Raw genomic sequence first — 67,391 nt, 5'->3', positions numbered from 1 at the left:
GAGGATGCCTAATATAACTTAGAAGATCACCGTAGATATGTAATCATTTTACGTTTGATGACAATTGTATATGATCATTGCCGGGGTGATAGACATGTAAAATCAAAAGTATTTAGAAACATACCAACTTAGGGACACAATGATTATTAGAATGAAGGAATTTATTTCTTACATTTTGTATTAAAATGATTATATATGTGCTTATCAAGTTTAAAATAATAAATTATATTTTAACAGATATATTATGATTTGTGTCATTTTTTGTATTTCTATTAATTTTTGATGACACATTCTTAAAGAAGTTAACTTGATACGTCAGAAAAAATATAGGTTTTTATAAAGATTTTTTTCCATGTCATGATTTATATCCATTTTTTAATGATCAGCCTGAAATCAAGAAAACATGACATGCATTTCAACTTGCGACGCCTGAATGGCCAATCATTAGGCGACAAGTTTTAACTAGTGCACAAACACATGAACTAATGCGAAAAAGGTGACTTAAATTGCATTAGATGTGATATGAAATCAAGACTCATGGCAGCTCTACAAACTGCATAAATTCTATGAACTGATTTGCAAGTCAAAAAGAGCGATGTTCATGTATCATCTCATCATTTACTGAACAGAGAAAATGTGTTGCTTGGTGCCCATAAAATGTGTCAGTACATCACACAATCAATGAATCATTCTATACATACTTTTCATATCTTAACATGAGGACACGTTTCCTTCTGTCACATGGTGAAATAAGAAAATTCATAGACATAGTGTGTTGTGATGCATCACCTTAATGTGTTGTGGTATCACACATTTTGCTGATTTTTTATGTTACTTTGTGAAAGGACATGTCGGATCACGATAAAAACAAGAAATAATTTATGGAATTGCAGATGGATATAAAGTGTTTGATTTAAGGCATCAATGAGGTCTTAGAGTAAAATTCCCTTCTACTGCTTATTCTAATGATTTGAATTCAATATTTGGCCTGAAACAGATCTATAATCTACCAAGAGATGTTTAGAAACTCACATATCTCTGTAATTTGTTATTGATATTAGTGGGTCTCAATCACCATCCCCTAACCTTTGTGTACTTCCCTGCTATCTTCTTTCGTGTTGGCATGACATTTATTCCTCTAGAAGCTTTCTTGATCTTCCCCAAGCTCTTCAAATTGGGTGAGAGTTCTCGTAACCCTTCAGCTCTAAAAAAAACAGCAGAAGTCGGCCATTGTCGGCCTCTTTCCTACAACAAAAGAAGAAAATTGCATGAGTTACCCAAAAATGGCTTTGACATTGACTGTTGGATGAGATCTATGTGCTTATGTGTCTGAAATCTACCATCCAATTGATGAGAACGACAACGAACGGTGGATAGTTACTTCCCTACCTTTGTCTCTCCGATCTTCATATAATTGGGTTGAATGGCTTCAATTAAATAGCAGCCAGGGACCCCCATTTTAACACCAGTGGACCACTATTTCACATCATCACTGCATTTTCATCAGCTGCCTTATTAGCTGTTGTTGCTTAATCAAAGTTTTCTATTGCATGGCCTCATCGTTCATGTCAGCCAGTTCACTTTAATCAACCTAAAGAACTTAGTGATTTATATCAGGGCCATTTGATATTCTTCCACAATAGTTGACTGTTAAGATTAAATTGCCATTTAAAGTTGGCACGTGATGAGTGGGGCTAAAGGCCAAGTTGGCTTGAAGCCTGGTCATCCATTATCCCATTGATCATCTGTTCTTAGGTCCTGGGTCATTTGGTTGTGATCCCAGCTTCTCATCCTGATCGCCCCCCACCCCCCTCACTCCAACTAAAAGAACATGTCAATTAATTTCATGCCGGAAAAAATATGAATCGGGTTGCTAAATTAGTATTCAAACCAGATGTCTTCATGATGTAAGACTTTATCAATCTAACTGTTAACATAGGTAATTAATAAGTTTGAATATTAATTATTTATTGGGCCATTAAGGTTATTAACTTGAACAGTATATGGGCCTACAGGGTTACACACATAAGACTAAAATGACGTTGGAAGATATACTTTATTTTAAGGATTTTTATGAAAAAATCTTAAATGAGTATAACTAACCTGGACTCTGTTTTAGGTGGCCAGACCAGCTAGATATGGACACCCTCTCTTTCTTATTTTGTTGCATTCTCCACCCATTCCACATATCATCCTTGATGGTGAGAATATTCATAATATCTTTAAGAAGAAGTGATGAAGGAGAGGAGATCCAACAGCCTTCTAGTCGTGTGGATACCACTGGAGGCGGGGTAATTAAATGGCTTGAAGAAACTCTCTTTGGAAGCAAGTCAAGGGTGGGAAAACTTCCCCAAATGGCATTGAATATTACATGTTTTAGAGGAATCAATTCTGAGTTGATCTTAAGCTTTGGTTGCTTCAAATTTTTTTCATGCACCATCAACCATAGGCCCACAACTCAGTATGCATAACATTGGATTTCTCAATTATCAAATTGTTTTTGCCTGATACATAAAAAGATACAGATTATCTTTTTAATACCTTGAGCTTCTAAATCATATATTTTAATATTAAGAGGGATACATTTCAATTTTTAATGTAAATCATACATGTCATGTAATTATGTTTATTAGTATCATGGTTGAATTCAAGTTACTTTATTTTATCTAGTTTAACATACCAATGTCAAACGATGTTATATGTAGTCATCTTACTGAAGTTATAAGTTGGAATAAAAGAACCACATAAGAGAAGTCAATGAACTTAGAGAAACCCAGTTTACATCCTATTAATAGACCCATGCACATAGTCATTCAACACTCTCTAGAGAAATGTTACTCATCTGATATCTACTTAGTGTCTATACTATACTAAAAGTGCTCAATTTTTTTTTACCAAATTTACCCCTTGTTTGTTCTTTCCCTATTTACTATAAACCAAAAGGTGGTATTAGGGAAAATTCCACCAAATTAATTACTAAACACAACTGAGTGACCGAGAAATCTTAATAATAATATATTACATAATACCATGCAACATTTAAGCGACATACGGCCTTTGTAATACATGAAATATAGTGTATGTATATCTTTAAATTATTAAAATCCACTCACGACTTCTAAGTTGCAACTCTTTTGATATTCCAAAGTCGTAAATGAATACAGTCCTCCTAAAATCTATAAAATTTTACTTCTTCTAATAACTTATTACAGTTTCATCCTATCAAAGGTTAATTGGATATTTTTACACTGCCCTAAAAGAATAAGTTCATATTAAAACCCACTAATGTTTGACACTGTATTTAGGGGTTGTAGTTTTATGCAACAGAACACCTAATTAGAACTGGAAATCAAAAAAAGAATTAAACAAAAAAAAACACTCAGATATTTCTCCAACTCTGCATAAATTCACATCACTCTGTGACAACTGAAGGCCCAATTAGGATTGGAACAATGGCGGAGGATGGTTTCCGGCAAAAGTAATGGGTCTGAATTGGTATCCGTTCAGTCATACATCCACATCATCTCCTGTTTTGTCCAAATCATTATCTGTCCCTGTTTCGTCATCATCGCAACTCCATCATCAGTACCAATCACCTATTCGTCTGCAATGAAAAACGAAATTGATGATAATACTGATAATATTAATGTTTGTGCATCGTCTACGACAGGGATGCAGGACCAGATGGGATGATGGTCCTCTTGTGTGTCACGCCCCAATATTCAGAGGCACCTTCAAACTGTCCCCTTCCTAAATCACTTCGTCCATGAAAAATCCCATCCAGGAACTGTCCAATCTGAGGCGTCCTTGTCTCATCGGCTTTCCCTCTCGGCTCCTACTTGACTTTCCTTCTTGTCCCTGCCAGGTGTACAATTTCACATCCCTGCATTTGTCTTATATCTTGGAAGGGGACCATTTGTTCGTCCATGAATGAAATAAGCGTCCTGTCCTCGTCCGTGCACTATAAATATAGTAACGACATGATTTCTCCTGCTCAGCTTCTGCCCGTCTTTCCCTCTTTTCTCCTTCTAGACTCTCCCTCTCGACCAGAAGATTTTTTTGTCCATGAATGAAATTACCGTTCCATCTTCGTCTGTGCACCATAAATATAGTAACGGCATGATTGCTCCCGCTCAGCTTCCGCTCGGCTTTCCCTCTCAGCTCCAACTAGACTTTCCCACTAGACAGGAAGATGTGTTTGTCCATGAATGAAATAACTGTCACGTCCTCGTCTGTTCACTATAAATATAGTAACGGCATGATCGCTCCTGCTCAGCTTCCGCTCGGCTTTCCCTCTCGGCGCCCGCTAAACTCTCCCTCTAGACCAGAAGATTTGTTTCTTCATGAAAAAAATAGCCGTCCCATGCTCGTCCGTGCACTATAAATATAGTAACAGCATGATCGCTCCCACTCAGCATCTGCTCGGCTTTCCCCCGTGGCTCCCCCTAGACTCTCCCTCTGGGGTCCCTCTCGGCTTTCAATTTCACGTCGCCTCATTCGTCTGATCTCCAGGTCTGGAAGATTTGTTTGTCCATGAAATAAATAACTGTCCCGTCCTCGTCCGAACAGTATAAATATTAGGGTTGAGAAATTTTTGTTTGTTTGTTCATGAACATGTGAACGAATGAACACAAACACATACACGAACGTAAAAAATGGACACGAACTTGTTAGCGAATGGTTCATGAACAGACGAACCGTTCGTGAACATGTTAGCTTCCCGAGGCACATTGAACAAGTGTGCAGGCGCTTCCATATTCCCGCCAGGTGATCCCCCGCGGTGACTCCCTCTCCGGCAGACGTCAGTTTTCCTCGCCGAAGGCTCCCTTCCTGGCGGTCTTCCTCCTCGCAGCTCCCCCTTCAGCGGATCCCTCCAGGATGTCTTCTTCTCCGCGGCTCCCTCTCCGATGGCTCCCTTCTTCTCCCTCTCTTTCCAGCTCCCTTCTCTCCATGCATCGTCCCCAACTCCTCCCTTCTCCCCTTCTCCCCTTCTCCCCTTCTCCCCTTCTCCCTCCCTCTCCAGACCCCTGCCTGCCCCTTCTCCTTCTCCCTCCAGCTCCCTTCTCCCCCTCCATCATCCCCAACTCCTCCCTCTCTCTTCTCCCCTTCTCCCTCCCCCGCCATACCCCCGCTTGCAACTCTAGCAACTCCCCCTGCATCATCCCCAACTCCGGCAAGGCATTCCCTCCGTTTCTCATTCTCTCGTTCCTGCCTCCGGCAAGCCCCTATCGACAGCTCTTGGTCTACATTCACAGCCTTCAGCAAGACATCCCCTTCGGCTAACTACAAGAAGGTACTTGATTGCGGACATGGTTTGATTCTAATTTACTGTATGAGTTATGTATTTCTTTGTTTTGCTATTTGTGTGTTGTTCTGATTATAGTGCATATCCTGAATGATGCCCTCATTTATTTATTGGTAGACTGTAACGAATGGTCATATGCAGCAACATCTACATGTTTGATCTTTCAGTTGTGTGAGTGTAACGAGTGGTCATATCTAAAATTGCTTTTAGATATGTCTATATATATATATATCAATGTATGTGTCTATGACCAGTTGCATAATGATAATGAGAAGTGATACAATACATGAACAATTGCGTTCTTCTTAATTCTTAAAGGAGAGGTCTTGGAAAGGCTTATCCTCTATGAACGTTGACGAAGCTCAAACGAGTAGCAATTCAAATAAGATGGAAGCAAATGTTGAAATGACCCAAGACCATAACCGCAGACGAAATGTGATACCCAGTAAGAAGGTATTCTGCCCTATTGGCGCACCCAATATTCCAACAATAAATCGTTGACCTCTAGAACTCGGCTCCTCCTCTGACCCTGGGACTTGTTTGCCTTTCAACCAATCGTGCAGCTCCTTATGGCTCTTCTGCAAGTGTCTCCAAAACATAATTGTCATCCCATATTTGTTTCTCTCAATAGGTTTAATTCTTGGAGGGTTTTTCTCCTTGCATACAATACATTCATACTGGTTTGAATGTATGTGGATTGTGGAAAAATACGTAGCATGGATTATGATGCACCCAGTTTCCAAGGCTCACTGAATGTTGATGGCCTCACCGAGACGATAGAGGAAGAAGGAGCCCAACAAAGGCACATACCATGGTGGAGTGTACGACTTCTCTAATGGAGACTAGCAAAGCAACCCCGAGACTCTATTGCTGTCATCGTCAGCTCAGACTCCGAATCAAATGGTGATGACAGCGTCAAAGACATTTATGATGCCAATAGAGGAGATGCAGAGCCATTTTCCACAGTCCAAAACATGCTAATTGGGGTAAGTACCAAGGGCATCCTTACAGAGATCCTTTCTCTCATGCCACCAGACTTCATGTTTGAGACCCAAAACCCCGCAAGACATGGAAGAGAAGTAGTCAACACTCAATGTAATGACAACATATTTTGGGAGCGCCACAACTTATCTCCAGCAATGATTTCTTCTGTCCAGCGTAATGTCAGTTGCGTCGCCTCTCCAGAACTTGCCAAATTAACCTGTAGGGGCGGCAACAGATGGCTCATCGAGTAATCCACTCTTTTGATGTTTTTGAAACTCTGTTGCCACAACAGTCTATTTACTTTTCAAATTGAACTGAGCTTTGAAATTTAGCCAATGAACGCATGTTTCATAGTTTTTACTCTAACAATCTTTGTACTGATTGAATCATTAAGTATAGATTAATGCTTGTGGACTTTAGATTTAATTATATGTCTACATATTACATAACTACTTTTCAAAAAAATTTCCACCTATCTATTACTTCCAAGAAAGATAACTACAAAGCATCTAGTGATTTCACATCTACTAATTTTTTCCCTGAAATAATCATCTAGTGACCAATGCCAACGAAAAATACCTAATGTTGAAAATGATAAAACCATACACAAGCTTAAAATCTTTTCAAACCTATTGATTATTTATGTGAAATAGATTACTGACATTATTAATATTCCTGTAATGAAATGTAATATTCTGTTAGACCACCAAATTTAAGGTGACAATTTTATTTCAAATTTGGTGTCTTGTTAACTTTGGTCATCTAACTTAAAATATAATATTAATATAGACCACCAAATTAAAAGTGATATTCAGTTACATCAATTTTAAATCCACGGTTAAATACCTAGTTACTTTCATTTTTTCCATAAAAATTAAAGTTTCCAAATTCACATCTCGTTCATGTTCGCTCGCGAATGAACACGAACGAACCGAACATGAATGCGAACACGGTTTTCCTTCTGTTCGTTCGTTGACAAACAGTGTTCGTTCGACGACGAACAACAAAGTTCCCATCCCTCATAAATATAGTAACGGGATTATCGCTCGGCTTCCCTGTCGGCTCGTGCTCCGTACACCCACTCGGCTTTTGCTTTTGGCGTAAAATTTCATGTCCCTTCATTCATCTGATCTTCTGGATGAGAAAATTTGTTCGTCCATGAACAAAATAACAGTCCCGTCCTCATCTGTGCACTATAAATATAACAACAACATAATTGCTCCCACTCAGCTCCCTCTCGGCTCCCCCCCTCCACATACAATTTATCGTCCTTTCATTCGTCCCATCTCCTAGACAGTGATTTGTTCATCCATGAATGAAATGATCATCTTGTCCTCGTCCGGGCACTAAAAATATAGTAACGACATAATCGCTCGGCTTCCCTCTCGGCTCCCGCTCGGCTTTCCCTCTTGGCTCCCGTTCAACTCTCCCTCTTGGTCACGCTCGGCTTTCCCTTTCGGCATAAAATTTCATGTCCTTCATTCATCTGATCTCTTGGAAGGGACGATTTGTTCGTCCATGAACAAAATAACCATCTCGTCCTCGTTCGGGCACTATTAATATAGTAACGACATAATTGCTTGGCTTCCCTCTCGGCTCCCGCTTGGCTTTCCCTATTGGCTCTCCTTTGACTCTCCCTCTCGGCTCCCCCCTTCACATACATTTTATCGTCCCTTCATTTGTCCCATCTTCCAGACGGAATGATTTGTTCGTCCATGAACGAAATAAACGTCTCATCATCGTTCGGGCACTATAATGACATAATCGCGTGGCTTCCCTCTCGGCTCCCGCTCGGCTTTCCCTCTAAGCTCCCACTCTACTCTCCCCCTCGGCTCCTGCTCGGCTTTCCCTTTCGGCGTAAAATTTCATGTCCTTCATTCGTCCGATCTCCAAGATGGGATGATTTGTTCGTGCATGAATGAAATAACCATCCCGTCCTCGTGTGGACACTATAAATATAGTAACGTCATAATCGCCCGGCTTCCCTCTTTGTACCCGCTCAGCTTTCCCTCTAGACTCCTGCTCGACTCGCCCTCTCTGCTCCGGCTCAGCTTTCCCTTTATGTCCCTTCATTCGTCCAATCTCGTGGATGGAACAATTTGTTCGTACATCAACGAAATAACCGTCCTGTCCTCGTTTGTGCACTATAAATACAGTACCCACTGGTAGCGATCAATGTCCACATCATGGATGATCCTTGCCTCTGCTGTCCTTGTCATTGATGGTTGTAGACCCCATCGTCTCCATCTACAAATGTACTTTCATGTTTTCCTATCTTAAAAATTTTTATCCATAGTTCTGTAACCCTAAATGTCATCAGTCATCATCGTCATCTGTTCCGTCATTTTCATCATCAGTCATCTGTCATCTGTAACACATGACTGATTATAATTCTTTCAGTCATACATCCAACAACCCTATGCCCATTTTCCAATTGTTTGTAAATTTCATGCCAAAGTATAAGTAGAAGAGCAGTGCTGTATGATAATTAATCTATTTTCAATTCTCTCTGCCAGTTTCAAGGCAACAGAACCCAGAAGAGAAATTCTAATGGGAGAGAATTTATACAGAATGGGTATGTACCATTCATCGTAGAAAACTCTTCTCTAGCCGGGAACATCGTAGAAAACAAAATGGGTATGTATAATTCATCGTAGAAAACTCTTCTCTAGCCATGAACATCGTAGAAAAAACAATGGGCATGTACCCTTCATCGTAGAAAACTCTTCTCTAGCCGGGAACATCGTAGAAAACACGATGGGTATGTACCGGTTTGCATTTTCATCGTAGAAGGAAAAATGGGTATGTACCATTCATCATCAACGTTTCACAAATCCTTCATTGAGCTGTGAAGATCGAACAGTATCATGAAACTGGTAAGGTCTCTCCCTGATATCTCCTTCCGTTCGTGCTCTTTTAACTGATTTCATCTTTCTCTTGTAGACTTGTTTAAGCAAAGGGCGAGGTTTCCACTGCCCTCCATGTCACATTGTAGAAATTGGCGGATTTCGCATCCTCCTTGAATGTCCGGTTGATCTTTCTGCTGTAGTTGCCTTTGCCCCCATCTCGAGCGATAGAACTGGAATCGAAATTGCGGGAAATGGGGAAGATAAAGAGTGCTCTTTTCTATCTATTGATGCCCTAATTGACTCTGTTCCCTGGATCAAGACAGTGAGAAGCCTGGGGCTTTGGGATTTGTCTCTTTTTGATGTTGTCTTGATCTCAAGCCCAATGGGTCTTCTTGGTTTGCCTGTTCTTACTCAGAGCAGCAATTTCTCTGCCAAGGTGTGATTTAGGACTTGAAATTCAGTTTTGTTGAGGGCTCCTCTTTCATTGGTTGATGATGAAATTGTTGTTATCATTGACATTCTCCTAGCCCAAACATGGATGACAATGACAATGACAATGACGAAATTTTATGGGTGGTGATGATGATGACTACGATGTCTTTAATGTTGGACGACTCTTGTTTGGCATCAATTCTGATGATAACAGGTGGATGATGATGATGCCAAAGTCATCATCTTCATCTTCATTCATCTGTCTGTGACAATTTTATCAACGCATCATTTGAAATCAAGGCTAATAATGTCAAGTCGATGACGACAATGATGATAATGATGATGATGCTGATGATGACGGTGACAATTTTTCATCATCATCCATTGATGACAATTTCTCGTAACCATCGTCCTTCGTCCAATCCCAAACATGGATGACGGTAACCAGATTTAGAGATGACAATGGTGATGATGATTACACCATCATTTGCCAACCCTTGTTTGGCATCAATCATCATCCTTTGCATCCAACAGTAGATGACGATTTCACCATTTTCATTTGTCCAAGCCAGTTCTGGATATTCATGACAATGACGATGATGAATTCATCATCATTCGCCGACCCCATTCTTATCTACTTGTAAAAATAAATTCTTACTAACGCTATAATCTGGTACTAGATTTATGCTACAGAGACAGCCATGAAGTTTGGGAAGCTTATGATGGAGGATCTGGCATCAATGCATGAGGAAGCCCTCCAGTTTCATGGCCCTGAAGATAATTTAACATGCCCTGAATGGATGAAATGGAGTGAGTTGGAGAAATTTCATCAGCTCATAAGAAATATTATTGTGGGGAAGGCTGCAGAGGACATTGGATCATGGTTCCCTCTGTACAGGTACCATTTTTACTGTTTGAATGTATGTAATGGTTTATTGTTCTAATCGATTGGATTGCCAATCCAATGAACTGATCAATCGACTGATCTACAGATGATCCAGCCGAAGGTAGGGACCAATCCGATTGTTTGTTAGTCTTGATCAAGCCAAGTTGATCAATCTAGATAGTCGATTAAACTCGATCCAAACTGCAAACAAATCGTCGAATTGGTGGGATCCACCGAGAAGTTAAACATTGATGGAACAGGGGAAAGACTAGGTATAGATTTCAATTTCCTCTGGCTTATCTTCATCCTTGGTCCGTGGCAGTGTTATATATTAACATGTGGTAGATCTCCAAGATGAATGTGCCTATTGCTTTAATCTGCTAGTCAGATTGAATATTTTCAATTGGATTGACAATCTAGGATCGAGTAGCCTCCTGGATCAGGCCAGCCCAAGAGCATGACCAAGATCCAGACCAAATGATTTATTGAATCACTTGACCGGATTGACTTCTTGGGTTGTTAGATTGATGATCAATGGTGATCCAACCTGATCAGTTCGTCATTCCCTATTTAAAAATTCTAGGAACGGTGTTGTAATTTCTCAAAAGTTAGTCGCAAAATTAATTTATTTTATTGAATTTACTGATGAGTGCTTGCACAGGAGATCAGAAGTCAGTGAATGCATAAATAAAATTCAGGCTGTTAAGTACTGTGAGGAATATTGCCACGACAGTGCTCTAAACTTGAAAGCATTGAGCTCAGGCTTAGAATTTGGTGCCTGCAATTGGATAATACGCTCCCCAGGACAAAGTCTCACATACTTGACAAGCTCAATTGTCAAGTCCTCAACTGCAATGGAATTTGATTACCATGGCCTAAAGGGGAATGAATTCATATTATTTTCAGACTTTTCGTATCTGAATGATATTACTGAGGGCAATGATGAAGAAGCTCCCTTTGACGAAGCTCTTAGCAGGTACCATTTTAGTCTTTGATAACTCGGAAATGATGCCTGATCAGTTTTATGAAAATTTATGGTTACCAATCTGCCTATTGTTAGGCAGGAAGAATGGAATGAAAGTTTACCTTCTCTCCAATCTCATCTTCAATATCAAGAGCTGATAATCAGTTTTGAAAATCAAATATTTTGAAGCAGGGAAGATGATGAAAATCTTGATGAAGGGAGAGAGTTACTTGAAGAGCTGGATAAGATAAATTTCATATGCTGTAGTGCGGTTGATGCTACTAGAAGAGGTGGATCTGTTCTTATTCCAATTGGACGAATTGGAATCATATTACAGCTTCTGGAATCAATTTCTCAGGCTTTAGAAGCAGCACAGCTCAAGGTTCTCTCTCTCTCTCTCTAAAAACGCATCTATTTTCCTTTGATTATTTTTGAAAAGTTACCCGTGCCAATTATTTGAAATGTAGTTTAGTTTTTGACATGTGGTCATTTTTAAGGTGCCAATGTACATGATCTCTTGTACTGCTGAAGAAATGCTGGCCTTGGCTAATGTCATCCCAGAATGGGTTTGCAGAGAACGTCAACAAAAGGTCAGTATTTGTACAACCCAGGTAAATAAAGAAGAAAAATCTGACATTTTTATGATATTATTTTAGCTGTACTCTGGTTCATCAATGTTTGGACATGGGGAACTTACAAAGGACAACAGGCTTCACACTTTTTCTGTTCTTCATTCATACGACTTGATGTAAGTAAAGTTCCATTAAACCTATGTTTATCTTCATTTAAGTTTACAATATCATCAGATGGTTGAAAATGGATGGACTGAATTAGGGCATTGGCCTTCTTCTTTGTTTCCTCTCCGTAACCCTTTTTGATTCCTCTATGGTCCTAATTTTGTTCAAAATAACACCGAATACTGTAGGACAAATTATTTTATCAAAATTTTATTTTTGCATGGAAGAGTTCTATGATGAAAAGGCTGAAATGTGATTTTTTTTTCTACGTTCAACTTGTACTTTATTGAGAATAAACATTGAGTTCATCTCAATATTGAATTATTCATTTGATTTTGTGTTCTCCTCGGATTCAGTTATAATTGTTTGAGTTATCGGATGACATTTTGGTTTTTTAGTTAAACATCCAAGATATAGGTCTTCTTCGTTGATCAGCATTCACACCTTGATTCTTAATAATTGTTTGAGTTATCGGATGACATTTTAGTTTTTTAGTTAAACATTCAAGAGAGAGGTCTTCTTCGTTGATCAGCATTAACACCTTGATTCTAAATAAATTGTAAACATGGTAGCACATCACTTTTTGTTAGGGTTTGCCTTTCGGCATCCATCCTGTCTTTCGATATCAGACATGATGAGTTTTTTGAATGAAAGTGGGAAGATCACCCGGAATTGGTGATCAACCTGGTATTAATGATATACATGAACGTGCAGTACACGACGAACATGGTCCTCTCCAATCAACCCTCCCTTCCAAACCAATATGTAATGAGGCTCTCCACATCATGTAACACACTCTGTCGAGACGGCCGTTCCCCTGAATTCCACCTCATTGCGGTGCAGCCATATTGCCCAAATAACCACTAGGACCCATCCTCATCCCATACGTCCCCTGCATGCGATCCCCTGGATTGAGTCTCAGCATGCCGCATCAGAAGACATGTCCACCCCCCTGAGCTTCTGTGACCTCCATTTGACCTGGGCAAACGGACTTCCAAAGAAAATACGTGAACAATTTTTCTCTTCTTGTGTGTGCACATGGGGCACTCGGAAGATTTATCTGGGAGCATACATTTTCTGAGGGCTCTGGTCATAACCCGTCTCCGAACCAGTAGCCATCCAAAAATCTGTTCTTTTTTTTTTGAAAGAAAAGTAGGGCAGACCACCCGGAAACCGGTGGTCCACCTCCAAAAATCTGTACTTTAATTGGAACCTTTTGTTTCCAAAGCAAGCGGCACACACAAGCCGTAGAATCTGCTTCTGTAGCATTTTCGCGAAGCTTCCTGTATGCATCTCCAACTAAAAAGCTGTGCCTTTCCACTCCCGGCAGTCACATATCCCATTCGAAGGCCGCAAATGTGCCAAGGCCTGCTGCATGCTCATCCATTTGTCCACCCTCTGGTCAGAAAGGATCCCCTCCAAAATTGGGTTCCATGCGTTGTCCCAACAATCTCTGACCGAAGCTTGGGGATTCCTTGCCAGATGGAATACGCGCGGAAATTCCTCCTGTCGCTTACCGCAAGCCACCCAGTCATCCGTCCAGTATTGGAATAAGGATCCGTCCCCTAGCCTGGCTTCAAAGAATCTCTGGGTTAATGGGAAGATGAGTCTCATGCCTTGCCAGAAAGGAGGCACTCCTCTGATTGGGGCCGTTTGTGGCTCCCAATTCATCTCTGTACCTTAGCTGTCTCTTACTACCTTCATGACCATATCTTCCCCTGACCCCATGATCCGGCCTGCCCATTTTGCCAGTAATGCCTTGTTCATGTCGTGCAGGTGTATCACTCCAAGCCCCCTTGATCCACAGGTTGGGAAACCATCCCCCAAGAGACCTGAGAGCTCCTCTACCATTCCCTGATTCCTGTCCTTCCCAGATAAAATCCGCATGATGTCTGATATGGAATAATATCGGGAGAGATCCAGATGCTGAAATTGGATATTGGTTGGGATATTGCCACCTTGTGTACAATAATAGATGCTGTCACTGTACTGCAGATAAGGGATATCAGATATTGGATATCAGATATCGAAAAAATACTTTGATGAAAAGGGAATTGAAATAAAAATTACCCATCCGTAATCCCCTGGACCAAGAGCTCCTATTTCGGAAAATCCCGTGGGCCATCATTTATCCGCAGGTAATAGAGGATATCAGCTTCCAGGTGATATTGGTTCAGATGCTGATATCGGATATCGGCATCAGATATTGGTGTCAGAAGGGGCAAACCTACTTTCCGTTAAAGTTTAATTTTTTAGGAAAAGCAGTATTGATTTAAAAAAGAATTTTTAGTTTTTTGCAATTGATCTATATATTTGACTTTTCTTCTAGAGTCATTTGTGTACCATGTTCTAGTAATGATTAAAAATAAAGCCAAACATATTGAACTTTATCAACTTTTCATCATCGTTGTGCAGCGATGGATACATATTTTTCGGACAACGATTTTCATTCTAATTTTTTTTCCAAAGAGTTCATACTTTTAAAATACAAATTACCATGAAAAATAACATACCAAAATATACCAGTGATCCTGGTTCTTAGAGTTCTAAATTTTTTGTCAGACAAGCATGGCAAGAACCCTGTATCGTCTTCTCTCCTCACTGGACTCTTCGGTTAGGTCCAGCTGTTCATCTGCTTCACCAGTGGCATGATGATCATAGATGTTTGCTCGTCATGGAGGTACAAATGATACTGAAGCAGATCTCATTTTTCCTTTCCAAATATACACATCTTAATCGAAAAGACTCTAAACGTCAAGCTGATCAAATTGCTGATTGATGCACTAGCAGATGGAACGAAATGGCCCATCTTATGAATCTCTAGTAGGGTTGTAGGATGATGACAAATAAGTCATCATTACAGTCATCCACTCAGATTATCATCATCCTCCTTATTCATCTGTGGCTTGATGATGACTAGTTGCCATTGTCATCCCTAACCAAGTACAAATGAAGATGATGATGCTGATTTGTCATCATCAATGGCATCCTAACCACAGACAAATGACGAGGATGATGACGGATTTGTCATTGTCATTGTCATCGTCATCCTGGACGCCAAGAAAGAGAAGAGAGAGAGAGACTTGAAGTTTGAGAAAAAAAAACTACTTAAATTATATTAGCCAAATTCTCATGTTCATCGTCATCCTAGCTCCAGACAATGGCGAGGAGGATGACATCTTGTCATCATGCTCTCGTCATCGGCATCATTATCCTGAATGCTGAACTCTAATCTCTAGCATTTGTAGAAAAAATTATCCGTCCGAGAAATGAATTAACTCTTGATTAGGCCTCTGATTTGATGCATTATGATATGAAATGAAATGATCCATGTCGTGAACCTACAGGGGTTGGAGCTATTTATTTCTTAAAGGATCTAAAAATCTTGTGATTTGGTCTCTGATGGGAAGATAAAACTAAGTGATCTATGTCATGAATCTCTTGTGTTTTGGACCAAATCGTGGCTCCTGATGGATCACTAGGAATCGGATTGAAATCATTCAGATCATGAATAATGTGACAGTATTTTGCAGCAATGCCTCTGTAGACTGGGTTCTAAAGTAGAAGACTTACCACGAAATCTCTGTTTTTTCAAACCTGAATTTTCTTTTCTTCGATTTCTTGTCTTCCAGAGTGGAGTTGATGAAGAACTTGCCCTCCTCCCATTCATGCCCATGGCAATGAAGGTCCTCCGCTGCTCATTCCTCTCCGGGCTCCCGTACGCTTCTTCTTCTTCTTTAAATTCTCTTCAAAATCTCCTGTTCATCTTTGAAAACTCTTGAACAGGATAAAAAAGGTGGAGCCTTTGTTGAAGTTTCTCCAGCCGAAGCAGATCCTGGTGAGATGATTAAAACTCATTCTCCAATTCTCTCCAATTTGTTCCATCGTCGCTTACAGTTCTCTATATATCATTTTATCCTAACTCGTAATGATCAATCAGCTCTCTAATCACAAGATTTTTAAATCCCAGACCCACGATGTGCTCCATCAAACTAGTTATTGTTCGTGACATAAGTCGGTTTATTCCCAAACCTCATGATCAATCAGCTCCCTGACCACAATATTTTCACATCTCATACATGGCAATCATGACATAAACCAGTTTCTTCCAAATCCTTCTGATCAATCAGCGGGCTAATTACAATATTTTCAGATCTCAGACCCGTGTTTTACTCCAACAAAATAGTTATATTGTTTGTAATAATACTAAAGAGGATATTATCAGATCTCAGGCCCATGATTGTCCCAAAAACTAGTTACTGTTCATGACAAAAATCATTTTATACCATATCCCAATGATCAGTCGGCGGCCTAATCACAAAACTTCACTATTCAAACCCATGATTTTCTCCGCATTACTTGGTAGTGTTTGTGGCATAAATCATCTTATTCCAAGTCCTCATGATCAATCCGCGGCCAAAGCACAATATTTCCAGATTAAAAATCAGATCTCAGTCCAAGAAAACCAAACACTTGAAATTACTCTCTAATCCGTTCCATCCTCTATCTTGCTTTCACAGTTCCCAGAAGATCTCCGGCAGCAAATGCCCGCCGTGCAAAATCAAGCCCCCTCATACCTATTCTACAAGGAGAACGAAACCTTAATTGCTGCAGCCACAAACGACAATGTCGAAACAGACCTTTCCATCGAACTAGCGCGGCAGTTACGACCGAGGAGAATGCCAGAGCCCAATCTGGCGATCTCGAGGCTGCAAGCAAATCTTCAACTATCAAACGGGAAGTATCTTCTGATGCCGCAGAAGAAGACGATGCCAGATTTCGCAGAAAACGGGTTGATTTGGGGGTCTGTGGACTGCGAATTGCTGGTGCAGAGATTGAAGGAGGGCGGAATTGAAGGGGAGGTGGAGTGGGAGGACGAAGAAGAGCGAAGAAGGGTGAGAGTTGGGACAGGGGAGAGGGCTGTGGTGGAATTAGCGGCGGCGGGGAGAACAGTGATTGCTGCAGCAGAGGAGGGAGTTGCCGCCGTCGTCTTTGAGGCGGTGCGGAGGAGCTGTGATGGTGTTTGAAACTTAGGGAGAAAATTACATGACAGAAGCATGGGGTTTAGCACCAAACAACATGTTCCATGCATTACACACATAGTGAATATTATCATTCAAGCTGCATTGAAGAGTTTTTCTATTCCCATTGTGGCACCCATAGTTGAGGAGCAGAGTTATGTCAGCATGATTGACTACATTTATGACTGTAAATCAGAGGGGGAGGGAGTGGAAGAGGACAGCTCATTGCATAGACGCATGGGTTCTCTCGGTGATGCAATCACTAAAGTGAGAACAATAGTTGAAGGGAGGGATTGAAGGGGATGTGGAGTGGGAGGAAGAAGGAGATGGGAGAAGGGGTGAGAGTTGGGGGGGGAGGACAGTGTTCTCCGTCATCTTTGAAGCGCTGCAAAGGAGCTGAGATGGTGTTTGAAAGAGATGGACTTGACCGTTTTATATGGGGGGATTGCTGGTATGATATGATGAGTTAGTGTAAGAATCAGAGCTGCATAAGGTCATCTCTCTCTCTAACTTGCTGGTGTACATGTGATGGGTTGCTGGTATGTATGGTGAGTTATTGTGAGAATCAGAGCCCCATTAATTCATATCTCTCTAATTCTCTCTCTATCTCTCTAACTTGCTGGTGTACGTGTGATGGATTGCTGGTATAGTATGTTTAGTTAGTGTAAGAATCAGAGCCCCATAAGGCCATCTCTCTCTCTCTATCTCTCTAACTTTCTGATGTATGTATGATGGATTGCTGGTGTGTATGATGAGTTATTGTAAGAATCAGAGCCATAAAGTTATATATATATCTCTATCTAGCGCTATTTATCTCTTTATCTAACTCTCTCTCATTCTATCTAACCTATGTCTCTCTCTATCTTTCTATGTCTATGTCTATGTCTATATCTATCTATCTCGCTATGTCTATCTATCTATCTATCCATCCATTCATCCATCTTGCTATGCCCATCCATTCATCCACACCTACACTCTCTCTTTCTCACACTCTCTACCTCTCTTTTGACACTCAAAGGTTCTCTCTTTCTCCATTTTTATTACACTCTTTTTAAACTCTCTTTCTCTTACTCTACCTCTCTTCTGCACACAGACATACTCAACTCTCTCTATCACTCTCCCTTTCTATCACTCTACCTCGCTTTCACTCACATAGGCATAACTCTCTCTCTCTCTCTCTCTCTCTCTCTCTCTCTCTCTTTCTATCACTCTACCTCTCTTTCACAGACAGACATAACTCTCTCTCTAAACCTCTCTCTCACAAAGAGAGACATACTCAACTCTCTCTCTCTCTCACTCACTTTCTCGCACTCTACCTCTCTTTCACACAAAGACATACTGAACTCTCTCTCTCTCTCTATTTATATATATATAGAGAGAGAGCTCTCTTTCACACGGAGACATACTTAAATCTCTCTCTCTATATATATATATATCTCAGACACGATCTAACTCTCTTTCACACAGACACATACTTAACTCTCTCTCTCTCTCTATATATATATGTATATCTCAGACACGATCTACCTCTCTTTCACACATACGCATACTTAACTCTCTCTCTCTCTCTCTCTCTCTATATATATATATGTATATATCAGACACGATCTACCTCTCTTTCACACAGACACATACTTAACTCTCTCTCTCTCTCTCTCTCTCTCTCTATATATATATATATATATATATATCTCAGACACGATCTACCTCTCTTTCACACAGACACATACTTAACTCTCTCTCTCTCTATATATATATATATCTCAGACACGATCTACCTCTCTTTCACACAGACACATACTTAACTCTCTCTCTCTCTCTATATATATATATATATCTCAGACGCGATCTACCTCTCTTTCACACAGACACATACTTAACTCTCTCTCTCTCTCTCTCTCTCTCTCTCTCTATATATATATATATATATATATATATATATATATATATATATCTCAGACACGATCTACCTCTCTTTCACACAGACACATACTTGACTCTCTCTATATATATATATCAGACACTATATACCTCTCTTTCACACACAAACTGCATATGTGTATACACACAGTCAGCTCTCTCTCTCCCCCATAATATCTCAATCTCTCTTTCACACAAATTCCATTCACGCACACAAACACTCAAAACTCTATACCTCTATTTCTCACATTAAAACTGAATTTTTACATACTCATACACACTCAATTCTCTCTCTGTTCAATGTGTCTCCTGCACAAGGGCATGAACATTCAGAGTGCACACCCATTGGTGAACTCATATTTAGGTGTTTAATTTGTTGTTGATACCTGAGTTAATCATAAGGTTTATAAGAGGTTGACTTAAGACAAATATGATTAGTTAGTGAAGAGCAAGGGTCATCTGCAAAGTGAAAAATCACAAGGGAATCAATGACTCTTTTAATGATTATAAGTGCATGGAAGTGGATAGTGGGTCGACAAATGTGGATCGGTGGATTTAGGTGGATAGGTGAGCACAAGACGACAAAGTAGGAGAAATAACTCATAGATCTGTATTTTTCCAATATCAAGGCTATTTGAAGAAGCAGGAGAGCCCCTTCACTTCTCTTTTCCTTTCCAACATCGATCACCAAATTTCACCAGGAAACTTAAATGATCTCAATTTCTCTTTCTTTCACTCAATATACTGATGCAGGAGTGATTGCATAATGACTTTTACATTGATACAAGGGTTTGTTATGTGTCCAAGCATATGGAGAGATAAAGAGAGATGTGAATGAACCTCACAATTTCATCTAAAACTTATTCTAAGGTGTTTGATATCACGTCGGATCATTTTTAACCAATGCATTTTTTCTCTCCTCATCGATCCACCTGTTGAATCATCCACATGTTGTAGAATCCTTGGATTGTGAAATAATTAACTCCAATTTATGCATTTAACCTCCATCATCTCTGTGTCAATTGTTGTTCTTAGATTCTATAGAATTTTAAAAAATTCTACAAAAAAATAAAAAAAACATTCTACAAAAAATTAGTCTCATTTTCTATTAAAGACCATTCCCATTCCCCCAAGTGTCCACATACTTTTGGACATGTAATTTGAATTTAATGATATTTTAATCTTCAATTTTATAAGTGCCAGAACATGTACCGATTTCTCATCGCATTTATTGTCCATAAAGCGGACACATTTTTTCCTAGAGTTGTGTGACCATATGCAATAAAAAAATTATGAACTCATGGTTGGCTCATAATGGTGGAACAAATTATGGTTCCATTATGATAACTTTTGCAATGATTAGCACAAAAAATTGTTACAAAAAAATTAATGATTGGATTCCATCCAAATGAATAGGATGCGACACATCATAGATCACAAAATAACTCAGAAAAGTTCATAAAGCCCCTCAAATATTTTCTTACTCAAAAAATTATTTTATATTAATATTGTGAAAAAATCCATAGAATAACAGAAAATCCATAAAACTTTGAATAGGCCGTAAAAAATATTAAATCATTTTAAGCTTGAAAAAATGTATATATAATCACTTAATATAAATTCATAATACTAATGAAATAGTCAGCATCTTATCACATAGTCAACTTTAACTCTCTTTCTCTCACTCTCTCTCATAATATTTCCATTTTTCCTCCACACATTAACTCCATGGAACCACAAACACACACACACATTCAACTCTCTCTCTCTCTATTTCACGCCCATTAAAATCTTTCTTTCTCTCCATCTATCTCTAATTTTATATATTCATTCACAGGTTGAAAACTCAACATATCATTGTGTTAAATTGATCTGTGATTAATTAATCTGTATGATGATATAGATAATTAATCAGATTGGCTAGTAAAGGTTATTAGGTCACTTGAGTTATGAACTAGAATGATACATGGGCCTAATTGGTCACATGAAAATTTTCTTTTATAAATCAGACGATATACTCAAACTTCAAGGGTTTATGAAAAATTCTTGTCAACTATAAATAGGAAAAGCCCTAGGCTAAATTCAAACAGGACAGAACTCTTTATGTGATAATCCTTCTTTTCCCTTCTCCTCTTGGCACCCCTACTCTTGATGCACTCGGAATCACATAGCGATGATGGGGGATAAATAACAGGGACCGTTGAGATGAAAGAGGAGATTAATCTACCAATGATTGGTGGATCTTTGATGGCGAGGACGCCAACATCTCATCGACGCACGCGTCACCACGGTCAACCGGAGTCAACACGCATGCTTTGGACCACTGTCGACCGGAGTCAACCGAAGTCAACTCGCCACGGTCAACCGGAGTCAACCCTAAAGCCGACACGCCACAACCGCCAACTTGCACGTCTCCACCCACGCACGCCATGACACGACGCCAAAGGCAGATCCACAACTGCCCTTTGGCGTGACACGGCGCACGTCTTTATTTTCTCGTCTTTACTTTCTCGTCAATTTCTCTTTCCTCCAAGGCCTATATAAAGGCCATTGTTTTCAAGAAACTCTTAGGCAATCATAATTCAAGAATCGAGTTTTTGTTTAACTCTTCTTGGAGGATTGCCCAGCCTCCGTTATCCTCTACCTTCAAACCATATCCCCCCCCGTCGTCACCGCCGCCGCTTGCCGCCGTCGCCGCCGTCGCCGCCTCTTCCCTCTCTTCCATTTCTTTCTCCCTCTTCCCTCTCTTCCATTTCCCTCTCTCTCTCGTTCTCGCCCTCAAGGGTCGCCCCAGACCTCCCCTGTGGTCGCCCTACCAGGCCGCCGTCCTTGGCCGCTCAAGTCGCCCCGTTACCGCCCCTTGGCCACCCTCCTTGGCTGCCCTCTCAGGTCACCCAAGGGCGCCCTAGGCCACCCCTTGGCCGCCCTCACAGGCCGCCCAGGGGCCGCCCCTTGGCCACCCTCACAGGCCGCCTAGGGGCCGCCCCAGCCAGGCCGATCAGGTCCGCCTAGGGCCGCCCCTACCAGGGCCACCCAAGGCCGCCCAGGGTCGCCCCTACCAGGGCCGCCCAACCCACTTCCTAAGCCGTCGCCTAGAGCGTCCCAGGCTGACGGTCGTCGTTGACGCTGTCCGACGTTTCGGGCCGCGCGCGCTCCGCGCACTCCGCGCACCCTTCGCGCGCTTCGCGCGCGCGGGTGTTCGCCCACGCTTGACTCTACGACCACGACATTTGCACTCAACCAGGGCCATTCAACGCCCGGAACGCCCAGCATCGTCCTCGTCCAGTGGGCCGCTCAACGCCCGGATTCGCCCAGCTCCGTCACAATCAAAATTTCCCGCAACCTCTTCACACACCACGGTGCCGAGGTACGCCTGAACTCTTTGGTGTCGAACTGTTCCTCGTTAAGTGTTTTCTCGAGAAGTTTCCACCGTCGTCAGAATTAGATTTGGTTTGAATTTTCTACTTCTTCTCCCTCTTTCTCGAGTGTTTCCTCGCGACGCGAGTTCGGGTATTGATTTTGGTACTTAGGCATCGTCGCGGTGGGGGAAGACAGTACTCCCGCCCTCGAAAGGGTCGGAGCTGCACCACCAGATTTTCATCGGTTTTAAATCCGGCCGTGAATTTCTGTGGATTGTTATATCCCTCACACACCCATCCTACCCTTAGCCCGTACATCCTGTCGTCCCGCCCTTCCTCGCCTACCCCGTAGTCGTCCTACGTCAATCTTCTTATTGAATGGAAACATGAGAAACTCAATGATTCTCTGTTGAAAAATATAGAAATTGCCAGTTCTGATCCTTCAAAGGTGATTTGATGTGTTAGCTTAATGTCAATCATGACCCTAGAACCCAACAATCTTATCTAATGACTTATTGAATTTAATTACACATTAATTTAATATTTTAAAGGAATCGCTTGGGGTGCTATTGAAAGGAATATTTATGGTTTTGATGTCTTAAATCTAGTCTTTTGATAACTTAGGTAACAATAACAAAAAAGGATTATGTGTGACATAAAGCTAAGTCATCGTATGGAAGGGTATTCGGGTCATTTAAAATATTTAAATATATTTCAGATAAAATATTATAAATCAAATTATCTGCATTTAATATGAATAAGAGGGGTTTTAATTATTCAAATACTGAATTTTGTGCTGATTTGGAAGATAGATAAATGACTGAATAGATGCAAATGGACCAAATGGAGAAGAGAGAATTATTTATGCCAGATTACACTATTTGTCTCGCTATCTTCATTTTTCTCTACAAAGATAAACCTTATAATATTTAAAATTTGAACTAGATCCTATTCAGGTCAGATAATGAGTTAGGGGAACATTGTATTCAGGTCAGAAACCAATACAACATTCATCAAATCATATATATATATATTTTCACTTAGTGAGATATCCCACATGAGAAAACATCATTTTAAAATATTAAAAACTTAGCTCAGTAATATTTTCATTGATGCAAGTATGCCAATATATACATTCATGTTCTGTGCATTTTAAATTAACCGGAAGTTGAGAAACTATTTATAGTAATAAATGAATCAGGTCTTATTGAAAGATATTGATAGGAAACATCATTAATGTAAATCTGATTACCTACCAACATATTAATAAACTTTTAGTAAATAGTCCAGGTACAGGTATAAAGTAGGAAAAATAAGAGTGAGATTTTAGAACGATGAAACCTAGGTAAAGATTGATAATGAAAATATATTTAAAATCATACGATTGGTTCATCAAGTATAGGTTTAGAGACCAGTTGTGAGTTCATCTGAAATACAGAAGTTTGAATATTGTTTGCACAATAGTTTATTGGAGCGTGTTATTTATGTATTGTCTTATATCCTTCATCTAAGAATTTTATGGTAAAATGAATTGGTATTAGAGTGAGTTGATGATTGCTATGTGCTCAGTGGTTCATCGTACAATTAGAGATATATTCAGAGTTTTATGTGCAAATTGAAAAAATGTTTGTGACAAGTATGTAGTACTTTTTGGATTGAGGAACTTATATATGTTGATATTTGTAATATAAATTAGAAGAAAAATATTTCAATATTGATACATTAATATTATAATTTCAAGATGGAGAACATGATATTCATATTTTAATATTTATGACTAAATTCATATTTTCTAATTGAAATAAAGTGACATTTCTCAGAAACTAAATAGTTTGGATATTGAAAGAAAAGTGATTTTATTTGGGAAAGAACTTTGAGATCTGCAGTGCTTTTTCTCAGGGAAAAAATAAGGTAAGATCAATATTCTGAATAAACTATTTATGGCAGATGGTGTTCATTTTTTTCTGCACGAACTTAACCATAAATGCCAATGGAAACGATTCCTCTTGGGGGATGACTTGAACCAAATGAAAGGAAACTCCAACATACAGGTTTTCTTCAGAGAGAGGGGAAAACTACCTTTTATCAAATAAAGTCAAAATTCATCTCATACTTTTTATGAAAATACCTTGCTGAATTTTATAAGGCACTATTAGATACAAAGATAATTTTTTTTTTGTTGAAAAAAGGATAGGGGAGATCACACAAAGTCTGTGGATCAAAGATAATTATGCACAAATGAATAGCTTAGAAATATTGGAGGATCAATTTTATCCAAATCTTGCCATCAGTTTATCCTTCTCAATGTCCTTCTAAAGCTGCTTACTCGGACCCCATAATCTATCATCTCTCTAATCCAGCCCCCTGGATCATTTTGCTGCTTTGAGATTTGCATGAATTTTTATTTTTTCAAGGAAGGTTTAAGAGTTAATATGACCACTAATCATGATTGACTTGTACGAATGATTTCATAATCCCTCAAAAACCCACATAAATTTTATCCCTCAAGATAAACTCAATCATTCAAGATCATCGAAATGGAGTAACATTACAGCATGGAAGAAGGCGCTACATATTTCCGCGGGATTAAAGGAAGCACCTTTCCTAGGCAGTGACTGTAACTTTGAGGGCTTCCAGAATTTTGTCATCAAGATCAAACTTTATCTCCTTCTTGTCCCTGCCAATGCTCACATACTCACTAAAACGCTCCTTCAGATCCTCTGCAAGGTTGGTGGTGCTAGTCCAGCCCAATATCTCCTTAGCAGCTCTTGGCTCTGAGTAGAAGTGCTGTTCAGGAGAAGAAGGAATAACAGTTAACAATTTTCCAGACTTTGGTGGAAGCATTGGTCTAAAAAAAAGAAAAAATTCACATGTACCATGTTCCTGAATGGGAATGCCTTCTTGGCGTCAACACCAACTGCTTTTGGGTCATAGAAAATGATATTGGGCTCTCGGCCAGCAGCCCGGGCGCAGAGTTTAACAAGCCCAATGAAGGTGACAGCGCGATCACTGACACAGTTGAATATGTTTCCGGCGGCGGCAGAAGGATTCTGAACAGCTAAAGATAGCATGCTGGATAAATCTCTGACATGTGCAATGTTTGTGAGCTGCATCCCTGAGCCAGGGAGAAGGACAGGCCTGTCCCTGACAATTCCTGATGAAGAAATTCATAATGTTATAAAAATAAGAATAAAATTGACAAAACCTGTCGATCATAATGACACAGAAAATAACGGTATGCTTCTCTTGAATATATAAATGGACAAAGAAATCAAAGCATATAGAATTGAGGTACTTTGATTATCTTCATTATCATCCTGGCAAGGACTAATAAGAGGATTGATGAGGACTGATCATCATCCTCTTGTTATCGTCATCAGCTATAGAGAACACTATAATGTAGTAAGCAAACCAAGTGTTTCTTGAGCGAGTTTAATTTGTCCTTCCATCCTTGAGAGAGCGTCTCTACCCCTTCTCTCTATATTCCATGTTATATCTTCTCTCTCTCCTAAGATCAATCCTCCTACTTCTGTCAATACTTCCAATGAACGAAGGCTTTCAGGACATATATTGATATGCATCTAAAAAATCGACCAAAACAATACAAAAAAATATTAAAAAAGGGAAGGTCGAGGAGTATCTTACGGTCAAAGAACCACTCCTCGCAATCTTTGTTGTTTCCAGAGCCAATCATGTATTGAGGCCTAAATGATGCCCAACTACCGAAGGAAAGTGTAGAGAGGTACTGTTCTACAGCTGCATGCCCACCCTCCTTGACTGCGTCCTATAAAGATCAAACTAAATATGTTATTAAAAAATAATGGAAGTACCCACTAGGTTTATGTCATATCATATTAGAACCCTCCCCAGAGAAATGCCAAAGCATACTCAATTGTTGATTCATTGAATGGAAGCTGTCCCCCTAGACTTTTTTAGAGAGGCGGGGGGCAGTAGTTCAGAGAAAGAGAGAGATAGGTAGAGTACAGAGATAGAAGTTAAGGAGGTCAGAGAGAGAGGGGCAGGCCCATTGTGATGGATAGGGTATAGAGATTGTGGAGGCATAGAAAATTGAGAGAGAGAGAGAGTGAGTGGAGAAGAAGAGGCACTGGAGAGAGGGTAGGGAGAGATAGGAATATAGAAAGTGTATAGTCAGAGAGAGAGAGAGAAATAGAAAGAGAGAGTAAAGGGAAAAATCTTGAGTTTGTAACATCAAATGAGAGATATTTTGCACCACCAGGTGTAATCCTAATAAGTAATTGGGATCAAGATTCAATCCTTCACAATTTAGCACATGTTAAAATACGTTAAAGGAAATGATATCCAGAAACTAAAATTAAGGTTGAAAATAGAAAAAACCATAAACATGGGGAAATCTTACCCCTTCAACATGGGGCAACTCATCAGTTGGCTTATAAATCCCAGCACTGCTAACGAAAAGAAATTGCCCGACACCAGAACTTGCTGCCCAATCTGCCACTGGCCTGCAATTTCAATGATATTTAAATTATATAAAATAGAGAAAAACAAACACCACAGTGCTCCAAGACGAATTTCTCTTCATTCTAATGATGTCCTTCGGGAATATGATTTAAAGTACAGAAAAAAGAACATAATCAAACTTCATGAAGAATTTACCGGATTATCCTAGTGGATATGTACAAATATGTTCAAAGCTGTTAGAGAAAGGTAAAATATTAATCCTGTGAAAGAAACAAAGCCATTTGTCTCAGTAAGTACTCGGATCAAAGTAAATCTGCGGCAACACCTAAAATATTGAATGTCGTCTTTACCTGATTCGTAACAGAATCTACATTTATCCCAGGGTAAAGATAAATGAAAAAAATCACAAATGTGTTCAAAATTATTAGGGAATTACTAAAAATGTATCCTGCTTGAACTCCATGAAGCCAGTACTCTTAGTAAGAACTCTGATCAATGCAACTATTGTGGCTGCCTGAATGTTGTCTTTTTATTTCATCTCTACACGATACGTTAGAGGGACCACATTCATTCCAGGAGTTTGATATACGAAAGAAAAAAATCATAAATATGTTCAAATTTGTAAGACAACAGTGAGAAACTAATTCTGCGAGATCAATAACGTCATTTAATCTCAGAAAAAAGTACACCGAAGTATAAGATTGAACGCTTCATCTCTACTTGACACAAAACAGTAACTACATTGACTCCACAAGTATCTAAAATTATAATCGCTAGTTAAGACCAGGAACTGTAATTCTAAGAGAGCTAAAAAGAAGAAAAAAATTACTTGACAGCGTCGAGATCCTTGCCATTGTTATCAACGATCACATCAAACTTGGCCTCGCCAACAGCCTTCCCCAAATCAGCAGGATCCCCCCAAACAGTCCGTCCCCCGGCGGACACAATCTCCTACTCAAAAAAATAAAAATAAAAATCAGAAGAACACTCCGCAAATTAGGGCAAAAAATAATCAAGAACATCACCGAGAAACGCGTAAACGGGGTCTTCTTCATCTTGTCCGAGGATTCCTCTCCGACGGTAAGAACAGTGACATCGTGCCCACCTCCGAGGAGCTCCTTGGCGAGGTAGAAACCGATTACAGCGTGCCCCCCACTGTTGGTGTTGACGATCAGAACCCTCTTCTTCTCCGAGCTCGCGGAGACGGAAAACCCAGATGGGGAAACTCGGAAAGGAGGAGACTTGGCAAGGGGGGAGGCTCCAAAAGAGGGGAGAGAGGAGATTGAAGAGGAGGAGGAAGAGAGGGAGGAGAAGGAGAGGGAAGGAGAGGGGAGAAGGGTAGCTCGGCGATGCCGGTGGGAGAAGGAAGACGAGGCCACGGAGAAGAAGGCGGAGGTAGCGGCGGCCATGGCGGAGAGCTGAGAGTGAGCTTTGTGTGGCGGGAGGAGCTTCAATGGCGGACTGGCAACGGTATTTATAACGGTCTTTTCTTGGCCAGAAGGCATGGATAGGCTTCGCGCCATCCTGGAGAGGCAGTTGAACCGGGCTGAACCGGGCTGAACCGGGTTCAACCCGGTTCATGGTTGCTCCCATGCCTTTTGGCCTAGAGAGTGTTTCATGTCCCGTCATCCGAAGTCCGTCATCATTGTCGTCATCATCATCATTATCATTTTGTTAGAAATGTCGTGAGCTTTGTGTGGCGGGAGGAGCTTCAATGGCGGACTGGCAACGGTATTTATAACGGTCTTTTCTTGGCCAGAAGACATGGATAGGCTTCGAGCCATCCTGGAGAGGCAGTTGAACAGGGTTAAACCCGGTTCATGGTTGCTCTCATGCCTTTTGCCCTAGAGAGTGTTTCTTGTCCCGTCATCTGAAACCCATCATCTTCGTCTTCATCATCATTGTCATCCGAAACCCATCGTCATCATCGTCATCATCATCGTCATCATCGTCATCATCATCGTCATCATCGTCGTCATCGTCCTCATCATCATCGTTATCATTGTTATAAATGTCGTGAACTTTGTGTGGTGGGAGGAGCTTCAATGGCGGACTGGTAACGGTATTTATAACAGTCTTTTCTTGGCCAGAAGGCATGGATAGGCTTGGCGCCATCCTAGAGAGGCAGTTGAACCAAGGCTGAACCGGGTTCAACCCAGTTCATGGTTGCTCCCATGCCTTTTGGCCTAGAGAGTGTTTCGTGCCCGTCATCCAAAGTCCGTCATCATCATCGTCATAATCGTCATTATCATTGTGTTAAAACTCCCGTTGCACTCCACTATTGAACCTGGAGAGGCAGTTGGAACAGGCTGAACCGGGTTCATGGTTGCTCTCATGCCTTTTGGCCTAGAGAGTGTCTCATGTCCCGTCATCCGAAAGCCATCATCATCATCGTCATCATTGTGTTCTCTTGGCTGTGGATGAATGTCGAGGACGAGGAGAAAAATTAGTGATTATGGAAGATGATGTATCGTCATCTAAAACCAGTCATCATCATTGTCATCATCATTGTGTTGTCCTGGACGTGGATGAATGTTGAGGACGATGAGAAGATTAGTGCTTGGGGATGATGAAATGACGTCATCCAAAACCCGTCATCACCGTCATCATTGTTGTGGCTTGGGTGATGATCACTGTTGTCCCGACTGTCGATGAATGCCGAGGATGATGAGAAAATTGGTGATTGGGGATGATGACATGCTGTCATCCAAACCCGTAATCGTCATGGTTGTAGCGGTATTACCATTGTTGTTGTGGCCGTAAATGAATATTGAGGGTGATGACAAAATTCAGGATTGGGGACCATAACATGCCGTCATCCAAAGCCCATCATCTTCATCATCATGGCTCGGGTGATGATCATTGTCATTGTGACAATGGATGAATGAGGAGGCTGGTGGTGATTTTGTCATTGTCTTTCATCATATGAGTGAGATGAATATTCGTAAAGTGATGAGAGGTATGGATGCGACAAATCTTCATTGTTGTTATTATCATCATCATTGTCATCCTATTTGCAGATAAGCGATGATAATGATGACCATTTTTTCCTTGTGTTTCTTGCTTCAAATGAATGATGTGGATGATGAAAATTTTATCTCGGTATTTTTTTATATTAATGGGGTTAACAGAGAGAGAGTGATGAGATGTGATGACGATGATTTGGGGATCCTCATCCTATCTAAAGATGATGATGACTGCAATTAATATTATCATTATTTTATCATTGTCATCATCATCGTGTTGTGGATCATTGTAGAGGAAAACTGGTGTGTGGCAGAGGTAAAGCCTCAGTGATTAGGAGACAGTCTCATCCAGGGCCAGCAAGTGAAATTTTATTTCATAGTATTTGAAGTACCTTTACAGGAGACTTTGTGGTAGGACATCTTCTCACCACTTGGGGATTTTACCCTGCTACACATTAATTCAGTTAAATCAGAAGTCAATCATCCACCTCGTCTAAACATCAAGACATTTTTTTATTCAATTTTTTTTAGATGTGAGTTTGTATAAGACCTTTGCTGGTCAGATTTAGTGAAGTTAGTGACATATGGGTTTTGTTAGATTTTGCCTTCTAAAAAATATAATTTTAGATTATACTTATTTACTTTGGATAAAGCTCAATCATCTTTTTCAGTTATTACCATGATATCAAGTACAAATAAAAATTAGAAAATTATTTCTAAAATAAATATACATACTGTATTATTTTCCAGCACTAGAAATTAATGACAGCACTGTGATTTTAAGTCAAACTTGATCTGAAATAAGATTATGCGAATTTTGAAATGATTTATATTTCTTCATAAAGTTTAACACACATTGTATTTATAAGTGACATGTTCAATTGTTAGTAAATATAAACATAGAAGGTTTTTAAAACAGATAAAATGTTGAATAGTGACAGATTTTATGATGATTTTTTATCAAATTCCAATAAACTATTGGAAAGTATTTTTTGCTGAAGAAGCATTCCAATATGTGTTAGTTTGTAACTGTACTTGCATAATGGCAGAGGTCATGGTTTAGAAATTGTTTCTCCTTCAGTCTAAAATTGATTCACACAATACTTAGTTCCAGAAAAAGACTCAGCATCTAATCTTTCATTAAAACAAATTATGTGCATGAAAGTTATACATAGGGATATTAAAATAATAATACATTATTCCAATTGATCTAATTCACACGAATGATAACAAATTTAATATTAATTGAGTTTATCAACAATTTTTCACATGTGACACACAACCCTTTTTTTGGTTGATAATTATTATAAATATACTTCTAAAAACATACTCATTGTCATATTTATTTTTCCTCGTGCAAGATGACAACATAATCTTTTTCCTATTTATTTGTTTTCTCAAAAAACATCTCTTTATTGTGATCACTTTTGAACTTTGTATGTGCATCTTCAAATAATCATTCATTATGTGAAATATATATTTTATGAGTAAATTTGTAAAAAATGTTCAAATTATGATCTAAAAATTTATTAAATTTATGTAAAAATTGGTTGTTCTATATATTTAACTTCCAAAATCTCACTAATCAGCTAGGTGCTGTGTAAAATGCATTTCTAATTTTTATTATTAACTTATTATAAATAAATACCCATAAATTTGATAAGAAAAAAAAACCTTAACATAGTAAGAGACTTTAAAAGGCTAAAATAAATTAAAGTGTGTTCAAATGAAGTAGATTCTAATATTACAGGGCAACGCAATTACCTTTTGTTTTTTATTTCATCAGATACATTAATAAGGAAATTTTTATTGGCCATGATTATGTTGAATTTAATGAATACACTTTGTAATACATATCTCAGTCATTGAAGGAAATATTTATACAAGCATACCATAATGGAGAAAGGCTTATAACTTTAAAACACTATTCAATGTCTAAATGACATACTGGCTAACCTATAAATATTTTTGTAATGTTTATAATTACTTAAATATATTATTAACATGCACAATTAAAATTAGTAGTATTGATATGTTAAATAACACAACTAACTTGATATTTCAGCCATATACTTCATTATATCTAGATGATACAGATGAATTGGTTGTTTGTATCATGTTAATGCACATACAGAATATCATGTAAAAGATGAGATGAATTGTTTTCATATTAATAGATAGGTCAGATTATGATCATTACATGCTTTTTTACTCAAATTTTTTTTATTTTCATATCTCACACATTCGGTTCCATATTTCACCATAAAATATTTGATGATTCCTAAATTCAATCGTAGTATTTTAGTGACAAAAAATAATAAACCCTCAATATGACAATTGCAAGACACATATGATTAGGGATCGGCAATCGTCATTCGTCAGGTCACGCGTCACCGTGACAGTCACTTGACGGATGACGTGACGGTGATGGTGACAAATCAGAGGGTCCATGACGGTGACGGTGACGGTGACGGTGACAGGGTAGTCCCGACGCGTGACGTAACGAATAGTCCATAATGGATGACGTCCATGACGGAATGTTAATCTAATTTTATTTTTTTATTAAATATAATTGTATTGAAAAAAATTCCCTAAAATAAGCAGGAAAAATTCCCTAAAACTGGCGGGGGAGAGATGGAAATGATGTAATCAGTGGCGGCGCTCCGGTGGAACCTCCTGGCCGCCAAGAGAAACTTCCCCTTGTCCACGAATTCTTCAATCGAACGGGAGAGAAGGTTAATTTCAGGGCAGTGAAAATTGGGGAGAAAACGCTACTTTTCTTACTGGGGGAGAGGCTGAGGTAGAGGAAGAAGGTAGATGGGTCGGGCCAGGTTGCAGAAAGACGGAAACTTTCAGGGAGAAGGGAAGGATCGGAGAGATGGGTAAGAGAGGAGGAGAGATGGGTTGACCTGTTTTAGAGAGGAAGGGGAAGTGATGATCTTCTCCCCCAATTCTGGATCGTCGTCCTCTCGCCATGCTGGAATCAATTCCCTTCTAGATTTGTGAGCGAGAGCTTCGCCATAAATTTGATCTCAATCTTGTTAATACAGCGGATCATGAGAGGAATTCAGGAAATGGCCGCTCGACGGCCAATCTTGTGCAATGCCGGGATCAGATCTCTCGCCATAGCCTCAATTCTGATAGCTTTTGGCGTGCTTGCGTTTCAGAACTCCGCAGTCTCCCGTGAAAGCTTCTCCTCGCTCGATAATGGAGAAAAAACAACAGATCCAGCAAGAAATTCCTCCACTGCTTCTCCTTTCTTGCTGTTTGTAGAACGCAAGCCCGTAAATTTGAGCGAGGTATTCCTCGACGATCGGTCACCGACGGAAAAATTCACGATCGACGGACGAGATTCCACCACCGATGCATTTTCCTCTCCACAACAGCTCCCTCATCGAAGAGATCCCCGCGAAGAACAACACAGACGAAACCCCAGCCTCGAGGTAGGGGAATTTCCTGTCACTAGTGACAGTGACGCCATCACCGACGGTGACGTGACGGAACGAGAATGCATCATGCCAAATTGAAAAAAACATGTTGATGGATGATAACTTGCAAATTAACATGATTAGTTGATGAATTTTACATTATATTTGTGTGCTTTAATGACCACATTTTCATGTTATCATATAAAAATGAAGATAAATGACTGTCAGTTTGATTATACTATTATTTCTAATTTTTATTATTTTTTACATAGTATTTAACCTCATTTCATTGAAGAAATATTTTTTTACAGGGCCTTCAATACTTGACTAAAGGTTGGTAAGGGATTTCCTATTTTTCTAGAATTTTTCCCATATTTTTATATAATTTTCTGACCATTCTATAGCCAAGAAATGATTTTTTTCTTATTTAAATAATACATATGCTATTTATTTGGAATTTTATAATAATTTTATATATATATCAAGGGGCATCCACATCATTCGCCCAAAATTCGGGCAAATAAGTGGATAAATACTATTAAAATAGTTAAGAGAGAAAGAAAGAACATTATTTGCTCATTATGGCACCGCAAATCGCGATGCCATAATGAGCAAATCATGAGCTCAAAAGAAATTATGACGTGGCACGGTCGGCGAGAGAGAAAGGTATGATTTTCACTTTTTTTACTTTTACTTTTCGTGCAATAAATGCACGCGGAGAATTGATCTCCGTGTGCATTTATTAAGTAAGAATATTCCGTTGGTTAGCCGCGTGCATAAATGCACGCGGCAACCGACACACGTGCATGTATACGTATAATTATTATTATTTAGTTCGTTAGCGCGTGCATTAAATGCACGCAGAAATCAATGATGCGAGTGTCAAAATTTACGGCTGACTTTGTCTTTTTGTGCTTATTTTACAGAAAAAAAATAAAACGAAGGCGACATGGCGTCCTCTCAACCACGAAATGGAGAATCAATTGTTTCAATGATTGGGCCTGCGGATACGGACAACTATGTGTCAGAACGCGATCCGAGAAGGCGGAAAACGAGAAAGAATGGGCCAACCAATCAGAAAAATCGATTTTATTCTAACTAATAAAATGATCCAATTGCCTAGATTAATCTGCACTAAAACGACAATATCTGAAGATCTAGATGTCCGATTGGGCTGAAATTTTGAGGGTATGTTTTTCTTTTCTCCCTCTACAATCCAGACGGTTGGATCTTCAAATAGAGGTCTAGAAAGGGGCGAAATTCACTTTTTGAAGCTCTCCCCAAGGATTTGGACAGGAAGGACACAAGAGTTGCTTTGGAAGTCGACAGTTCTTGATTCTGCACTCAAATTTGTAAGTTTCTTATTTGTATTTTAGACTTCTTCTTGAGAGATTCTAAAACGCCTTGGCATGGGCGAAATGTACATGCCTAGAAGTTGTTTTTAATGAAATTAGCATTGCATTTTGAGTCTCATTCGAGGTATGATTAATAATCTTAAGTTTTAAATAGATTTGGAACAATTCTGCATTTTAGAATTTTAATTTAGGGTTGGATTTCACATTTTCCCCAAATTCTTTACTTTCTCTCTCTAGGTTGATTCAACTAGTTTCTCTCTCTATATTTCAAGTTTTATTGTTTGGAAATTTAATTCAATATATAAAAACCCTAAATATAAATTTTCATCCATAAATTCGTCCATTTTGCACTCCAATTTCAAAATCTTTTCTTGATTATTAAATTCCCAATTTTAATTCATAAAATTGTCTTATAATTTATAATAATTGGAAAATTAATAATCCGAATTAATCTTGAGCTTATAATTGAAATCATTCTATCTTGAGCTTATTGACCAAAATATTTAAAATCAAAATTAAGTTTGTACTTGATTTTGATTAATTAAAAACATTATTAACTATAATTAAGGTTTATTAATTGCAAAATTAATTCATCATTGAATTAATTCATTAAAAATTGGATAAAATTCTTGCTTGCTGCCTCCCTGTGGTTCGAACCCTTGCTTGCTTTATATTCTATATTTAGTGATTAAGGGTATTTATAAATTTTATTCTATAAGACTAAACGTCAAATCAACGACATAGTTACACGCATTTTTAGGCTTATCAATGGATTATCTTTGATTTTTTTTCTGAGGCTACTACAACAAATAATATCTTTGTTTCTCTCTGATAAGGATTTTATGTTATTCATAAATCCTCTTTGACCAACTATTCGGGGTGGTATCCACAAACTCATGAATCATGCGTCTAATAGAGTACAGGGAAAATAAAATCAATTGGGAAATATTTATCCACCTCTTGATAGTGAATAGATGAATCCCACATTCACTTGCCTCCAAAATTTACATATCCTCCTTGATGACATATCATACAAAAAATTTAATCAGGTTCGATAAGATAGAAAGAATGAAGGAAGTCATATAGATAGAATTCAACACTTTGGATTACCTGCAATATACACGATGGAGTTCTTAGAAAAAATTCAAAATTTCAAAGAGAGGTAAATTATTGTGACATGTAATATTATACGAATGATAAGAGATATAGTTTCAGTGTATTTTACATTTAAGAATAATATAATAGATAATTTTGACTGAAAATACAACTATCTAAATAAAAAATAAATGCATCATATTAACATATCTTTATTGTGTTGCTTCATTCTTTCTATCTTATTACCAAAGATTAATTTTTTCTGTATGATATGTCATTAATGAGGATATGTACATTTTGGATGAAAGTATCTATAGGATTTATCTCTCCACTTACAAGGTGTGGGTCAAATTTTTATAACCAATCTCTATTTATAATTTACAATTCCAAATATAAATCTTGACAATCTATCCTAAAATTTTCCATCCTTCTCAATCTCCAATCTTCTCAAAATATATTTAGAATTTACACATTCTTTAGTAAATTCTAAAATTTTATTATTAGTATTTTTTTTATAAAACTCGATGTGTCAAAGATCGAGAGACATCCGACAGTGTTATCCAATATATGAATGACAAAGTATGTGACCATTCGAAATATAAATAAATAATCTATCAGGAATTTCCATTTCACTAAAGTGATACAAAATAAAATTATGATGTCATCATGAGTCATATTTTCTTCTAATTTAAAACTTCTTTATGTCCTATAAAACCTTCCAAAAACAGGCTTGAAAATGTAATCTCATAAGATGAAATAATTTGATAATCTAAATAAAAATTATTTCATGTATATTAATGAAAATAAATGTTTTGTTTATTTATTTCACTCACAATTTCTAAAAATAATGTTATCGTATTGGGCGGCAAATGTTTCCTTATGATGTTGGGAAATATGGATGCCATGTCCACATATTTATCATTTTGGACAACAGTATTATAGGCTGTGCATGCTGTCCTTGGGTCAAAAATTAATTTAACTACATAAACTTCAATATACGAGGTACTAAGACATTTTATTTAACATTGACACAGCCTGTAACTTCATTATATGATGGCCTAAAATATCATAGACATATTTTCACTTTTATAATGTCTTTCCCTTGACCAGAGTGGATTGACAAAGATTTTACCATTCAAGATGATTTAGGAAATACGTTGTAACTTTGAATATTTTCAAACCATAAAGTATACATTAGAAATGAATTTCCGGCCATTAAACCTTCAGAATTTGACCACTAATGTTGACATGACTGGATGGTGTAGATGATAAAATCAATGGCTGAGGGAGATTTAATGGACAAGGGATAACGTTTAGAAAGCAGTATATGCATATAAAGGAAGATGATAACGTCAAATTAGATCAATAAATATATGATTTTATACTTATTTTTTACCACATATTTTTATATTTGCACTAGCATTATTCACCATTTAAGGATAAAATGATAAATTTAAGATTTATTTTCCTAAGCTCTATTTTTATAAATTTTATTGATTTTTTAGACTAACCCCATTTGACTCTTTAGAGTCAAGTGGATTTCTCACATGTTCTTGGAGTTTTATTTAATAAAAAGGACTTAGGTAAATACAATGGTGAATTTGAGATAAAAATGGGAGGAAATTAGAAATCTAATAAATCATAAGAGGAGGCCCAATAAACAAGAAGCCCATTCAAACCTCCTTAAAGACCGGTTCATTTAAAGGCAAAAAATTGTGGAACTAACCCACAATTTGAATTTGAAAGTTCTAATTTCAAATCTGAGAAGGAGGGCATGTGGGTCCAGGCTGGAAATCTAGAAATCCTACCCATCCAATCCCTTGGAATCAAATCCAATGGCTGGGAGAGTTAGGGCACTTCTACTTATTCTCTTCTCCCCTCTCTTTGTATCTCATATTGGATTTCTGCTACCAACTTGTTGTTGGAGGCCTAGTGCATCAGATTTCTTTAAACCTTTCTTGTTCTACAAGAGTGTGGGAGAGAGAGTTCAAGGGTGATCAAGATTCTTGGAGAAAGAGCACCACTTGGCCCTTGCGGGAAGTGACAACAAGGTTTATGTGATCTCCTAAATGTTTTATTTGAATTTTCTCACCATTTTTTTAGGTTAAATTCAAGAGGATATCCTAGACTTAAAGTTTTCAACACATCAAAAAGCACTGAAAAAATTCCTCCTGTAGCAAAGCATTGACGTTTTCAGTCTATTACCCGCCCAACGGAGTGCCATTGCCCACAAATTGTGGCTGAAGGTTTTTTTCAATGTTTAGTCTTCTTTATTGCCCAAAAAATTCTCCAAAAATCACATTTTATTATTGGAACTTATCTAAAACAAAATAAATATGTATCATTTATTTAAAGTAGTTTTGACTAGTTTTCATCACTCACATGCTTTATTTGACATCTATGAGAATAAAAAATAACTTTTATATATTAAGCCTCCTTCTCTTATTTCATAGATAGTTTGACTACCCTTGCTTAACCCTTGAGGACCTACAACAAGAATGATGAATATAGTATATTGAGCATATTAAGATGTATGATTGTTACACGTTCGTTTGTGTCATGATGCATTTAAAATTTCACTGAATCAGTATAAAGTAAAATTTCCACGTTCTCTTGGACCCAAGGGTCCATCATATCTTGAAAATTCATGTTTATAGTCTAGTTGTGATTTAGCCTCGATCTATAATATACCTTTGGTGTCTAATAAGCTTATAGAAACAATTGTTTCAATTTAGACAGAAATTTGAATGATTCAAGGGATATAAATGTAGGTGAGAATACATTTATGTGGGACTTCATTTCCAAAACCTAATAGTTAATTTTTCATATTTATAAGAGATGGAAGAGATGTGAAAGTCAGTCCTTTATTATTCATTGGCATTTGTAATTGCATCCAAGTTCTAAGGCACAGCCTTCAATACTAGATTTTTTATCAACTCACTCACTCGTGCAATTTTATCTCTATTTTATTACATGACCTTTTTATTACCAGGTGAGATTGATCAGGATGAAGGCAAAGTGAAAATATACTCAAAAGGGAAGTATAAAAACCATTGGGATTTCACTTACCTCAAACTTTGCCAACTCAAACTTATGTGCATTGATATTTTGCCTAATGTACAAATCAAATGGAAGTAGAATACCAACCATTGTGGTTTCAGATACTAGAAATTACATAATATCTAAAAAATCTTTTATCCCTAATAACCTATAACAAAAAATTTACACTTCAATTTCATTAACCATTTCACTCTATAATTTCAAAAAACTATTCTACAAAAATAATTCTCACAATAAATAAAATTGCTGTGATTTATCATTATAGATACTTTAAACTATAAATCATTACATTTAAAAATCTCTGGTTTTCTGTGAATTGCCAGAAAAAGTCTGTTAACATTTCTTGAATATAATTACCTAAAAAATAAGCTAGTATATTATAATAACAACCATTGGGATTTCAGACACAAGAAATTTCAGCATCTCTTCAAAATCTTTTATCTCTAATAATCTATACACACTTACTCTGCTTTCATTTCATCAACCACTTTCACATTACAATTTTGAAAAATATATTATACAAAAATCATTACATTTAAAAATCTCTCTGATTTTCTGTAAATTGCAAAAGAAGTCTGTTAACATTTCTTGAATATAATTACCTAAAAAAGAGGCTAGTAGTACAGTACGATAAAAACCATTGGGATTTCCGAAATTAGAAATTGCAGCATCGCTACAAAATATTTTATCTCTGATAATCTGTACACAGTTACTCTACTTGCATTGCATCAACCATAATCACATTATAAGTTCAAAAAACTATTCTACAAAAATATTTCTCAGTTTATGGATATAAATCACTGTGGTTTCTTATTGTTGATACTTTAAATCATAAATCATTACATTTAAAATCTCTCTGGTTTTCTGTTGATTGCAAAAACAAGTGTGTTTACATTTCTTGAATATATATACCTGAAAAAATAGGCTACTATAGTATAATAACAACCATTGGGATTTCAGATACTAGAAATTGCAGCATCTCTACAAAATCTTTTAAAAAATCTCTAATAATCTATACACAATTACTCTGCTTGCTTTGCATCAAACACTTTCGCATTACAATTTCAAAAAAATATTCTACAAACATATTTCTCAATATAAGGAATAAATCATTGTGGTTTATCATTATAGATACTTTAAACTATAAATCCTTACATTTAAAAATCTTTCTAGTTTTCTGTAAATTGCAAAAACAAGTCTTTTAACATTTCTTGAATAAAATTACCTAAAAAAACATGCTAGTAATAAATAAAAGTAAGATATTTTGGGATTTTTTGAGACTTATTTAAACCCAAACAGTTAGCCGTTTCAGTTAAACTATAAATCCTTACATTTAAAGATCTCTCTAGTTTTCTGTAAATTGCAAAAACAAGTCTTTTAACATTTATTGAATAAAATTACCTAAAACAACATGCTAGTAATAAATCGTAAGATATTTTGGGATTTTTTGAGACCTATTTAAACCCCAACAGTTAGCCGTTTCAGTTAAACTATAAATCGTTACATTTAAAAATCTCTCTAGTTTTCTGTAAATTGCAAAAACAAATCTTTTAACATTTCTTGAACAAAATTACCTAAAAGAACATGCTAGTAATAAATAGTAAAATATTTTGGGATTTTTTGAGACCTATTTAAACTCCAACAGTTAGAGATTTTTAAATGTAATGATTTATAGTTTAACTGAAACGGCTAACTGGCTTTCTGTAAATTGCAAAACAGGTCTGTTCACAGTTATAGTTCTGGATAATCCGGGACGTGGACGATGGACGGGACGCGGCGAAGATCGTCGCGTCCGATGTCCGGAATCAGTGCAGGGACGCGAACGGGATGGTTTTTTTGTTGAGACCTCCGGACGGGATGGTTTTTTTGTCCCAAGTGGATGAAAATCGTTCTGACTCGGAGGTCTCGTCCAACTTGCGGACGGGACGATTTTTTCATCCTGGGACGAAAAAACTGTCCCGTCTGCGTCCCTGCACTAGCATAGTTCCGGATTGCCTGGGACATGGATGATGGATGGGAAGGGACGAAGATCGTCCCGTCCGACGTCCGGAATCAGTGCAGGGATGCGGACTTAAAGGTTTTTTCGCCCGAGTGGACGAACACCGTTTCGTTCGTAGGTCTCGGGACGAATTTTTGTCCCGATTTTCGTCCAACCTCGCGGACGGGATTATTTTTTTGTCCTGGGATAAAAAACCATCCCGTCTGCGTCCCTGCCCTAGTATAATTCCAGATCGTCAGGGACATGGACGATGGACGGGATGGGACGAAGATCGTGCTGTCCGACGTCCGGAATCAGTGCAGGAACGCGGACGGGGTTTTTTTCGTCCGAGACCTCCGGACGGGACGGTTTTTTCATCCAAGTGGACGAAAATCATCCTGTCCAGAGGTCTCGGGACGAATTTCCGTCCCAATTTGTCCAACCTCGCCGACGGGACGATTTTTCGTTTGAGACCTCCGGACGGGACGGTTTTTTGGTCTGAGTGGACGAAAACCGTCCCGTCCGGAGGTCTCGAGACGAATTTCCGTCCCGATTTTCGTCCCGTCCGCGTCCCTGCACTTTATTAATTACAGTTCTTGAAAATAATTACGTAAAAAAAGAGGATAATATAAATAATAAGATATTTTGGGATTTTTTGGGACCTATTTAAACCCCAACAGTTAGCCGTTTCAGCGAGACTTGTCTAATCCGTTAGCGGCGGCGATGGCGGCGGCGATGGCGGCGGCGCTCTCGCCGGCGATCTTGTCGGCGCGAGTGGCCGTGAGAAGCCGACTTTCTTCTTCTCAGCAAGAATCACGCGTTGCGACGATCTCTTTGTCTTCATCTTCCGCAGCACCCTCCAATGTTCAATCATCTGCGAAATCTCTCCAATGCGAGCACTTTCAGTCGTGAGTTTGATCTGTGATGGTGTTTTTGTAAGGTTTTTGGCGTTTTTTGGTTGTTAATTGGTGGGAGAACGAGTTGGCAGGTGCTCTGGGTGCAGTCATGAGTGGGATTTGGACCGGCCTGTTGTTCTTGAGGAAGCGGGGAATTTTCTCAAAGATTTTGGGGTCGCAGATTTTACCTTTGACGGCGGGAAATTGGTGGGCTTGTAACCGAAATTTGGGTTTTTTGAGGTGTTCTTTTGTCTGAGTGTTGATTTGTTTTTGGAAAGTGGGAATGGAGGTGCCGGGCTAAACTTGCTGTTAGGGGAACATCGGAGAGTCCTTATATTGGGTTGTATGAAGAAGGGACGCATAACGTTGTGGATATTCCCCGTTGCAGAGGTAAATTCTTGGGTTTTATAATTCTTTTGGGTTTTATAATTCTCCTTTCTTTTTCCTTTTGTGAAACACTTGTGCAATGGCCGTTACAAAGTTTAATTGTATTAACGAATGAAATGCTTCTATTCTCACTCCTAAAAATAAAAGCTCCATTCTTGCGTCTTATTTAGAAAATCAAAAGTTTCTATGTGTGTTTAACAGCTCATCATCCGAGCATTAATTCAGCGGTGGAACTCCTGAGGAAAGGTATCTTCTGATGAACGTCCTTTTATCTCAATTGTTATTTTACCTTCGTTTTGTTCAAGTAGTGTGGCTGATGTTTCTGATAATTATTAGGTATTTCCGTGTTAAACATCCATCCATATGATGAAGATCAGGGAACTGGTGAACTGAGATATGTGCAAGTGAGACATTCTTCTATTTTTGTGAAGCATTTACCTTTTTGCCTTCCCTAGCCACCAAAATCCTTTGGTTAATGTGTGATGTGGATGAATCACTGGACTTTTGCCCTCTCCTTACTTCAAACTACATTAAGGACGCTTGAATGTAAATTTTTCCTCAAGTGATGTTTTGAGATTCACGAGAGAGCTTATGCTATTCTCTATATGTAAGATTCCAGCCAAAAGAGGTGTGACGAGTGACCTAGGTCACAAAGTCAAGAGGGAGAATGGAAGAGAAAATGCAATGATGAACAAAGATAAAGCAACAAATGGTCATTAGCATTGAGAGAATGTATACAAGTTTATGGGGGCCAGTTCATGTCTGGTTGATCAGCCAGATTACAATGATTACGTAAAATGGCTGTTTGTTTAAAACTATGTGCAACACATGTTACCACAAACAGAGTATATCTTATTGCAACTTTCCTCAAACTGGGGAATGAATGTCCTTCATTTCCAGATTGGACACAAGGATCTCATGCTGGTCTCAGGAGAGCCCTTTGGTCAGGGGGCAGCCAATCTTTGTTTAGTGTTGACGTCTATGATCTCCAGAATCTTGGCCTCCAGTTTTTCTTTCAATAAATATCAGTGTGTTCCCCGGAACTGCTATCTTCAGCTCCTGAGCTCCTCAGCGTAAGACTCTTCACCCCAGGGAATCCTAGAGGGGAACTCACATATTGGACAACAACAACATTTCATTAAGTTTCTCTGTTTTAAATACCAAAGAATTGTTTACACATAGTAGGCCATTAGATGAGCCCTATAACGGAAAGCAAAAAGAAAGAAGAAAATTTGGAACATAACATATATAAAGGATAAAATAGGAAATGGTATGTCCTGGATGACAGTCAGTCAATCTCAACATACTTGGTTCTGCCATGGTGAAAAGGATCTTGTGTGAGATTGATGGCTGACTTATTATTGCACTGTAATTGGCTGGGTCCAGCAGTGGGACTCCTAATTCTTGAAGGATTCCTTGAATCCACATAAAGGATTCTGTTAGTTAAGTGCTTATCCTCCTCTTGGGCCCTATTCTATAAGCCCTTTAGGAGCTCTTATTTCCTCTCTCTCATAGGGTATAAATACCCTAATGTAAGCCACTTACTTTCTTATGTCAATCTATTCTCTCATTTCTCAACCTCCATCGACCCTTCTTCTCCTCCAAACTCTCTAGGGTTTGTCATGGTATCAGAGCTCTAGGGCTCCTGATCTTCCCTTTCCTCTCTAGGGTTTGACATCACCCTTTAGGGTTTGAGATCCCCTTGATCTCACCCTCCATCCCTCCTCGCAGCCAGCACAGCCGCGCAGCAGCCAGCCGCGCGCCCAGCCAGCCGCGCGACCAGCCGCCGCGCACAGCCAGCCGCCGCGCGACCAGCCAGCAGCGCAGCAGCCAGCCGCCACGCGACCAGCCAGCCGCACAGCAGCAAGCCGCGCAGCAGCAAGCCGCGCGACCAGCCAGCCGCGCGACCAGCCGCGCGCACAGCCAGCCGCCGCGCGACCAGCCAGCAGCGCAGCAGCCAGCCGCGCGCGACCAGCCAGCCAGCCGCACAGCAGCAAGCCGCGCAGCAGCAAGCCGCCGCCGCGCGACCAGCCAGTCGCACAGCAGCAAGCCGCGCGCAGCCCGCTCAGCAGCCAGCACAGCCGGCGCGCAGCAGCCAGCCGCGCGACCAGCCGCGCGCAGCCAGCCGCCGCGCGACCAGCCAGCGCGCAGCAGCAAGCCGCGCGCGACCAGCCAGCCGCACAGCAGCAAGCAGCCGCGCGACCAGCCAGCCGCACAGCAGCAAGCCGCCACGCAGCCCGCTCAGCCGCGCAGCCCGCAGCGCAGTTAGCCGCACAGCCAGCCGCGCAGCCCGCAGCGCAGTCAGCCGCGCAGCCAGCCGCACAGCCAGCCGTGCAGCCAGCGGCACAGCCAGCCGCACAGCCAGCCGCACAGCCAGCCGCACAGCCAGCCGCGCAGCCAGCCGCACAGCCAGCCGCGCAGCCAGCCGCACAGCCAGCCGCGCAGCCAGCCGCACAGCCAGTCGCGCAGCCAGCCGCGCAGTCAGCCGCGCAGAGACCGACACAGAGACCATGCCTTACACAGAGACCGACTTTGCGGAGAAGCCGCTCTCCTACAAGATCACTCATCCGTTGCCTCTGGTCCCGGAATCAACTCTTCTCCGCGGCCCGAATCTTCTGCAGTGGTCTCGCTTCATCGAGACCACCCTCAAATCCCGTCAACTGTACAAGCACTGCACCGAGCATCCCTTGACCGCCGATCACCCTCACTATGCGGCTTGGGACGCCGAGGAGCAGTTCATTCTTGGGTGGCTGTCCACGTTCACATTGGCCCCCGATTTCCGCGACCGCTTTCCCCATCAGAAAACGGTCAAAGGGTTTTGGGACCAAGCCACGAAATTTTGCGGGCGGGAGAATGATTGGTGGCGCATCTACGCCCTCGCTGCTCAAGCTTCCAACCTGAAACAGGGCTCTCTGTCGATCTCCGATTATGCTCTCGCACAAGAAGGCGTGGGATGAAGTGGACCACTACCTGCCAACGGACGACCCCAAGTGCAAGACCTATCAGAACATGCTTATCCTGCGCATCATGGGGTTTCTCAACGGCCTAAACCGGGAATATGAGGCCATTCGTCGTCGGGCCCTGCACAACAAAGATGGCCCTCCGGATCTCGAGACGTTGGTTCAGGAGCTCCAGGAGGAAGAGAGTCATCTCCTTCTCCATGGGACTCCCACCTCCGACCCGGCTGAGTCCTCTGCGCTTCTGGCAGCACCTGCTGCCGCTGCTGGGCAGTCCTCGGCCCTCTTACCGACTCCGGCAGCCGCTGCCCGCCCTGCAAAAACACCCGTCTGCACCTATTGCGGGAAGCCGGGCCACTGGAAGAACAAGTGCACTAAACGTCTCAACGACTGGCGAAAGAAGAAAGAGGCGGACAGCAAGGCCATGTTGGCCCAATCTGAATCTTCCCCGGCCCCGAGCACGTCTACCACGGCTCTGGACAGCATCCAAGCCGAGCTTGCCCGGCTCCGTGATCAGGTGGCAGCCATGCAGCCTTCTTCGACTGCCTACTTCTGCACATTTGGTGCGTCTTCCTCCCCTGCCGACACTTGGTATTGCGGCCATACGGTGTTTCAGTCGCCGGTCGTATCGGACACGACTTGGGTGCTTGACTCGGGGGCCACTGAGCACATGACCCCCCTCAACACTCGGTTCGTCTCCTACGTTCGGCATAGTGGTGCACGTACTGTTCTCACGGCCGGGGGTGGACGACTACGCGTGGCTGGAATCGGGGCAGTCTATGTGGACGGCCTTGGTGTGGTCCGCAACGTCCTCCACGTTCCCGACCTGCGGGCTGTACTTCTGTCACCCCAACGCCTTGTTGATGCCGTCCAGTGCTCATTTCATCTCCAACCTGACGGCATGTTTCTGTCTGACAAGGTCGGCCGGACTACACGGATTAGGCGGGAGAACGGGCTGCTGTTGCTGGATGATGGGGGACGGTCGCGGTGCTTCGCGTGCATCGGACACTTCGGACGGGGGCCGAGCAGCGGTGGGGACGACTCCTGATGACGCACCAGCGGCTGGGCCACCCGCCTTTTGCGACTCTTCAGCGTCTTGCCCCTGAATTATGTTCTGACTTGGACCTTAAGACCTTGGTGTGTGGCGCTTGTCAGTTGGCGAAGCATCGCGTTCTTCCTTCACTCCGTCCTCGGCTCACACATCTGTCCCGCTGTTCCGGGTGCATAGCGATGTGTGGGGACCTGCCCCGAAACCTAGCTTGAAAGGTCATCGATACTTCCTTCTACTTGTGGACGAGGCAACTCGCTATACGTGGGTCTACCTCCTCACCGCGAGGTCGGGAGTTGCGCCGAATGTCAGTCATTTTGTGCGATGGTGGCGGCGCAGTTTGGTCGGGTATCCAGCGGTCTCGCCGGATAATGCCCGCGACTTCTTCAACAACGACCTCGACGCCTTCTTCGCCCGACCGGGATCCTCCACGAATCTTCATGCCCTGCCACCCCGGGCAGAACGGACTAGCGAGCGTCGCATCGGCTATGTCACCTCGACGGCCCGGACGCTCCTTATCGACGCCAAGGCCCCGTGGCCGTATTGGGGCGATGCCGTCCTGACGAGCACCCATCTCGTCAATCGCATTCCCACCCAGCTGTTGGCGTTCTCTACCCCCCTGGACCGGATGAGCGCGGCCTTCCCCGACACGTGCCTGCGGACGGGTCTCTTGCCACGGATATTCGGCTGCACGGCATATGTCCACGACACGTCTCCGGGCCGGACAAAGCTTGACGCTCGTGCTGTTCGGTGCGTCTTCGTTGGGTACTCCTCTCTTCAGAAGGGGTATCGGTGCTACCATCCGCCGTCTCGGCGATACTTCATCTCGGCAAATGTCACCTTTGCCGAGCATGAACCCTATTTTGGGGACCACTCTTCCTCATCCCGCCTCCCGTTGGATGAGGCCCCCTCGGCTCCCCACTTGGGGCCCGTTCCTTTCTTGGAGCCCACCGCTCCCGCATCTTCTTCCTCATTCCATGATCCCTCTCCCTTTGATTCTTCTCCGTCGGTGACCCCCGAGGGGCCTTTGGACGTGCTGTCCTCCCCATCTTTGCTTCCCGCCATCCGGCATGCTCCTCCTCTTCCTCCTTCCTCCGATCAGTCCCCTCTCGAGTCATCCTCCTCGCTTCCCGTTGCGCCTCCTCCCCTTGATGACCCTTTCCTTCCCTTCCATGACGAGTCTTCTTCCCCTGCTCCGTCATCTGATTCTCCCGTGGAGGCTTCTCGTCCTCCCCCCGAGGACTCCCCCTCCCCCACTGCTTCCGCTCATCTTCCATTGGCCGAGCCATCCTCAACCTCTCTCGACGATGACGACCAGTTGGGATGGCCCATTGCCCTCCGGAAAGGGGTTCGTCAGTGCACTCAGACGCCCCGTTATCCTCTTTCGCATTTTCTTTCCTTCGACCGGCTGAGTACTCCCTACCGGCTGTTTCTTGCTCGCATCGAGTCGGATCCCATCCCTCGCCGCTTAGCCGATGCTATCGCTTCTCCTCATTGGAAAGCGGCAATGGACGAGGAGATGCAGTCTCTACTCCGAAACCGCACTTGGAACATCGTCCCCCTCCCTCTTGGCAAGCGGGCGGTGGATTGCAAGTGGGTCCACACCAAGAAGCATCATGCGGATGGCACCCTTGAGCGCTACAAGTCTTGACTTGTGGCTCGCGGGTTCACCCAGTCTTACGGAGTGGACTACTTCGAGACGTTCTCACCTGTGGCGAAGATGGAGACCGTTCGCCTCCTCCTGGCCCTCGCGGCTCACTTCCGGTGGGCTATCCGACAGTTCGACGTCAAGAACGCCTTCTTGCATGGCGACTTGACGGAGGAGGTGTACATGCAGCAGCCGCCGGGTTACTCTCTCGGCCCCCCTGGCCACGTCTGCCGACTGCGGAAGTCCCTTTATGGACTAAAGCAGTCTCCGCGCATGTGGTTCGGCCGGTTCTCCGCTGTTCTGAAAGCCGAAGGGTACACTCAGAGCAACGGAGATGCCACTTTGTTCTTCCGCCACCGTCCGACCGGGATCTCCATCCTGCTGTGTATGTCGACGACATCCTCATCACGGGATCAGATGCTGCTGAAGCCGTTCGTCTTAGCACCGCCCTGGCCAAGGAATTTGAGATCAAGGCCCTTGGCCTTCTCCGATATTTCCTCGGCCTTGAGGTGGCGTACTCCTCACGGGGCCTCTTTGTTTCACAGCAGAAATACGCCGTCGACTTGCTGACTTTGACAGGAATGACCGGGTGTGCGCCAGTGAGCACTCCTATCGACCCCAACGTCAAGTTGGGCAAGGGCGAGGACTCTCCTTTGACGAATGCTCACCGCTATCAGCAGTTGGTGGGCAAACTCCTCTACCTGACTCACACTCGGCCCGACATTGCATTCGCGGTCAACCTGCTCAGTCAGTTCATGCACTCACCGAGGGAGATCCACAGTCAAGCCGCCCACCGGGTACTTTCGTATCTCAAGGGCTGCCCGGGCAAGGGACTCCTCTTCCCTCATAGCTCGGACAAGACGGTGAAGGTGTACACCGATGCCGATTTTGCTGGCTCCGTTGTGGATTGTCGGTCTACCACGGGGTACTGCACGTTCGAATGATCCCTGGTACCAGAGCTCGGAATTCTGCTCCATACTTGATTGAGAGATGACTTTTTGGGTCTTGCCTTGACAGGTAATCAGATTGCGACTCCGGAACTGTAGTCGACCTACGAGCTACCATAATTAGAGCCAATGATTTACCTCGATGAAAATTGAGTTGAAGCCCAGTTGTCCCTTTCCAGTACAGTAACACTTTATGAGCATTATTGTAGGTTGATGCACACATTGAGTAAGAACATTGGCTCAGTAGGATATATCTGGCCTGGCATGAACAAGCTTACCAATAGGTTGCTAATAGCGCAAGGGATCTGTATCGGTTTAACCTTGAAATTTACTTCCATAGGGGTAGGTAGATGTTGCCGCTGTAGGTAACCTGTTTCATCCTGTAGATCAATAAAGTATTTCTGTTCAGACATGGTGATAACAGTGGAAGAATTGGCCACCTCCTTGACTAGAAATCAGTTAAGTTGGCATAAACTCTTAGTATTAAATTGGGTATTGAGCTGCTGACCTCGTTTTGTGATTCCACAGGAATATAAGATCATTCAAAAATATGGTTAGGATAACCACATTCCCAGGTAATGTATGTTCATCAAATAGGGTATGATCACCACTGTATTTGCGTTAACCACGGCTTGAGTAAATTTCTCAAACCAGGTTCAAGGAGATTGTGGTGCAACCCCTAATTGTAACTTCAAATATTCTTGATTTTTTTTTTTGAAAGAACTTCAAATGTTCTTGATGACTTCCACGACAATGTTCACAATGAGATGTCAAGTAGAACAGAGGGGACGGAAGAGAGGACAAAGAGAGAGAGAGAGATCATAGGTTTTCATTTAGGTGCTGCCTACCTGGTAATCTATGGCGGTGTGAGTGTTTCCTTTGAAGATATTCAGGAAACAAGTTATGAGGGGTTACTTTAGAGAAATGTTACTGTAACGCATATTACAATAACAGTCTAATATTGTTTTTTTAATGCTGTTTGATTAAAGCACTAGCATCCTATATCATCGGAGAGCATGTCTTTTATTTGAGTTCAGTTAAGTTTCAAATATCTGGAAAACATATTTAAATCTTCTGTGCATGATATTCTTCGGACATGTTTTATGATGGGAGGAATGATTAAAACGATGAGTATTGAAAAACTAGATCAACTACCGTGGATAGTTTTTTTGACTATGTAATTTTAAGAAACGAATGATAGAGTATGAACTAACTTTTAATTTTACAGTGGTCTTCTACCCCAAAAATTCTGTTACCATCGCAAATGTACGGTTTGTTCGTTCATTTAACTTTTACTCATATTTTCTCAGATGACTGTGACAACATTCAACACCTCAATCCCAGCAGCAGACAGATATAAGCATGGTTAGTGCATTATTTTTCTTTCTGCTGCACGAATAGCCGTATTATATGAATGGGAGAGTGGACTTTATACCTGATGAACTATTTTCTTTTATGTAGGAAAAGTTCAAGTTACTTTGGTATGGAATTCGAGGAATGAAGAGTCACCTGGGTCTGAGAAATTGAAATCCTTATCAAATGTAGGTTATCTTTCTTACCTTACTGCGACCACTTTTGACTACCACGTTCTCAAATTATATGGATCAAAGACAATCATTTGAATAACATTAGGGGAGACATTAACACAGGTCTCTATCGATGGTGGTCTCTTGAGGGGGAAAGAGAGAATTATAGAGTGATTTTTTTTTTTTTTTTTTGAATAATATAGAAGATCACCCAACTTGGTGACCCTCCGTACACACGGGCGTGGAAGGGTCTAGGCCAAAAAGCATAAGCCCATCCTTCCCCCCATATCCACCACCTCATCCAGGACCAAACCAACAAAAAACCAGTCTCTCTACATCATTTATAGCCCTTTCCACCGACATTGCCCCCCCCTTGAAGACGACCTCGTTGCGGTGAGACCATATCGCCCAAAGCGCCGCGAATCTCAGCCCCCGCTCCTTGTCAATCCCATGCTGGCGCCGCGGCAGTGTGGCCCATAACTGCGAGCTCGACGTAACCTCTGCCAGCCCCTGGTTAGCCCATAGCGCCCGAGCAAGCCGACAATGGAAGAAAAGATGCTGGCACTCCTCTTCCTCCTCCGTACACACAAGGCATAGTGAAGATTCAGCCGGAAAAAACCTTCGCCGTCTCACGCGGGTCATTGTCCGCTTCCTGGCTAGCAGCCATGCAAACACCCTGACCTTTAAAGGAATCTTTTGCCTCCAGATTGAGCGACATGCCCTTAGGATGATTGGGTCCTTATAGTGGTGTGGTCTCAAACTCTGGTAAACACCTCGGCTGGAGAACGGACCCGATGCCCATACCCACCCATCTGTCATCCCCTCCATTGGCCTCCAGTTGTTCAGAGTTTGCTGAAGGCTTAAAAAATCCTCCACCTGCTGACTAGATAAGATGGCCGCAAAAGTTGGACACCACACTCCATCCCAACACTCTTCTACCAAGGCATGCCGGGGACGGGCAAGGGCATATAGGCGAGGGAACAGATCACGGAGTCGTCCATGCGACGACCAATTGTCCATCCAAAACCTAAAACCGGCGCCATTCCCCAATTGGGCCCGGAAAAACTCCTTGACCAATGGCCACACCTTCCTCAGCCCTCTCCAAAAAACCGACTCCCCCTCACATTACGCATCAACTTCTCCCAGTCCAAATTGGATCCATATCTGTCCCTCACCACCTCCTTAATCAAGTCATCCTCCGGTCCCACGATCCGTCTAACCCATTTCGTCAATAGCGCCACATTTAGTGTATTTAGGTCAGGCACCCCAAGTCCCCCCTGTTTAGTTGGCGTGCAGATGTCATTCCGTGAAACCAGCGCCATGACACGTCCTTCCCCTGCATTTGCCCCCTTCCAAAAAAATCTCCGCATGATCCCGCTCAGGCGTTTCTCAACACCCACCGGGATTTTAAACACGGATAAATAAAAAGTTGGAATTGCTGATAATACCGATCACAGCAGCACTAGTCTCCCCCCTCGCGACCAGACTCTTTGCTTCCAACCCTCCAACCGTCTCTCCACCTTCTCCACCACTGATTGCCAGTCTGCTTGTTGTAGGCTATCAACAGATAGGGGTAGCCCCAGGTATCTCATAGGCAATGAACCCACTGGTGTTTCAAGCGCACTGGCACACTGGGTCTCCTCCTCCATCGATAGGCCGAAACCCACAAATTCCGATTTTCCTCTGTTAATGTGCAGTCCTGAACAATCTGCGAACACCCGCAAGAGTGCCGCCAAATTCTTGGCCTCCTCTACCGATCCCTCGATGAAGAATAGTGTATCATCGGCATACTGTAACAGAGGGATGCCCAATGGCTGGCTCGGCGTCTGAAAACCTCTAATACAACAACCCCTTCCACATACCAAAGAAGTACTTATGGCTAGTACATCAGCTGCCAGAACAAAAAGCATCGGCGCTAGTGGACACCCTTGTCTGAGCCCTCTCTGCGGTCTGATCCACCCCCCTTCTGGCCGTCCATTTAACAACACAGCAAGCGACTGAGACGTCACGCATCGCTTCACCCATTTGATCCATTCCTCCGGGAAACCCTGCCTTCGTAGCGCTGCCCATAGGAACCGCCAATCCAAAGGATCATATGCCTTCGCAAAATCTACCTTCCACATGAACCCCTTGGTCCCATTCTTCTTCCACCAAGCAATAATCTCCCCTACCATGACTGCACAGTCACCAAGCTGTCTCCCCGGAACAAAAGCAGACTGAAACGGCCCAACCAAGTCCCCAAGTACCCCTTGTAATCGATTAGCCAGTACCTTTGCCACAATGAGATATATGGAGTTGGATAACGATATGGGCCGGTAACCGCCCACATTCTCTGCTCCTTGCCACTTCGGTAGTAAGAATAAGAAGGATTTTTTTATCCTTTCCATATTTGCTTGGGGGTTCCTGAGCTCCCCCAATGTGGCGATCACATCATCTTTGACCTCACTCCAGAACTCCTTGTAGAAAAACACCGGTATGATGTCCGGTCCTGGGGCGCCTTCGCCATTGAGCCCTGCCATAGCTGCCCGAACCTCCTCCATATCAAAAGGCCGCACCAGACCATCTCTCTGCCCTTGCGTTAACTGAGACGCCCCTTGGCCCGTCCACCGCCAACTGTTCTGACCCCCCCGCCGTTACATCAACCGAAAGTGCTCAGCCATTGCTCGACCCACTGCTTGTGTCCCTGTAACCCTTTGCGATCCGACCGTCACTGATGATATCTGATTCACTCTCTGTCGTCCATTTGCTACAAGGTGGAAAAACCTCGTGTTTGCATCCCCTCCTTTATTGTTAAAGGAGGGGGATGCAAACACGAGGCCTATCATTTGCCCCCAGGGTCACATTGAAATCCCCCCAATCAACGATGCCTGAACCACTGAAGAGAGCATCTCCAATGTTGATGGATTCAACATGTCTGCTATGGGACTGTGGGGGCGGTATTGGATTAGACACATCCTGATACAAGTCCCTAGTTTTCTGTGTCATACCAGTGGTGCCCCTTCCAATGACATCCTGTCTGGGATGAGGACCTCCATATTTCATCCTGTCTGGGAGCGGCCATCTGCATGTCCTGTCTAGTATCCTGGTACTTAGGACAGGCCAGGGGACACATCTGGTGACCATAGTTTCCTGATTCTGTCTAATTTCTAACTTGAATCGCTCGCAAAAATATTGATAATCATTCTATTCAAGAGGCAGTACCTTATCTGGGTAGAATTTTATCCTGAAGGTCCTCCAATGGCTTCACGTTCTGTCTGAAGTCTGGAGTCTGGAGTCTGAACAGCGTGGGACACTTAGGATTCCCCGTCCTGGTATGAACTTCAGATCATCATTCTTAAGTCTTTATCATCAACTTCGACATTGAAGATCATCAAGATGATGCTGCCGGAGAACGAGGATGATAATGATTCAACAGTAGGTTGACATTGACAATGACGAATATTTCTTCAAAAAAAAATTGACAATGATGTCTGAACAATAATGGACGACGAGCCTACAATTTTTTTCTGGCATGAAAAGTAAATTATGGGTGATGAATGCATCCCTTTTAACAAATAATTAATGTTCCCATGCATTGGTTTGAGAACAATTTTGACAATTATTTTTCTGCTAAGCATAAGATCAGTAAGGGGTACATTTCATTTCATTCACTGAAAACTTCAGAAGAACACCAAGCTATTCCATTGATGAATGGTAAAAAAATGTCAATGGATTGGCTTGAACTCTTGTACTAACTCTCTTCTAGTGCGGGCATGGTGGCACCAGTGGCAATGGCAACGACATTCATGGCATGGTATTGACGGCAACAGTCATGGTACAGGCAGCAGGGTTGAGACCTGGACGAAAGCAGGACATTGGTGAAAAATACCTACTTTTCACCTTCACTTGTCCTGTTCTTGACATTTTCATTATCCTCATTATCTTTCATTGATGAAAACGCCTAGGACTATACTTCGTTCATGATCTTGGCTGAGCTGATGATGGCTGATTGACTATGAAGATTTGGTCATCGTCATCAGATGATGTCCAAATGATGAAGATGACGATGACATTGTCATCATTCATTCGTCCTCATTTTCAGGATGGCAAACCCTTTTTATTAATATTATTTTTATGGCTACAAAAAGAAACTCGGGGACCCCCTCCCAGGTGGCCACTCCTTGGTGTGTCATATATATGAAGCAAGTGAACAATACATTTGCTTTGAGAGGCTACTAGTCATAGACGCATATGGTTCAGAAGTGCAAGGAAACTGGATCCTCGAGGCAATAATGGGAAAGTGAATTTGAGGAAATATTGGTAATGGCCCAGTTTACTATAGAACCAGATTAATTCTGGTTCAGGATGATAGTCAAATTGGAGGAGAAGCTCTATCTTCAGTCACACCCACGCAATACAGCACTGTTGAAGGCCGTTGGATGTGAGCGTGTGGCATAGGCAGATAGTCTCCACGGCAAGGTGCTCAATTAGGATCGCAAACCCTGGGAATACTACCATCTCAGATGTGCCAAACCTCACATGTTGAAGCAGCCCCTTTCCGCTGATATTCCCGCTTTCTATATTTTTTTTGCCTGCCCTCCTTATAGAAAGGTTACATAAGGGAAGTAAATCCTATAAAATAATACCTCTGGCAGGGGTTGGGATCACATCTAATTTCACGTCAACACAGTAATGCATGTTTTGGTGGGAAGTCTGATACGATCTCTGTATGAGTTTATGCAAGGAGGAAGAAGCATGGACAGAAAATAAGGTTCAATAACCAGGAAAATGGAAACACAGGTCCAGGTGGTCCAGATTTCACTTGTTTCACCTGTGGTTTAGATAGGGAATAAAGGAATTCTATGAATAAGAAGAGGCACCTTGGTAGGAAGCAACATTCACATTTGTCCTCGGTGGCTTGGAATTCTCTGGGGAGCAGGGCTGAAATCAGCCTGGGGGTTCGACCAGATTTCTTGGCCACCTGGGAGTTCGAAGATGAAGATGAGGAACATAGCTCTAGAACGGTTGGTTTAGTGGAAACTTCATTCAAGGAGCACTAATTGCCATAGTGATTCTTGCAATTTCGACTCACATGGGTATCAAAGTCTTAATTATGATTATCAAAGTCATGAATGACCAGAAACAAGTGAAATATTGTCTTCTTCAACAAAATAGAGTAAATCTGGAAAAAATGAGGCCCTTCCTTCAGGCAAAGAGAAATTGTGACAAAGAGGTAGTATGTATTCTGTTCCCTTTGTCCACAGGATGACCGAATTATTCAGTATACTTTTTCATTCACGACTAATGTAATAATAGGTTGTTGGAGGTATAATATTTTGCTCGTTGAACACATTTTGGAAGAATCCTGCCACCTGAAGCGGTTACAATTCTTGTGTTTCCATCCTTAACTAAACTTTTCCGCTGCAGTTTCTTTGGAGGAATGGCGGTCCAAAGAGTGGAGTCCACTTAATCCATTCAGTGTGGAGTAATTTTCAGACATCCAGCGGAAATGTAAGCAATCATTCCCATATTTTATGTAGCGGGATCTTTTTGCTTTTACATCACCTTCCTGGTAATTTTATCCTTTAAACCCACGTTTCAGTTCTGGTTTTGAAATATGTTTTCGTTTTTCTTTCGATCATAAAGTTCTAGTTGCTTATCCTTTTCGAGCATGATTACCATTTGATGAAATCAGGCTTATTGCCTTTCGGGATAGAATTAGTTTAAATCAGCTAAAATCATTAAATTTTCTCAGACTTCACACTAACTTAAGTTTGTGGGCTGAATGTTAATATTTTATTTTATTTCCTGACAACCGTTTATTAGTAATTCTAAAATTTGGCTCAAAATTTCTCCAAATTTGATTAACTTGAATGTGTCCTTCAGGTAATTTTTGGAAACAGGTGGAGACATCTGGTGGGCGAAGAGGATTTGTGGGAGCACATTGGAGGTGTAGATTCTTGCTTGGCACCTTCTAGCTTCGTTCAAGCAAACACTCAGGTGCAACTTTTTTTTTCAGTTCTATTTTTATTAGAACACTTCTGTTATTGACTTAAACCCTTAATTCCCTTCAGGCGTTTAATTCCCTGCTGAGGAAATTGCAGAAATACGTGCCTTACGGGTCATCTGTTGTTGATTTATATGCGGGGGCCGGTGCTATTGGACTATCTGTGGCTGCTACTAGGAAATGCAGGCAAGTAGATCATAAACTTTTTTTGCCAGTGCATTTCCTTGGCTCATCATCATAACATGAACAATGCTTCATTCCGATGCAGTTCTGTGAAATGTGTGGAGATAAACAAAGAGTCGAAAGTATCCTTTGAGAAATCCATCAACCGTCTGCCCAAAGCCCTAGACTGCCATGTCAGTTGGCACCAGGCAGATGCATCAATCGTATGTCTTTGGTGCTCATATTTGTGTCTTATTTTCTAATCCTGTTTTTTGACGTCATAATTAATGATTACAGGATTCAATTCACTGGCTAGAAGGTTCAGATGTTGTTATAGTAGATCCTCCGAGAAAAGGGTTGGACATTGCTTTAATTGATGCCCTAAAAATTGTGGGAAACCGTAAAGGTGCGAAGAAAGTAGAGAGGTAACCAGACTTCTTCATTCCTGTGAGTTGGTTATAACGTGTTTGATAGCTTAAAATACTGTTACGATCCCCAATAACTATCTGTGGTAGTTATACCTTTTCTGATTTAGGGTACTTTCCCTCTAAATACATATAACCCTTCCCTGAGGAAAGTCAAGTAGGCTTTTGTTGAAATGGCTTGAACCATCTTTAGTTCTATCTTCCTTTCTATGATTTTATCTTGATGTTTGGATGATCGGAGGAGAGAGGAAGCAGGACGATGGGATGAGCAATATGACTTTACATGAAACACCCTATTATAATTGGGAACGACGTTTTTAACCCTACAGTCTGAGATTCTTGTTTTTCTGCCCGTCCAAGATCATTCCTCTAGATGTAGACATGCCCTAAGCTAATTTCAATTACTTTTCTTCATATTTGGAGTCTGCATGAGGTTTAATTTTTTACAAGAATAAAATAAATACAGGTTTGAGAGTTTTGTTTCGACATATTCTTTTTCTCTTCACAGTTCTGTGCAAAAAACGAAGGAAGAGAAAAGGCCATGGATTTTAAAGGCGAGGGAAGCCTCTGTTCAAGTGGAAGGCAAAACCCAGCTGGAAGATTCTGAATCATGGCCGCAGACTCTTATCTATATTAGCTGTGGATGGGACAGCTTTAAGCGGGTCATTATTATTTAAGCTTCTATTTTGAAAATCTATGTTTGATGGATTTCAGGATAAGTCCACGAATAATTATGGGTTTTTTCAGGATTGTGCATCTCTTGTAGCTGATAAATCTTGGCACTTAGATAAGGCTCATGCTTTCAACTTCTTCCCTGGCACACAGAGGTGTGGACTATTGTCTGATTGATATATTTCGACAATGACATTTTGACATTAGTCTTATTTCTACTTGAAAAAAATTTTCTTTTATTTCTGTGAGGGGAAAATGAAACTGTTTTGGTCCTTCTGTGAAAATAATTTCTTCGTTTTTATTACTCTATTTCTCTCTCTGTTTTCAAATTTAAGCTTCTCCTTCCCTCTGCTCACTCTCTCTTTCTAAAACTGTTGTCTTTGTTTCTCTCTTACTGTGTGTTTTAGCAGTATGTGTCTGTTTCCCAGTTTCTCTATCTTTTTGAACCTTCCTATCTGTTTCTCACTCACTCTGTGTTTCTAAATGTATGCTTCTGTTTCACTCTATCTTTTTAAAGCTCTACTTTCCAATTCTCTTTGGTCTCTCCGTTTTCAAATTTATGTTACTGTTGTCCTTTACCGTTGTAAAACTGACATTTCTGTTATTTCCCTCTCTCTGTTGTTTACTGCGCTTTTAAAACTGTCTTTTATGTTTCTATTTCTGTTTTTGAAAACTGTATTTCCATTTCCCTCTCCCTATATTTTTTAGAGTTCTGTTTCTATTTCCTTCTCGGCCTATCCTTTTGAACCCATACAACGATAGGTTTAAAACAATCGTTTTCTCTTTGTTTTTAAATGCACGTTTCTGTTTCCATAGTTATCTATCGTTATAAAACAATCGTTTCTGTTTTATGCAGCATAGAAGTATTGGCTGTGTTTAAGAGAGGCCCCCGCGTTGCATCCAAGAAAAAGAAAACTGGAAAAAAGAAGAAGGCTGTCAAGTAAACTGTAAGTCTGGTCCTTTAACATCCCCTCTACATTTTTCTCGCCCTCCATATATATCTTTCGGATACATTAATATAGAGAGTGAAAAAAATGGAGGGAGAAAAAGAAATAGGGAGAGTGAGAGAGAAGCAAAGAAAGACAAATAACTCAAATACAGGGATAGATTGAAAGAGAGAGATCTAGCTCGGGCTTAGTTTTAAAATGCTCATGAAGATCATCTCTTCAGCAAGAACAAGGAGAGGGAAAGAGAGAAAAAAAGGAATTTGTGAAAAATATGAACATGTCAGATACCTGGAAGTCATTTCATAGAATAGCCTCAGTTAAAAAATGCAGCTTAATTATTACCTAGAGACAGACATAAAGAGATAGATTGATAGATGTTGGGACAGAGATACTTGGGCAGAATGCTGATGCACTTTTCCTCAGGGAGAGAGTTTTCCCATGCACGCTCTTGCATGTGGCTTATTGCCTTGATCACGATGGACAATGTCTCAAGGGGGATTTCCACGACGATCTCGGAGAAGATCTTGGAACAGAAGCTCAAATTATCAACAAAATATCATCACATAAGCATCAAATGGAAGGGAAAATCATTCCGAAAGGTCGTTAGTTTCCTTCCATACTACTCTGTGGATATTTTCCTCTCCATCAGAGCTCCAGTGAGGCCTTCCAGTGGGTTATTTTATGCCTCAAAGAAACATCAAAATCAATTTTCTGCAATCCAGGATGATGACCTGGGTTTTATATGAGATTTCAGCATATTTTATTGGTTCATCTTTTTTTCTCTTTTCATGATTTCTTCTTGCAATTCTAGTGAGATGGATCAAATACGTACTGGCGTTATTTCAAAAAAAAAAACATACTGGCGTCGTGAGAAGCTCAAGTGGTGAATTTTTCCTTTGTACGTTTAAAGTTAATCTGTTTGTTGGCTGTCCGGTGGATTATTTTTACCCTGCACAAGAACATTACAATCACATTTCTACAATCCAGGGAGATAATATGGTTTCGCACTAGATTTCAGCATATTTACCTGGTTCTTGGTTTTCTTCTTTTCTCATGACGTCTTCCTGAAATTTTCCTGTGGTGAATTAAAATTAAATACATACTGGTCTCATGAAAAGTTGAAGTGATGATTTTTTTCATTTAAATCCTTGAAGGTAATGAGTTTGTAGGTTGTACGCTGGATTCTTTTTACCCTTTTCATAAACATCACAAGCGCATTTCTACAATCCTGGATGATGACCTTCATTCATGTGAGATTTGCTTGGTTAATTGTTTTCTTTTTCTTTTTCTTGATTTATTCGTGATTTTCTTTGGAGATTGGTGAAATACGCACCAGTCTCATGCAATGCTCAAGTGATGAATTTTCCTTTGCATCTTGAAATTCAGTGGGTTTTGTAGGTTATCTGGCCGATAATTTAAAATCCTCACATCAACATCACAAGCGCATTTATGCAATCCAGGTTGATGAACTGGGTTCATATGGGATTTGAGCAAATTTTCGTTCATCTTTTATATCATGATATCATGATGAACTTCTTGTTCGATAGCTTAATTTATAATATTCTCTTGAAAACTTCCAATGGCGAGGTTTCATTTGTATATTGATAGTTGTCTCATATTTTGTTTAAATATTGTTGTATAAGAAATACCAACCACGATGAGTTGATTTTTCTGAGAACTGAAAATCCAAGTTTTCTAAAGTGGTATCGAGTCATTTTTTTGATATTAGAAATCAGCTTTTGCACATTAAAAAAATTAGAGCAAGGGCAATCATTGGGTGTAGATACAACATTTATCAGTTAGCACTTAACTAGAAATGGTAAGACGATGTTGTAAGATGGAATCTGAATTCCGATGGATTTCTGGTATGCATCGAATTAGGAGGTTTTTGATGATGACTATCTAGCATGTAGTGGGCCTGTGAGGTCTTGACGGGAGGTTCACCGATTCGTTGGGTGTTCATCCCTTGTTATAGTTCAGAAAAAAAAAAGAAGTTAAAAACCTCCCATATACTCTCACTTGTGTTTTATCTCATGTCGGATATGATTGGAAAGTAAAACTAAAATTTCCCCTCAATCTTAATGCACAAATGTTGGTTTCCTTAGGGGTAGTTGTAAGATTTTCAAGGGGATATATTTGTCAGCTCTAAACCCAGGAAACTACATAAGAAGGGATGGACATTAGGTACTTAAAGTTGTACTTTTAATTTTTATCACTTGCCTATGTTGACAACTTCTCTTCTAAATTCATTTGGATTGCTTCAAATATCTTAGCTCATTCCCTTCTTTCCTATGTTACTTAGAAGCTATTTAACTTATATTTGATAGATTAATGAATGTCATATATTTTCAACATGTTTGCGCAAATACCTAGTCTTGTCATGGGTTATCCTCTTTTCTTTCAAAGCCTTACTAAATTCTCTACTTACATTTACTCCACAAAGTCTAATTGACCATACAAATATATAGTCAATCATCCTTAGCCACCAAAGCTAATGTTGAACTCAAACATCTAAGATCTTGGTCTTGATTTGCCTCGAAAAGCTCTCTTTCGTTGCATTCAATGTGCTCTAATTTTATGTTTTATATCCCACTTTGCTTCGTTTCAGCTATCTTTCTGTCTGATGAGATCCCCGACCTATCTAGAGTTAGTTTCATCATGTTAGCCCACTAAATGGCACTTTGGTCATTTACCCCGGGAACATCTACACTTCTCATCGAGCCCCCTTCCTCGATACGAGCCTATATCTATGTTCGTATCACTATCCTTATAATGTAGCTAAATGGGCCTCATGAATAAATGGCTTGCTCAAAAACTTAAGTGCCTCAAGTGTTCACTTAATGTTCATGTGAGGTTTGTCTTGCATTTTTTGTAATTGGCCCAGCCTAACATTGTAACATTGTATTTAAACCAGGATAAACAAGATATAAGTCAAGGTCTCTTTTTTTCCCAACCCTAAAAGTTTCCAATATATTTTACCTCAAGGTTGATTTTTCTCCCACAAAAGCGAGGTAAGATTTGGGTTGCCTCACTTTTTCTTCAGTGATCTTCATGACTCTCAATTTTTTAAACAGTTAAATCTTCACAATATATAAGAAATAATGATGATTATATGGACAAATATCAGATCAAGATAGAAGAGAAACCAATCAAGGAATATGATGTAAAATTCATGAATGGGTACCAGGCAGTGTCATGGAATTGCAACCTGTAGAGCTTTGTATGGACTTCAGATACACTTGATATTGATTGCTTGGAGATATTTGATACTATTTTCTCTTTATCAAGTCCATTCTCAGATTAGTGAGTGCGACAAGCCATGAAGTAATGTTTCAAAATTATCATCATGTATGATTGATGACTGAATTCTTCTTGCAAGGTGAGAACTTTTAAAAAACTTCAATTGTCAATATTTGTAAATAAAAATCCATCTACTTTAATGCCTTCAAGTTTAGAATGAGATATTCACCAAACATCACCATTTCCCCAGTGTCTTTGAGGATAAAAATCAAATACTAGCCCGTACACTTCATACATGAAATCTTTGTTTGATGAGATTCAGATTTTTCATATCTTTATGTATAATAAGTTGTCTTGACAATATAGCCAATGCAAAATTACCTTAAGCAGGACATTGGTTTTTATGTTAACTTGAAGGTAATATTTGAAGCAAATATGGAACTGTAACATTAAGTCCTTTAATACTCCAAGTTTGATGTAAACAATGTTGCTTTAGGATATTAACTTTTCTTCATGAAATAAGTGAAGAACTTTCAAGTCATGAAGAACTTTTAAGCATGGTCTGTAATACCATACATTAATCATTGTTTACAATTCATGTTTCCTTCTATGTAATTCACTTTTATGGAAAAGGAAAGAATTAGATAAACATTCATCAAATCCTATGCAATGTTATATTATCAATGCTATATATTCTATGTTATTAATCTTTTTAAAAATCTAGACCTGTTTAATCTTTGTACTGACCCTGTCCATATGATCATTGAATAATCAGTAATTTTTGAAGGATATAACAAATTTTCATTGGTTCAAAGGATAATAATCACTCCATCTTGATAAATAAATCATTATAATGGAATGTGACTGCAACTCCATGAAATACTTTGGACAAACACCCATTAGAGGAAGGCCCTCTCATGTTGTAACTTGGAAGACTCTAACTAATATAGATTGAAATTGATAGCTTTATCAATTATCTTTTGAAAATTTAAAGGAAGAACCATTTCAAGAAATATCACTTTTTTGACACCAAAATTCTGACAGATCAATATGCCTTCTTTTTAGGATACTTATTATGATGAGAGGAGTGTAATAGTCTAATAATAAACTGACTTCATTTGTTTGTGGACTAGTCTCTTTATAAGTTAAAGGAATGCCAATCCTTTTTAATGGGATCATAAGTATTGCATTAGTCGGAGGATTGAACATTAGTCCATCTAGATAGTTACATCCCTAAAATACAGTAGGATGGCAACACAAACCACTCTGAATTGGGGCCTCTTCAAATCATATAGGTTCTTAAACATATAAACACATACACGACAAATCAATGAATTTCAAGGAAAAATTTAGGAACTCAATTTTTAGCCATTTTGAACAAGGATTTCAAGTTTAGAGATTCTGGCAAGCTCATTACACATCTTAATTGCTTTCACGATCATATATCATAATACTAATGCATGATTAACTGGCTCAAATGAGTGTCATAGGTTATCTCATCCATGATATTTTTAATACTTCAACCAATAGTTCCATTACATGTGCGGCAGAGTAAGCTAACATTCTACTATGTGTCCCAATCACTCAAAATATATATCAAGTACTCAGGTTCAATCCCAACTGATACTATGAATTACATGTCAATGACAGAGAATATTGTAGTGGTAAAAAAAAAAGACTTGTCATTACATATCAATGCTTATTTTAACTTTTGGGTAATATAATTATTGACAGCCATAACATATTCAATAAAAACTGCACGTTAACATGCCCAAACAGAGGAACAGTTTAATTAGATATGGATCATCATTTTTTTACAATTTAGCTTCAACCAATCACAGTTATAATGCACATACACAATTGAAAAATAATTCTTTTCATCCAGGGGACAAAAACATGGTCCCATCCAGGGCCTTAGACATCAAATGAGATGGAAATTTATCCATCACAGGATGGTTCTTTCATTTAGGAATAAGAAAACAATTCCATCACGAAACACATGAGGAATGTACTAAAATTTTATTTTATGAGTTTTTACCGAATTATAGAACTTCTATAAATCAGAACGTCTATCGTTTTCCATTCCCAATGTCACATAGGATGCGAGGCCTAGAGGTGCGCACATTTGCCAACACGACATTTCCGAGACCAGATGGTTTTGGACCGGACGGTTCTGGGATGGGACAGTATCAAACGACCCACAAAAATGGGACGTGGGACGGGAGGAAAACCTTCCCAAACCATTCAGAGTCCCCATTCCCAACAATCATGCACTGTAATGACAGTTATAGTGCACGATATTCAGGGACATGGATGAAGGACGGGACGGAATGAAGATCATCCCATCATACATCCCAATTTTAGAAGTTTGTCTGATTTATCCAGTCCCGACTTCGTCCTGTCCCAAATATTTTTGTCCATGTCTGTCCTGTCTGAAAACCACCCCGTCCAAGACATTCCTGTCCAGTCCCACGTCCGGGATGAGGCAGTGCATTAGGGCACTCGGAATTTGACACGTGGCACATGACATGTCAAATTCCAGCTGGAGCTCTCAAACGGATATATGAGTCCCCCATGACACAGAAACCGTCCGGGCAGCCATCCAAGGCCCCGGACAAAACGGTTATTTCATCCATGGACGAAGGACAGGACCGTACGAAGATCATCCTGTTCTACATCCCAATTTTTAGAAGTTCGTCCCATTTATCCAGTCCCGACTTCATCCCGTCCCAAATATTTTTATCCATGTCCCGTCCTGTCTGAAAACCGTCCCGTCCGAGACATTCCTGTCCAGTCCCACGTCCGGGACGAGGCAGTGCATTAGGCCACTCGGAATTTGACACGTGGCACATGACATGTCAAATTCCAGCTGGAGCTCTCAAACGGATATATGAGTCCCCCATGACACAGAAACCGTCTGGGCAGCCATCCCAAGCCCCGAACGCGAAGGTTATTTCGTCCATGGACGAAGGACAGGATGGGACGAAGATCATCCTGTCCTACATCCCAATTTTTAGAAGTTCGTCCGAATTGTCCAGTCCAGACTTCGTCCCATCCCAAATATTTTTGTCCACGTCCCGTCCTGTCTGAAAACCGTCCCGTCCGAGACATTCCTGTCCAGTCCCACGTCCGGGACAAGGTAGTGCATTAGGCCACTCAAAATTTGACACGTGGCACATGAATGTCAAATTCCAGCTGGACCTCTTGAACGGATAAATGACTTCCCCAAGACATAGAAACCGTCCCGTCTGCCATTATTTCGTCCATGGACGAAACAATCGTCCCGTTCTGGGACGAGTGGACGATTCTTCATCTCGTCCATCGTCCGAACTCCCGGACGAGGCGATTTTTTCATTTAGGAACGAAATTACCGTCCCGTCCGCGTCCGTGCACTATATGAATTACAGTATACGTGGCTATTGGTTACAGAGAACTATCATTATTAAGAATTATTAAATTTAGTATTTTTGAAATATATGAGAATTAGTCCGAAAAAGCCTGTATAATAGTCAATATTCAAGAATAAAAATATGAGCTTTTATTTAGCTGGGTAGGTTTTCTAACAAATTACTTGCAAGCTTACTCTTTTGCGGAGACTTCTACGGCGATCGCTTGTAGAATCGATCGCTTGGATCGTCCATTCGTGGGGATTTTTCTGTTGAATTCTCGATCTTGCCGAGATCTGCTGATCAAATTTCGATTTTTTGCTCATTTTTTGGGTGTAGCTTTCTAAATGGCGCCTCTCGCACCCCGATCTGGCGATGCAGTGTTCGCCAGTGTGGAGCGCGTGGTGGGTGATTCGATTCCTTTATAGATGCATTCAAATCTCTGTACTTGCCCGTTGCTGTGAATAATATATATTTTTTTAATTTGAGATTTTAATTTGTTTTCGTGATTATGAAATTGGCAGAATGCGGAATTGTTTACGCTCACCTACGGGGCAATCGTGCGTCAGTTGCTGACGGATCTGGAAGAAGTGGATGAAGTCAACAAACAACTGGATCAGATGTAATTCTCCGATAATGTCTGTTTTTGGAAACAATCAAATGTTTTTTTGCCTAGATCATTACGTGTAGCACAATATGATATTTTTTCATGATGCAGCGTTGTCCAATTCTGGTTATTTTCTTGTATCTCAAGTGATTCAACTATTGCATGCTTTTGATTAAGATCTTATAGGATGATATTTATATAATAATTTTGTCACCTTCTGATGTCTTTTCTGGCGGATGAATTTGTTTCAGGGGCTACAATATCGGAATTCGGCTTATCGATGAATTCCTTGCCAAATCTAACGTCTCCAGGTGTGTTGATTTCAAGGAGACCGCTGAAGTCATTGCAAAGGTTTCATTTTAATCTTTCTTGTTTCTTTGCTTTTATTTTTCTCATTTTACAGTTTCTACTTTTCATTCAATCTATATTTTTTTTCACATATCATGATTATAACCTGTAGTAAATGATATAATGGAAACTGCTGTAATATAATGAATGATTATCACCTGTAATAGCTATGGTGAAACTGCTGCACAAAAACGGATGGATTTGATGTCATTAAATCATTTTTTCTGAGTATTAAATTTTTGTGTTTCATTTCAAATTGAAAAGGTCGGTCTGAAGATGTTCTTGGGAGTGACTGCATCGGTTTCCAATTGGGATGCTGATGGACTAAGCTGCAGCCTCATCTTGGAGGACAACCCTCTTGTTGACTTTGTTGAGCTTCCCGACGCGTGTCAAGGTCTCTATTACTGCAATGTTCTCGCCGGCGTCATCAGGGGTGCCCTTGAAATGGTTATCTTCTCCCTCTTTCTCTCTCTCTATTCTAATCTTGATCTGCTGAATGTGGGGTTTACTACTGGATCTTTAAATTATAATGATTTTTTTTTCTAGATTTTAGTTTCGGAGACGTAGTATGAAACGGCTTGTCTTGTTTAACTTTCTCTCTCTCTCTCTCTCTCTCTCTCTCTCTCTCTCTTCCTGTTACGTCACTGAAATTAATTTCCGGCATTCTTGATGGCATTTTTCTGGCAGTCTTCTCTCTCTCTCTTTAGTGAATTATCGGCGAGTAAATGTCTGATTTTTTATGGGATTTGTTTTCTGACCTTGATTTGCGAAATGTGCTATAATATGAAATTTTTGGGCATTCTTCTCCCCCTCTCTCTTTCTATCTTCCTACTACTTGATCCTATTAATGGAGATGGCGACTATGTGTCAATTTTGTTTGGGTGGATGTCTGAGTTTCTCCAAATTTTGGTATCTGACGTTTCTAGCTTCGGAAATGTATTTTGGAGACTAATTATCTTCTGACATTCTCTCAATCTATCTCATACACTCTTTTTGCAAAACATTGTTAATAACATGATCTAGAAAATTGATTGATGGTTGGTTTTCCTAAAAGGTGAAAAAATAGTGATTTATTTTCGAACTTCGTCCTCTGATTACGCAAGGTGTTGAACTGGAATGCAGGTTTCAATGAAAACTGAGGTCAACTGGGTCAGGGACATGCTGCGGGGGGATGACGCGTACGAGATCCGCATTAAGCTGCTGAAGCAAGTTCCTGAAGAGTACCCATACAAGGATGATGAGTGATGATATCATCTTATTGGTGTATCTTGGATGTAGCGGTATTATTTTACTCTTACTCTTAGGGTACCTGTCCCTATTTTAGGGGTAAGGAAGCCTTTTTCTACTGAGTTTGGTTTATCTTTGGGTGGTGGGGTTTCTTCTGCCATTCTTCTATCTTCTCTCCCTACCTCTCTTGTTCATCTCTCTCC

At 40.6% G+C, this 67,391-nt stretch overlaps 5 protein-coding genes and 2 long non-coding RNA genes across 9 annotated transcripts; 5 read left to right on the top strand and 2 right to left on the bottom strand.

Annotated features, from left to right (window-relative positions):
* The first annotated feature begins 8,851 nt into the window (after positions 1-8,851).
* Positions 8,852-17,849, top strand: LOC144714478 (integrator complex subunit). Of its 2 annotated transcripts, none has more exons than XM_078589229.1 (11): positions 8,852-9,165; positions 9,233-9,574; positions 10,251-10,468; positions 11,118-11,432; positions 11,613-11,802; positions 11,918-12,010; positions 12,077-12,168; positions 14,720-14,837; positions 15,790-15,875; positions 15,944-15,995; positions 16,678-17,849. In XM_078589229.1, exons 1-11 carry the CDS (start codon positions 9,157-9,159, stop codon positions 17,182-17,184), a joined length of 2,022 nt encoding a protein of 673 aa, XP_078445355.1. In that variant the 5' UTR covers positions 8,852-9,156; the 3' UTR covers positions 17,185-17,849. The 2 variants fall into 2 exon arrangements, with proteins under 2 accessions (XP_078445355.1, XP_078445354.1); XM_078589228.1 differs by having other exon boundaries at positions 11,610-11,802.
* Positions 17,850-24,952: 7,103 nt separating this feature from the next.
* On the bottom strand, positions 24,953-28,435 carry CSP41A (chloroplast stem-loop binding protein of 41 kDa). The gene is made up of 6 exons (XM_078588874.1): positions 27,923-28,435; positions 27,727-27,848; positions 26,836-26,938; positions 26,103-26,241; positions 25,334-25,611; positions 24,953-25,244 (listed from the first exon to the last, which is right to left on the bottom strand). Exons 1-6 carry the CDS (start codon positions 28,418-28,420, stop codon positions 25,062-25,064), a joined length of 1,323 nt encoding a protein of 440 aa, XP_078445000.1. The 5' UTR covers positions 28,421-28,435; the 3' UTR covers positions 24,953-25,061.
* A 3,977-nt stretch (positions 28,436-32,412) lies between these two features.
* Positions 32,413-32,914, bottom strand: LOC144714178 (uncharacterized). Its single transcript, XR_013584273.1, has 2 exons — positions 32,773-32,914; positions 32,413-32,576 (listed from the first exon to the last, which is right to left on the bottom strand). It is a non-coding gene; the product is annotated as an uncharacterized LOC144714178 (long non-coding RNA).
* A 289-nt stretch (positions 32,915-33,203) lies between these two features.
* On the top strand, positions 33,204-34,762 carry LOC144714179 (uncharacterized). The gene is made up of 2 exons (XR_013584274.1): positions 33,204-33,306; positions 34,218-34,762. It is a non-coding gene; the product is annotated as an uncharacterized LOC144714179 (long non-coding RNA).
* A 6,717-nt stretch (positions 34,763-41,479) lies between these two features.
* Positions 41,480-59,167, top strand: LOC144714451 (S-adenosyl-L-methionine-dependent methyltransferases superfamily protein). Its single transcript, XM_078589198.1, has 16 exons — positions 41,480-41,687; positions 41,768-41,882; positions 41,954-42,065; positions 42,264-42,308; positions 42,399-42,466; positions 49,973-50,027; positions 50,124-50,203; positions 55,595-55,678; positions 56,054-56,167; positions 56,242-56,360; positions 56,443-56,560; positions 56,634-56,761; positions 57,270-57,423; positions 57,509-57,588; positions 58,290-58,380; positions 58,804-59,167. Exons 1-15 carry the CDS (start codon positions 41,503-41,505, stop codon positions 58,375-58,377), a joined length of 1,545 nt encoding a protein of 514 aa, XP_078445324.1. The 5' UTR covers positions 41,480-41,502; the 3' UTR covers positions 58,378-58,380; positions 58,804-59,167.
* LOC144714299 (uncharacterized) lies at positions 44,573-46,078 on the top strand. Its single transcript, XM_078589021.1, has 3 exons — positions 44,573-44,877; positions 44,969-45,582; positions 45,939-46,078. Exons 1-3 carry the CDS (start codon positions 44,573-44,575, stop codon positions 45,959-45,961), a joined length of 942 nt encoding a protein of 313 aa, XP_078445147.1. The 3' UTR covers positions 45,962-46,078.
* A 6,006-nt stretch (positions 59,168-65,173) lies between the features above and the next one.
* On the top strand, positions 65,174-67,324 carry LOC144714519 (Transport protein particle (TRAPP) component). Of its 2 annotated transcripts, XM_078589270.1 has the most exons (6): positions 65,177-65,263; positions 65,346-65,410; positions 65,531-65,628; positions 65,865-65,964; positions 66,226-66,408; positions 67,084-67,324. In XM_078589270.1, exons 2-6 carry the CDS (start codon positions 65,354-65,356, stop codon positions 67,204-67,206), a joined length of 561 nt encoding a protein of 186 aa, XP_078445396.1. In that variant the 5' UTR covers positions 65,177-65,263; positions 65,346-65,353; the 3' UTR covers positions 67,207-67,324. The 2 variants fall into 2 exon arrangements, with proteins under 2 accessions (XP_078445395.1, XP_078445396.1); XM_078589269.1 differs by having other exon boundaries at positions 65,174-65,410.
* The last annotated feature ends 67 nt before the right edge of the window (positions 67,325-67,391 follow it).

Source organism: Wolffia australiana, chromosome 17 (genome assembly GCF_029677425.1).
Source record: "Wolffia australiana isolate 7733 chromosome 17, ASM2967742v1".
Lineage (NCBI taxonomy): Eukaryota > Viridiplantae > Streptophyta > Magnoliopsida > Alismatales > Araceae > Wolffia > Wolffia australiana.
This window is presented reverse-complemented; position numbering and strand designations above follow the sequence as displayed.

Bases quoted from the DNA above. Each gene is read 5' to 3' on its own strand.
- CSP41A (XM_078588874.1), bottom strand. From the start codon at position 28,420: ATGGCGCGAAGCCTATCCATGCCTTCTGGCCAAGAAAAGACCGTTATA. The intron at 26,242-26,835 runs GTAAGATTTCCC...TGATCTTTATAG, and splicing joins AGTTGCCCCATGTTGAAGGG to GACGCAGTCAAGGAGGGTGG. The intron at 25,612-26,102 runs GTAAGATACTCC...TTTCTTCATCAG, and splicing joins CGAGGAGTGGTTCTTTGACC to GAATTGTCAGGGACAGGCCT.
- LOC144714451 (XM_078589198.1), top strand. From the start codon at position 41,503: ATGGCGGCGGCGATGGCGGCGGCGCTCTCGCCGGCGATCTTGTCGGCG. The intron at 50,028-50,123 runs GTTAGTGCATTA...TCTTTTATGTAG, and splicing joins AGCAGACAGATATAAGCATG to GAAAAGTTCAAGTTACTTTG. The intron at 57,589-58,289 runs GTGTGGACTATT...TGTTTTATGCAG, and splicing joins TTCTTCCCTGGCACACAGAG to CATAGAAGTATTGGCTGTGT.
- LOC144714299 (XM_078589021.1), top strand. From the start codon at position 44,573: ATGCCTTACACAGAGACCGACTTTGCGGAGAAGCCGCTCTCCTACAAG. The intron at 44,878-44,968 runs GTTTTGGGACCA...AACCTGAAACAG, and splicing joins CATCAGAAAACGGTCAAAGG to GGCTCTCTGTCGATCTCCGA. The intron at 45,583-45,938 runs GTGCGTCTTCCT...CTGTCTGACAAG, and splicing joins TGCCTACTTCTGCACATTTG to GTCGGCCGGACTACACGGAT.
- LOC144714519 (XM_078589269.1), top strand. From the start codon at position 65,354: ATGGCGCCTCTCGCACCCCGATCTGGCGATGCAGTGTTCGCCAGTGTG. The intron at 65,629-65,864 runs GTAATTCTCCGA...AATTTGTTTCAG, and splicing joins AACAAACAACTGGATCAGAT to GGGCTACAATATCGGAATTC. The intron at 65,965-66,225 runs GTTTCATTTTAA...CAAATTGAAAAG, and splicing joins CCGCTGAAGTCATTGCAAAG to GTCGGTCTGAAGATGTTCTT.
- LOC144714478 (XM_078589228.1), top strand. The intron at 11,433-11,609 runs GTACCATTTTAG...AATATTTTGAAG, and splicing joins TTTGACGAAGCTCTTAGCAG to CAGGGAAGATGATGAAAATC. The intron at 12,169-14,719 runs GTAAGTAAAGTT...ATTTTTTGTCAG, and splicing joins CTTCATTCATACGACTTGAT to ACAAGCATGGCAAGAACCCT.